The following is a 72,089-nucleotide window of genomic DNA, read 5'->3' on the forward strand; positions in this document are numbered from 1 at the left end:
TTACCTGTTTGGTCACCTTCTTTGAAAGCAAATCTTTTCTTTGTAGGTGAAAATACTAATGTAATTATAGAGTTTTCTTTTTCCTGTCTTTCTCCTTTCTGTACGGTTACTTTCCCACTCAAGTTTCAATATGCTTTCCACATGTGCCTTCTTTAATTTCTCTAGAGGACAAGTTTCAGTGTTCAAAATGTTCTGCTTTAAGAAACTAATATCTTGATCATGCTTGACAAATGTAATTATCTTATTTTTCTCAATAATTATGAACTGAAATGTTAAATATTATTAAGTCTTATTTTTTATATTCATATGCATCTATTATAATGCTTAGTGATTTTTAAATGTGATTATATTTTACATGAAAATTTTCCTTTGGTACAAAATATAGGCAAATTATTAGATTCTAACAAGGAAATTCATTCTACAGGCTTCTATTCCTTAAAGTGTATTTACAAGGCCAAGCATGATTCTCTAGATTTGTCTTAGTGTGATATAAATATTGTCTAAATGCATTGCTGTTCTTTTACATCAACTACAATTAACTGAAAGCACAATTAACAACAAAACATACATAATTCGTGTGGTGTTTTTTGATTATAGTCAGCAGCCTAACTACCATTCTACCCTTATTTTATTAATGAAGTAGATTGATTTATCAAGGTTTATAGAACTCCATTCAGAGTATCTTAAGAATGTGGAGAGGGAACAGGTATACTTTTGAATTATTTTTCTAGAAGGAGAGGGAATACAAATATTGATATTTTCAACTGATACTCCTTATTACATAACCAACAATAACATAGACACTTAAAATTGTACAACATATTGATATATCTGGTATTCATTATTTTTAATAAATTCTTTACATGACTCTTGACACATTTAAAAGATTTTGAGTATTCATGGAAGATGTCAAATACTTTTAAATGTTATTAAATTGATGAGAATTTTATATATTATATGTTTTTTGACTTTTTATTCTTTTGTATATTTATTTTTGTTGGATATTTTCTTTATTTACATTTCAAATGTTGCCCCTTTCCTGGTTTCCCCCAGAAATTCCCTATTCTATTCCCCTCCCCCTGTTTCTATGAGGTTGTTCCCCCCACCCACCTACCCAACCACCCACCCATTCCTGCCTTCCCACTGTAGAATTCCTTTACACTGGGGCATTGAGCCATCACAGTACTAAGGGTCTCTTCTCCCATTGATGCTCAACAAGGCTATCCTTCCATGTGTACTCCTTGGTTGGTGGTTTAGTACTTGGGATCTCTGGCAGATCTGGTTGGTTGATATTGTTATTCTTTCTATGGGGTTGCAAACCCCTTCAGCTCCTACAGTCCTTTTTTAACTCCTCCACTGGGGACCCCTTGCTCACTCCAATGATTTGCTGTGAGCATCTGCCTCTATACTTGTCAGGCTCTTCCAGAGTGGCTCAAGCTCAAGCTATATCAGGCTCCTGTTAGCAAGCACTTCTTGGAATTCACAATAGTGTCTGGGTTTGGTGACTGTATATGACACTGTTTTTTTTTCTATGCCTCTGAGATAGGTATAATGTTAATCATTACAGGAATTGTGTTGGGGGTTGAGTTAGAGAAGACATTCACAGCCATTCTTTACCCACAATCATTTCAGGTGAGGTAGCATGTAGTTTGTGCTAAGAACATGGCAAAATAGAAGTTTGTAGGCAGAGCCAGAGACAAGACTTTTCCAAGTGTTTAATTATGTGTGCCAAGTAATAAAGGGGTTATGAATAGCTAGAACACCATTGAGAAAAGATTGGGAACAAGATAAGGTGGAAAGGAATCAGGGTTACCTAATACTGGAGGCTCAAACAGCTCTTAACCTAGTACAATTCTTGGAAGAAGATTATGAGTTCAAGTTATTCCTGGCCTACATAGTCAAACCTTGTCTCAGAAATAAATAACAAATAAAATTTATACAATCATGCAGGAAAAGAAATATAAAATAGAGAATAGCTATCTCATAAGTCAAGCACAGTGCTGCTATTCTGAATGTTAAAAATAGTTTAGGAGTTTTTGATAATTCTTAAATCTAGCTATTGTAAAGGACTATTTAAAATCACTAGAAATGTTCAGTTCTCTATGGGTAAATACAAGACATTTGAATTCACATTGCTTCATGGATCAAATGAATGTATAGCCTCAAAGGTATTCATTAGAGAACACAGTGCTATTTGTCTCAGTGCTGTGACTAAATACCTGACAAGAAGAAATGTAATGAAGAAAAACTTTTAGTTTACTGTTTGATAGGATATATTCCAACATGGTGAAGGAGACAAGGAAGCAAACACATGAGGCTGTTGTGCACATTATACTCACAGTCAGGAAGAAGAGAATATAGGAAGGAAAAAGATAAGCTAAGTCAAAAACCTCAGAACTAATCCCCAGGAAGTCACTTTTTCCCAGGAAAATGCCATCTCCTAATGGTTCTACAACATTTCTTTCTTTTTTTTTGGTAGTATAGAATAGTGTTTATTTAGGGTTTTGTGTGTGTGTGTGTGTGTGTGTGTGTGTGTGTGTAAACTCTCTCTCTATCATCTATCTATCTATCATCTATCTATCTATCTATCTATCTATCTATCTATCTATCTATCTATCTACCTATCTATCTATCTATCTAATCTTTTTATCTATCTATCATCTTTCTATCTATCTATCTATCTATCTATCTATCTATCTATCTATCTATCTATCATCTATCCTGAAATTAGTAACAAAATACAAATCATATTCAAACAGGCCTAACAATTTGAACCAATGAGCACTGTACAGATACTCTGAATAGTAACAGCAAAACACATATTTTTAGCAAGTGCATATAGAACATTTACCAATCTTGATCATTTTCTCAGTTACAAGGAGTTCTGAACAAATGAAAGGATGATTCAAGTCATTCAGTTTTGAACTATGACCAATAAATTAAAAACCACATATCATTAATGCTGAAATACCTGTAAATTCACACAATGTTGGAAAAATAAATACCATACTGCTAGATATCTCACTGATTTAAAAATCAGGAAATCTTTACTTGAAAACAGGGAAACAATGGGATCCCTGGAAATTACATAGACTTTCTTCTCTCTTTGGACTTAATTCAGGATCTTCACATCTTCACATGGGAGGCATGGATCCAAGCAGAGATTCCTTCTACTTTAACCGTAGTGGGGGTGGTCAGCAGCACGACATAGGGGCCCTTCCAATGAGGCTCTAGATTTCCAGCTCATGTCATCGCTTCGTCTCCAACCTGGAACCGGTGTGGCACCATCAAATCTCCTGGTTCATAGGCCTCCTTGAGCTGTTCCCAGGCAGTGTTTCTGACCACTTCTAGGGCTTTCATGTGTGCAAGCAATGGAAGATCAGGGTTAAATTCTGGAGGACCTGCTATACAGAGAAACCCTGTCTCGAAAAACAAAAAAAAAAACCAAAAAACAAAAAACAAACAAACAACAACAACAACAAATAAACAAGAAAAATTCTGGAGGACCTAACACTCCCCCGCCTCAGTGAGTAGGGGAGACCCCCCTATAAAGTTCTCATAGGGAGTGAGCTTAAACTTTCCTGGGGTGTTCCTGACACTGAACAAGGTGAAGAGAAGGAGAGCTATTCAGTCATCCCCACCGGTCTCTATGGTCAATTTGGTTAAGGTGTCTTTTAAGGTTCTATTCATCCTCTCTACCTGCCTTGAACTCTGAAGTCTATAAGCACAATGTAATTTCCAATTAATCCCCATTTGGGAAGCCAGTCCTTGACTTACCTGGGCAACAAAGGCAGGTCCATTGTCAGACCCTATTACCTTAGCTATTCCAAATCATGGAAAAATTTCTTCCAGGATCTTCTTGACCACGACATTGGCAGTTTCTTTTTCAGTTGGGTAAGCCTCCACCTATCCTGAAAAGGTATTTACAAAAACTAAAAGATACTTGGTGCCATATTTAGCTGGTTTTACTTCAACAAAATCTACTTCCCAATAGGCTCCGGGGCAGTCTCCTCAGAGTCTTCTTCCTGGAGGGTATCTTGAATATCCTGCATTAGTCATGGCACACGGTACACAGTTTTTAACCATGGCCTCTGCAACATCAGAGAGTCCCAAAACATAATAGTTGGAAGACTTAACCAAAGTCTGTAGATGTTTGGCCCCTAGTTTGGTTAATTGATGTAAATTAGCACCATATCTCTTTTCTTCTTTTGGGGGCAAAATCACTTTCCCATCTTTAGCTTCTCTCAGGCCATAAGGAATTTTCAAACTTGAAGCCTAACTCATTCATTTGTTGATAGTCATCTGGAGTGTAGTTGAGGCTGACCTCTAAGGAACGATAGTGGTTTTCAAATTGATTATGCCAGGTTTTCACAGTGAGGACCATAGGTCCTTGTGCCGCTCTTTTTGCTGATTGGTTAGCCACCTGATTACCTCTAGCCACGGGGTCTTGGCCTCTTTGATATCCCGAACAGGGTATAATGGCCAATTTGGCTGGCATGTGAATAACCTCAAGGAAACTCAGAATCTCTTCTTTATTTTTAATACCCTTGCCTGCTGTCATCGACAATCCCCTCTGCTGGTTGATGACGCTGTGGATATGGGCTGTAGCAAAAGCATACCTGCTATTGGTATAAATGTTGATAGGTCATCCCTCAGCCATCTAAAGGGCGTCAGGGCAATCAGCTCAGCTTTGGCAGGCTGCTGGCCCACACCACATATTTGCCATCTACCACCACAGCTCCTGACATCCTTTTACCCTCCACCAAAAAGCTGCTTCCGTCTGTATACCAGTTTGAAAGGCCTGGCCATGGCTGGTCACACAGATTGCTCCAGACCCATTTCTTCCACAAGAATGTCAGCACAACAGTGGACAGGCAAATAGTTTTCTGTCTCAGTAGGAGGGTAGCAGTGGATAGGAGTAGGAGTTAAAGTTACCTGCTCAGTTAGCAACAGATTCTGTTAGTGAGTCTTTCAGGCATTGGTCATCCATCGGTCTGTGGGCTGGTAGATAATGCTTTCAAGAGAGTGGGGGGCCACCACAGTTATTTGCTGTCCCAAAGTTAACTTGTCGGCATCCTTAACAAGCAAGGCTACCGCTGCAATGGCCTTCAGACATGTGGGCCATTCTTTGGCCACTGGGCCCAGCTTCTTAGACAGATATGCCACGGTCCTCTTCCATGGCCCTAGAGCCTGAGTAAGAACTCCTCTGGCCACTCCCACCCTTTCATCAACATAATGATGGGCTTGGTTAAATCTGGCAATGCCAAGGCTGGCACAGTCAACAGGGCCTCGTTAATATACTCAAAGGCTCTCTGATGTTCTGATGTCCATCTAAATCCCCACTTTCCTTAGTCAGGGGATACAGGGAGGCAGCCAGTGTTGCAAACCCAGGTATCCAAAGTCGCAGAACCCAGCAGTGCCCAAGAATTCTCGCACCTGCCTTGGAATAGCCAGCACTGGTATCTGAGTCACAGTCTTTTTCCTAACCTCTGTCAACCACCACTTCCTATCCCAGGTAGACAACTTCCATTTGACATAACTGGGCCTTTTTAGTAGAGGCCTGGTACCCCAACTCATCCAGTTGAGCTAACAGTCTCTCAGTCCCTTGCCTGCAATCTTGCTTCAAGGTCACAGCAAGGAGTAGATCATCAACATATTGAATCAGAGTCATCTGGGGGTTTTCAGCTCAGAAGGAGGCTAAATCTCGAGGTAGAGCCTCACTAAAAACGGTGGGGGAATTCTTGAACCCCTGGGGTAACAGTGTCCAGGTCAGTTGTCCCGTTTGTTCAGTGTCAGGATTTCTCCACTCAAAGGCAAATATAGGCTGACTGGAGGGACGGAACTTTAAGCAAAAGAAAGCATCTTTTAAATCAAGTACTATGTACCACTTTCTCTCTGCGGGAAGCAAGCTGAGGAGGGTATAGGGATTGGGAGCAGATGGATGAATGTCTTGGACCCTCTTGTTGGCCTCTCTCAAATCCTGGACACCTCAATAGTCACTCATGCCAGGTATCTTTACTGGCAGCAGAGGAGTATTCCAGGGCGACTGGCAAGGCACCAAAATACCTTGTTGCAATAGTCTCTGAATATGTGGCCCAATTCCATCCCTCACCTCATGGCTCATTGGGTATTGCTGCACCCCTCTGGTGTAGCATCCATTTTCAGTCCCACAACCACGGGGGTACTCTGACAGCCATTCCCATGCCTCCAGTCTCTTCCCATGCCTTAGAGAAGGCAATCAACCAGTCTCAGGTTTGGCCCCTCCACTTGCATTGTGCATTCATGTAGGTGATGCTCTTCCTTAAGTTGCAGGGTCAGGACCATGGAGGCAGGGGATTCCCAACTTATTCTCAGTCCTTGCTGAGTGAATCGGATCTGGGCCTTCAGTTTACTCAAAAGGCCTCTCCCCAAAAGTGGTGTGAGACACTCAGTGATGACCAAGAGGAAGTGACTCACCTGTCATTTCCCTAAATCTACAGTACGTGTAGTGGTCCAAGGGTATTGTTTCTGCCTGTGGTTCCAATTACTATGTTTTGTTTTTTGAGCTTCCCCAATGGTTGTTTCAACATGAAGTGTTCTGCCCTAGGAAATCCATAGGGGTCCCCTCCACAGTCAGGGTTACCCTAGGCTTGCGGAGGGGGTCTGAGCCCATCTCGCCTAGCCATCATCTTCTAGAGACAGGACCTTAGGGGCTTTCCCCTCTTCTTGGGGCACTCTTGCGCCCAATGTCTTTTCTCTTTGCAGTATGCACATTGGTCCTTTTCCAGAATTTTCTGAAAGGGTCTTCTTCTACAAGGTCTAGATTCCCTGTTGCCCAGGTACCCTGTCTGTCTATTTTCAGATATACCTTTTCCCTCATGCTCTCCAACTACTGTGGCCAAAATCCTGCTCAAGTTCCTCTCCTGCCTTCAATCTCTCCTATTTTCTCTTTCTTCCTCCTTGGGTGTCTCTCTTTTTTTATTTTCTTCCTGTCTCTCTCCTGTTAAACACTTTCTCTCTGCCTCTCTAACTAAATCCTGTAAAGCCATGGCATGTAACCCTTCCAGTCTGTAACTTTCTTTTAATGTCTGAAGCTGACTGTGCTATAAAATACATAGATACTGTGGCTTGTTGACCCTCAGAGGTCAGGTCAAAGGGAGTATAGTGTCTGTAAGCCTCCATTAACCTCTCTAGGAAAACAGACAGGAGCTCAGTTGGCCCCTGCATTACTTCTCTTACCTTTGCCACATTGGTGGGGTGTCTTGCCAATCCCTAGAGACCTGCCACCAGAGCCCAGCAGTAAACTGTCAACATCTCCCTACCTTGAGCCATGTTGTATTCCCAGTTGAGTCTGTCGAGAGGGAACCCTGTGTTTATCTCATTGGGCAAATTGGTTGGGGCCCAGTTAGTCCCTGGAATGTTCTTCTGAGTCTCTTAGAGTATTCTCTCCTTCTCTTGTGTGGTAAAAAGAACCTGAAAAAGCTTTTGGAAATCATCCCAAGTGGGCTAATGAGAGAATATTAATGATTCCACTAGGCTAGTTAATCCAGCCAGATTTTCTGAAAAAGTAGGATGGTTAGACTTCCAGTTATAGAGATCAGCTGGTGAGAATGGCCATTACTGAAGAGTCTGAAGAGAGTGGGGGCCCACTGGTAGCCCCACTGTGTGCAAAGGAAAGGCAGATGCGGTGTTGAGAACCCCATCTGCAGAGAGAATTTGTGCATGCCATCTTCGGATCCCAGCCGCTAGTCCTGCGACTGTGCCACCACCAGCCTCAGGGCTGTGTTTTGGAAGCTGTGGATGCATGGGAGCCAGTGGGGGACACAGGATAGGGAGGGGGAGGAGGAGGTTCTGGCCACTCAGGAGGCCATTTGATCTCAGGGTAGATCTTGGGGGGAGCTGAAGTTTGAGGCGAAGGCTCCATTTTGGGAGGAACCTTCCGTTTCACTTTTGGTCCATGGAGAGCCAAGGCTCTGAAGCCTGGCTTCCGTTGCAGGATACATGGTTTGATCCATGGGGGTGGATTCTGGAAAAGGTCTTGCCATACAGTTATATAGGGCTGCTGGTCCAGGTGGGATTTAGGTCCATCCTGAAAGACAATGGCTTTAACTTCAAAGATTACAGTTAAGTCAAAAGTTCCCAAATGTTGGCCACTTGGAAGCACAAAAAGTCTGCCAAGGTCCCTTCTTGATCTCCACTGAAAGGTTGTGGGCCCTTGACCTAACTTCAGTCCAGTATCTATTGTCAAACTTAGGGGGGTTGTCACAGTCTGTCCCATCACCCAAGTCAGAACAAACACAAAACAGACACAAAACAGACACACACAAAGAACGACAAATGTCCACCTCCTCTTAGACAGACAAAACCAATCCAAGAATGCAGAAGGTTGGGCTTGTGTGTAGTCCTTCCAATCTAGGAAGACTTCTGAATCCTCACCCCCATCCCAGTAAGACTTCTGGAGTCCTTCCCCTTGCTCCAAGACATCCCACAGAGCTGATCACACTCTGTCTCTGTCTCCTGTGAGACATCATGACTGCAACCCGAAAGTTTGACACCAACCTTCTCAGGCACAGAGAAACAATTTGAGACAAGAAATCTCACCTCCATGTGGGTCTTCGGAGATGAGGGTGGTCATATTATCCTGGACGAGCCCCGGATGAAAGACCCCTGAAGGGAGATCCTCACTCAAGTCTTGGGATAACGGTGGACCCCCCAAGAACTCACAAGAGACCAAGCTTGATGCAAATCACATGAGGCTTTATTCGGGGAAAGCCAGAGCTCTGGGAACCACTCATATTCCTCACAGGGGTAGAGGAGTTGATCCAGAAGTGAAATAGGACCCTCCTTTTATGGGCTCTCAAGGGGAAAAGGAGGAGGGGAGAGTAGGGGATTTCCAAATCACATGTCTCTAAGCAAACAATTCCTAATCTAAGGTGATTCCACAAGAAATGAGTATGGGAGGGGTACAAGGAAGTAGTCATGTGCAGGTGCAGGGGTGATGCAACTCTATTGGCTAACAGCTTATATATGGGGAAACTCAGGATTTGCCCTATCTAAAGTTGCTGGGGAAATTTTCCTATTTCAGCCCAGCAACCAAACCACAAACACCTTGCAGTGGGCTGCAGCAGTTGGCAAACACACAGGTTCAAGGAATGGTCAGAACATTGACAAACACACATGTTCAAAGAATGGTCAGAACATTGTGCACAAACATTTTTTTAAATCAATGGAGCAAATTAAACTTTACTTTCTATCAATAGTGATGTCCATGTTGGATACCAGTCTAGGGGCTTTCATGGATTTTTACATTCTGTCAGGATCTTTCAGAAGAATATTGGAAATAATATTTCTCTGATAGATAGTCTTTTAGAACTTTCTGCCCAAACTATCTGTCTCTGGGCGGGTTTTTTTTTAGGACTTTTGTTTTTCTGCTTTTATTTCACTAAGAGTAATAGGTCTCTTTAAGTTGCTTCTTGGATCTTGATGTAATTTTTGTAAGTGGTATATATCAAGAATATTATCCAATTCTATTTGATTTTGTGAGAACCATGTTATGCTTTAAATTTTTATTACTATGCTTGTGAGATCTATAGAGCACAAATACCTCTAACCTGTAAACTTCTTGCTCCAGTACAGATACTTCTATTGACATCAAAAATCCAAAGCAACTCAAGCATTCACAGAGTCCAGCAAAGATATTGAATTAGGCAAAAATATTGAATTAGTTCAAATATATTGAACTGACCAGTCAGGAAAAACAGCATAGATCTGAGAGCTGACTGCATCTTCAAACATTCATCTTAGTGAGTATTTAAGCAGATGATAAAAGTATATTATATTCAGACTGCTACTAATCACTCAGGGCTGCAGAAGATACTCAGAATGTTAGTCATTTTGTTTCATTGATTCTTTGTAGTGGTTTTTGCTGTTACTACTTTATTGATTTCAGGCATTGGTTTGACTACTTTTTTGCTATCTCCATCTTTGGTTGCTATTTTCTTCTTTGTATTCTGGAGCTTTCAGATATACTGAGAAGATTATTTGTTTGTTTGTTTGTTTGTTTGTTTGATGTAGACAGTGCTTTGAAGTTGCCTCTCAGAAAATCTTCATTATATCCCACAAATTTGGGTATGATGTGCGATTGTTTTTATTAAATTGTAGAAAAGTTTAAATTTTTTATTAATTTATGTCTTGACCAACTCTTCATTAAGTAGAGAGTTATTCACCTTCTATGTTTGTAAGACTCCAATTCATTAAGTTGTTGATATCCAGGTTTAATCCATGGTGATCTGATAGGATGCAGGGGGTTATTTCAATTTTCTTGTATCCACTGAGACTTCTTTGTGTCTGAGTATGTAGTTCTTTTAGAGAAAAATCTATGAGTGCCAGAGAAGAATGACTATTATTTTATGTTTGGGTGAAATATTTTGTATATGTATGTTAGTTCTATTTGCATTATAACATTTATTATCTCAAAAATTTCACAGTTTCAGTTTTGTTTTATTGACCTAGGTATTAGTTAGGGTTTTACCGCTGTGAACAGACACCATGACCAAGGCAAGTCTTATAAAAAACAACATTTAATTGGGGCTGGCTTACAGGTTCAGATGTTCAGTCCATTATCATCAAGGTGGGAGCATGGCATGACGCAGGAGGAGCTAAGATTTCTATGTCTTCATCCAAAGACTGCTAGTGGAAGATTGACTTCCAAGCAACTAGGGTAAGGATCTTATACCCACACCTGTGGAGAGCTGTGCCGCGAGCAATCACTGTGGAGAGCCATGTGTGCCACGAGCAATAGTCATTATAAGATGGCCCTGGCCTCCACTGTGCCTAACTAGTAAACAAGCCTTGTGCACAAGTGCAAGAGTGAACTCATGCTTAGTCACTGCCCATCTCGGGACGTAGTAGTGGGGTGATGGGCGAGCAACAAATCAGGAGCTGACACACCACATCAGGTGCTGAAATGCCATGGCTGAGAGCTAGATAAGCCACTCTATTTTCTGGGGTCCTGGTCTTCCCTCCTGAAGAAGCAGTAAAGCTTTTGCCGTGGAAGATTCCAGTTGTCCCAAGTGTGTTTTTGCCAGCGGGGACAAAATCTCAGGATACACACCCACAGTGACCACCCATTCCAACCTGGTCACACCTATTCCAACAAGGCCACACCTTCAGATGGTGCCACTCCCTGGTCCAAGGATATACAAACCATCACATTCTACTCTCTGGTCCCCATAGACTTGTTCAAAAACATGAGTCTATGGGGGCCATACTTAAACATAGCATAATGCAAAATGCATTTAGTACAAATTTCAAAGTCCTCATGGTCTATAGCAGTCGCAACAATGTTAAAAGTCCAAAGTTCAAGGTCTCTTCTGAGATTCATTCAACTGAATTAACTGTAATCCCCAAAGCAAGAAAGGAAACCAGCTGGGCAAACTCCAAACTCTGCATCTCCATGGCTGATGCCAAAGTGGTCTTTATATCTCCACTCCTTTTTAATCTTTGTTGACTGCAACAAACTGCTTTTCCCTGGGCCGGTTCCACTCCCTGTGAGCAGCTTTCCTCAGCATGTATCCCATGGCTCTGGCATCTTTAACATGTTTGAGTCTCCAAGGCAATTTCAATGTTACAGCTTCTTGTTTCAGTGTCTGGGATTCCTCTTGATCTTTTGGACTCCTCCTAAGGGCTGGAATCACTTTTCCAGCTCTGTCCTCTGTAGCACTCTAAGCTCAGGTTGACCCACTCCACTACTGCTGCTGTTCTAAGTGATCATCCCATGGTACTGACATCTCCAGTACACGGGGGAGTTCCACTCCAACTATGCTTCACCAATAGCCTCTCATAGGCTCTCTTCAGCATGCCAAGCCTCAAATCCTTTGCATGACCCCTTCAGTCCTGGGCCATCAACTACAGCTGAGACTACACCTTCTCCAATGGCCTTCCTTGGCCTCTCACAGTGCTAAGCCTCAGCTTCTCTCTATGATCCCTTCATTCCTTCATGAGCAGTACCACCTGAACGACTCTTACACATTACCATGTCCAGCTGCAGCCTGAGGTACAACCTTGGGTATCTCTGGAACACAGCTTCTTCGTGCTCCCAGAAATCAATTTCCAGAAGATTTCACCTCAGTGACACTGGTCTCTTCTTAATCACTGCTAATTCCTTGGCTCCCGCTAACCATCATCAATTTTCCCAGTAGTTCCTTCCATTCCTAACTCTAGAGCCAGAGCCACATGGCTGAAGCTACCAAGTTCTGCTGCTTGCAAGAAAAATAACGTGACCGGCTTGTGCTATTACATTGTCACTGGCTTTCTGTTTTCCAAATCTTTCACTACCTAAGCTTGGCTATCCTAGGTCTTGCTCTGTAGATTGACCTTGAATGCAGAGATCAGCATGCCTGTCTCCTGGGATTAAAGGTGTGTATCTCCATGCCTGGATCTAAATTTATCTGGGTAGGATCTTGCCCAATGTCCCACACCCTTAATCTGTTATCTCCTAGAACACAAGATTTTGCTCCATTTCACTTCCTAGTACCCCTTTAACTCGAACCATATATTTTATATTTTTCCTTTCTAAGCTTACTCTGCTTGTTCAAACTTCTCTTTGTGAGACTTAACCAGAGAACAAAGTCTCTGCTGGGCTTTTCTGAAACTTCTTTTGTCAATGCAATTAATCTCAGTCTCTTCACCTTACCCTAAGGCAGACTTTTCAGGCAAGGGCAAAAAGTAACCACATTCTTCACCAAAATACCACAAAAACAGTCTTTATGCCACATTCTGAAATTCTTCTCCTTTGAAATCTCCAGATCAACAAAGTTCAAATTACTCTCAGCAACAAAGACTTCCATATTGCTACTAGGATGACGCATTAACCCCCATTTAATGCATTCCACTGCTTTCTAAATCCAAAGTCCCCAAATCCACATTCTTTCAAGTAAAAGCATGGTCAGGCCTATCAGAGCAAACCCCACTCCTGGTACCATCTTATGTATTAGGGTTTTACTGCTGTGACTATGACTAAGGCAAGTCTTATAAATAACAACATTTAATTGGGGTTGGCTTACAGGTTCAGAGGTTCAGTCCATTATCATCAAGGTGGGAGCATGGCAGTATCTAGGCAAGCATGGCACAGGAGGAGCTAAGAGTTCTATGTCTTCATCCAAAGACTGCTAGAGGAAGACTGACTTCCAGGCAACTAGGGTGAGGATCTTATACCCCCACCCACAGTGACACACCCATTCCAGCCTGGTCACACCTATTCCAACAAGGCCACACCTCCAAATAGTGCCACTCCCTGGTCCAAGGATATACAAACCATTACAACCTGTCTAATGGTGAGAGTGGGGTATTGAAGCTACCCACTTGTCTTAGTTAGGGTTTTACTGCTGTGAAAAGACACCATAACCAAGGCAAGTCTTATAAAAAACAACATTTAATTGGGGTTAGCTTATGGGTTCAGAGGTTCAGTCCATCATCATCAAGGTGGGAGAATAGCAGCATTCAAGCAGGTAGGCGCAGGCAGAGCTGAGAGTTCTATGTCTTCATCCAAAGTCCGCTAGTGGAAGACTGACTTCGAGACAATAAGGGTGAGTATCTTATGCTCACATTCACAGTGATACACCTACTCCAACCAAGTCACACCTATTCCAACACGGTCACACCTCCAAATGGTGCTACTGCCTGGTCGAAGAATATATAAACCATCACACCACAATTACCAATATTTGATTTAAGCTGTAGAAATATTTTTTTTAACAAACTTGGGTGCTTTGTGTTGGGGCATAGATATTGAGTTGCAACATCCTATGCATGAATTTTTTCCATTGATGAGTAAATAGTTCCCCTCTATGTCTACTCTGATTAGTCTTGACCTGAAGTCTATTTTGTCAGATATTAAAAATTGGTACACCAGCTTGCTTTTTAGGTCCATTTTCTTGGAATACCCTTTTCCATCACTTACTTTGATATGATGTCTATCCTTGATGTTAAACCATTTTGCTTAGATGGAGCAGAGACATGTGACCTGATTTTTAATCCATCTGTTATTCATTTCTATTTTATTTTATTTTATTTTATTTTATTTTGTTTTGTTTTGTTTTGTTTTGTTTTGTTTTATTTTATTTTATTTTATTTTATTTTATTTTATTTTATTTTATTTTATTGTTTTTTTTGAGACAGGCTTTCTTTGTATAGTCCTGGCTGTCCTGAAACTTACTTTGTAGACCAGGCTGGCCTCGAACTCAGAAATTTGCCTGACTCTGCCTCCCAAGTGCTGGGATCACAGGCATGTACCACCACACCCGGCTCCCATTTCTATTTTCTGATTGGAAGAATTTAGACCATTGATGTTGAGGGTTATAAATTTTATTGTTTATTTAGTGTTTATTGAATAATGTTATTTTATTGTGTAATGTGTTTTTTTTTCCTCTACTTTTGATTTGCAGGTCTGTTAACATTATTGTTTGCTTTCTTAGTTGTGGTTAACTTTTTTAGGTTAAAATTTTCCTTCTAAAACTCTGGGTTGGATTTGTAGATGCTGCTTGAATTAGTTTTATCTTTCTCCAACCACTGTGATTAAATGTCTACTGGGATATAATACTGTAGACTGATATTTGTATACTCCTAGAGTCCAGGCCTTACTGGATTACTGTCTCTATTGAAAAGTCCGGTTTTGTTCTCATAGACATTCTTTTTAATTTTAATTGTTTTGTGTGCCTATGCTGCTTTAATATTTTTTTTATTTATTTTGTACATTTAGTGTTTTCATAATTATATCATGTGGAGAATTTTTCCCAATCTATTTGGTATTCTGTATTTTTTGTTTGTTTGTTTGTTTGTTTAATGATGGGCTCTTTCTTCCTTAGGTCAGGAAAATTTTCTTATACGATTTTTTTGAAAATATTTTCTGTGCCTTGACCTGGATTTCTTTTATGTTCTTTGTTATTCCTATTATTCATAGAATTTGTTTCTTCACTGTGTTCCATCTTTCTTGGAAGGTTTCTGAACTTTGTTTTTTGCTTTGTTTTGTTTTGTTTTTATATAACATTTTTTAAACGAGAGGAATACATTTATTTTATTTTGCCTTCAATACCTGAGATTCTCTCATTTATATCTTATGTTCTGTTATTTCAGCTTGCCTCTGAGGTTCCTGTCCAAGTTCCTAACACATTTCCAGGATTTTTCCTACAGTTGGGCTTTCTTTGTTGATTCTATTGCTACTTTTATGCCTTCAGTACTTACCATAACTTTATTTCACTCTGCTGTTTATGTTTTCATAATTTTCATTAATGGATTTATTTATATCCTTCATAAGGACCTCTACCACATTTAGAAAGACCATTTTAAAATATTTGTCTTGTGCTTCAGTTATATTGCATTTTTCCTAGTCTACTATAATAGGGTTGTTGGCTCATGTGGAGACATATGGTCCTGGCTGTTATTGTTTATGTTTTTATACTGAATTCTATGCATCTGGATTTGAGATGATTGCAATTCTACATGATGATACCTGATTTAGTTTGTCTTGGGTTCTGTTCCTTGTTTTTTGTTACTTTCTTTGATTCTTAGTAGAATGTAGTGGCTGTGGGGTACCTGCAAAATCTGTAAAGACAGATTGGGAATTCTGTAGCAAGTATTCTGATACAGAGCTGGGATGAGAATTGGGGATTGAATTTAGAGAAGAAGAGACAGTGAAATTAAACTAAATACTTCCTTAGCCAGAATCTCTAGTGATTTTATTATGACTCTGAAAGAGTTTAGAAAGTTTAAAGCTCGGTCACAAGTCCCTTTGGGACCACACCAGCACTGGGTACCTTGGGGCAGAGTCTGCAGATACACATAAGGTCCCCACAGGACACTCCACAGGATCTTAAGACCTCTGGTAAGTGGAACACAACTTCTGTCAGGAGGCAGGTGCAAACGCCAGATATCTGGGCACCCTCCCTGCAAGAGGAGAGCTTGCCCGCAGAGAGTACTCTGACCACTGAAACTCAGGAGAGAGCTAGTCTCCCAGGTCTGCTGATAGAGGCTAACATAATCACATGAGAAACAAGCTCTAACCAGAGACATCTATAACAACTAACGCCAAAGATTACCAGATGGCAAAAGGCAAATGTAAGAATCTTACTAACAGAAGCCAAGACCACTCACCATCATCAGACACAGCACTCCCACCCCACCCAGTTTTGTGAACCCCAACACACCCCAAAAGCTAGAACCGGATTTAAAAGCATATCTCATGATGATGGTAGAGGACAAGAAGAAGGACTTTAACAACTCACTTAAAGAAATACAGGAGAACACTGCTAAACAGATAGAAGACTTTAAGAGGAAGCACAAAAAAAACCCTTAAAGAATTGCAGGAAAACATGACCAAACAGGTGATGGAATTGAATAAAACCACCCAAGACCTAAAAAGGGAAGTAGACACAATAAAGAAAACCCAAAGTGAGGCAACGCTGGAGATAGAAACCCTAGGAAAGAAATCTGGAACCATAGATGTGAGCATCAGCACCAGAATACAAGAGATGGAAGAGAGAATCTCAGGTGCAGAAGACTCCATAGAGAACATAGGCACAACAGTAAAAGAAAATACAAAACGCAAAAATATCCTAACTCAAAACATCCAGGAAATCCAGGACACAAAGAGAAGACCAAACCTACGGATAATAGGAGTTGATGAGAATGAAGATTTTCAACTTAAAGGGCCAGCAAATATCTTCAACAAAATTATAGAAGAAAACTTCCCAAACATAAAGAATGACATGCCCATGAACATGCAAGAAGCCTACAGAACTCCAAGTAGACTGGACCAGAAAAGAAATTCCTCCCAACACATAATAATCAGAACAACAAATGCACTAAATAAAGAGAGAATATTAAATGCAGTAAGGGAAAATGATCAAGTAAAGTAAAGCCAGGCCTATCGGAATTACACCAGACTTTTCACCAGAGCGTATGAAAGCTAGAAGATCCTGGACAGTTGTTTTACAGAAACTAAGAGAACAGAAATGCCAGCCCAGGCTACTATACCCAGCCACACTCTCAATTACCTTACATGGAGAAAACATAGTATTCCACGACAAAACCAAATTCACACATTATCTTTCTACGAATTCAGCCCTTCAAAGGATAATAACAGAAAAAAAAAAAAAAAGGATGGAAACCACACCCTTGAAGAAGCAAGAAAGTAATCCTTCAACAAACCTAAAGGAAGACAACCACAAGAACAGAATGTCAACTTTAACAACAAAAATAATAGGAAGCAACAATTACTTTTCCTTAATAACTCTTAATATGAATGGACTCAATTCCCCAATAAAAAGACATAGACTAACAGACTGGCTACACAAACAGGAACCTGCTGCTTACAGGAAACCAATCTCAGGGAAAAAGAGAGACACTACCTCAGAGTGAATGGCTGGAAAATAATTTTCAAAGCAAATGGTCTGAAGAAACAAGCTGGAGTAGCCATTTAATTATTGAATAAAATCGATTTCCAACCCACAGTTATCAAAAAAAGAGAAGGAGGGACACTTCATACTCATCAAAGTTAAAATCCTCCAAGGAGAACTCTCAATTCTGAATATCTATGCTCCAAATCCAAGGGCAGCCACATTCATTAAAGAAACTTTAGTAAAGCTCGAAGCACACATTGAACCTCACACAATAATAGGGGGAGACTTCAACACTTCACTTTCATCAATGTACAGATCGTGGAAACAGAAACTAAACAGGGACACAGTGAAACTAACAGAAGTTATGAAACAAATGGACTTAACAGATATCTACAGAACATTTTATCCTAAAACAAAAAGATATACCTTCTCGGCACCTCATGGGACCTTCTCCAAAATTGAAAAAAAATAGGGAAATAATACCCTCCTCAATAGTCACAAATAATATAAAATACCATGGAGTGACTCTAACTTTGGAAAGGAAAGATTTGTATGATAAGAACTTCAAGTCTCTGAAGAAAGAAATTAAAGAAAATCTCAGAAGATGGAAAGATCTCCCATGCTCATGGATTGGCAGGATCAACATTATAAAAATGGTTATCTTGCCAAAAGCAATCTACAGATTCAATGCAATCCCCATCAAAATTCCAACTCAATTCTTCAACGAATTATAAAGCGCAATCTGCAAGTTCATCTGGAATAACAAAAAACCTAGGGTAGCAAAAACTCTTCTCAAGGATAAAAGAACCTCTGGTGGAATCACCATGCCTGACCTAAGCTTTACTACAGAGCAATTGTGATAAAAACTGCATGGTACTAGTATAGCGACAGACAAGTAGACCAATAGAATAGAATTGAAGACCCAGAAATGAGCGCACACACCTATGATCACTTGATCTTCGACAAGGGAGCAAAAACCATCCAGTGGAAAAAAAGACAGCATTTTCAACAAATGGTGCTGGCACAACTGGTGGTTATCATGTAGAAGAATGTGAATTGATCCATTCCTATCTCCTTGTACTAAGGTCAAATTTAAGTACATCAAGGAACTCCACATAAAACCAGAGACACTGAAACTTATAGAGGAGAAAGTGGGGAAAAGTCTCAAAGATATGGGCACGGGTGAAAAATTCCTGAATAGAACAGCAATGGCTTTGAAAGACTCCAAAAGGAGCCCCTCGCTCAGGCCTCAGGACAATAGCGGACATCTAAGAACTCACGAGACCAAGCTAGTTGCAAACCACATGAGGCTTTATTAGGGGAAACCAGAGCTCTGGGGATGACTCATGTTCCATGCAGGGGTAGAGGATTCGACCTCGAGAGGAAGGAGGTCCCAGTTTTTATAGGCCCTCAGGGGAGAGAGGAGAAGGGGGGGGGAGTAGGGGATTTCCAGATCTAAACAATATCTATTCTCAAGTAATGGGTATGGGAGGGGTAGAAGGAAAGAGTCTGGTGCAGGTGTAGCAACTTAGGATTGGCCGGGCTGTGTTTGCTGGGAAGATTTTCTGACTCTTTCTCAGCAACCAATATCACAAACACCAGCAATGGACTTCATCAGTGGGCACACACATGGGTCAAGGAACGGTCAAAACATTGGCAGACACACAGGTTCAAGGAGTGACCAGAGCATTGTACACCTCCATTTTTCTAAATCAGTGAAGCTAGTTCTGCTAACACTGATGTCTATCTTGCCAATTTCAGGGCTTCTATGTCCTTTTACATTCTGTCAGGATCTTTCAGCTTGTGCTGTAAGATCGAGAATTGACAAATGGGACCTCATGAAACTACACAGCTTCTGTAAGGCAAAAGACACCGTCAATAAGACAAAAAGGCCACCAAAAAATTGGGAAAGGATCTTTACCTATCCTAAATCTGATAGGGGACTAATATCCAATATATATAAAGGTCTCAAGAAGGTGGACTCCAGAAAGTCAAATAACCCCATTAAAAAGTGGGGCTCAGAGCTAAAGAAAGAATTTAGGAACACCGCATGGCTGAGAAGCACCTGAAAAAAATATTCAGCATCCTTAATCATCAGGGAAATGCAAATCAAAGCAAACCTGAGATTCTATCTCACACTACTCAGAATGGCTAAGATCAAAAATTCAGGTGAGAGCAGATGCTGGAGAGGATGTGGAGAAAGAGGAATACTCCTCCATTGTTGGTGGGATTGCAAGCTTGTACAACCACTATAGAAATCAGTCTGGCGGTTCCTCGGAAAATTGGACATAGTACTACATTAGGATCCTGCAATACCTCTCCTGGGCATATATCCAGAAGATTTTCCAACCAGTAAGAAGGACACATACTCCACTATGTTCACAGAAGCCTTATTTATAATAGCCAGAAGCTGGAAAGAACCCAGATGCCCCTCAACAGAGGAATGGATACAGAAAATGTGGAACATTTACACAATGGAGTATGACTCACCTATTAAAAAGAATGAATTTATGAAATTCCTAGGCAAATGGATGGACGTGGAGGGCATCATCCTGAGTTCATAATGAGTGAGGTAACCCAATCACAAAAGAACTCACATGATATGATCTCACTGATAAGTGGATATTAACCCAGAAACAAAACACCCATGGAAGGACTTACAGAGACAAAGTTTGGAGATGGACCATCTAGAGACTGCCATATCCAGGGATCCATCCCATAATCAGCCTCCAAACGCTGACACCATTGTATACACTAGCAAGATTTTGCTGAAAGGACCCTGACATAGCTGTCTCTTGTGAGACTATGCCGGGGCCTAGCAAACACAGAAGTGGATGCTCACACTCAGCTATTGGATGGATCACAGGGCCCCCAATGGAGGAGCTAGAGAAAGTATCCAAGGAGCTAAAGGGATCCTCAACTCTATAGGTGGGACAACATTATGAACTAACCAGTACCCCAGAGCTCTTGTCTCTAGCTGCATATGTATCAAATGATGGCCTAGTCGGCCATCACTGAAAAGAGAGGCCCTTTGGACATGCAAACTTTATATGCCCCTGTACAGGGGAAAGCCAGGGCCAAAAAGTGGGAATGGATGGGTAGGGGAGTGGGGGGGAGGGTATGGGGGACTTTTGGGATAGCATTGGAAATGTAAATGAGTAAAATTCCTAATTAAAAAAAAAAGAAAGTTCAAAACTCAACCCTATAGATGGAACAATATGAACTAACCTGTATCGCCAGAGCTCGTATCTCTAGCTGCATATGTAGCAGAAAATGCCTAGTTGGCCATCACTGGGAAGAGAGACCCCTTGGTATTGCAAACTTTATATGCCAGGACCAAGAAGTGGGAGTGGATGGGTAGGGGAACAGGGTGGGGGGAGGGTATAGGGAACTTTTGGGATAGCATTTGAAATTTGAAATGTATATAAAGAAAATATCTAAGAAAAAAAAAAAGAAAATTCAAAGCATCCCATAATAAGGTCAGTGAGAAGAGGGCAGTGCTATCAATACTATCAAGACTTTCATGAATCTTGATTTTATTCTCAAATAATGTAAATTGTTTAAACACTTCTCTATAAGAAACAAAAAAAGAAAAAAGAATTAACAAAAACAACAACCACAAAAACGCCACTGGTTAATAAAAATTAGATTTTTCTGATTGATTCATATTTTTCTAACCTATTTGAATTTGTATTACGAAATATTAATAAATGATTTGTAAAGAAAGGTATTAATAACATTTTAATTTTTAATAAGAGAATAATCATTCAAAGTATCCTACCTAGAAAGGACTTTATTCTGTTTTTGTTTGTTTGTTTGTTGTTTGTTTTTTGATAGAGTCTGTCTATATAGCACTAACTGGTCTTTTACCTGTAACATTTTTGCCTTGGTCTCCAGGGTTCTGAAATTACAGGCCTATACTGCTATGCGTGGCTCTCTATTTTGAATCTTGCTTTAAGTTAAATGCATGTTTCTTTTTTTAAGGCATTTTTATTAGATATTTTCTTCATTTACATTTCAGTGCTATCCCCAAAGCCCCCTATACACTTCCCCAGGTCATCCACTCCTACTTCCTGGCCCTGGCATTCCCCTGTACTGGGGCATATGATCTTTGCAAGACCAAGGGTGTCTCCTCCCATTGATTGCCCAATAGACCAACCACTACTACATATGCATGTTTCTTTTTTAAAATTCAATTTTCTATTCCTTTCTCCACATTTTTTCTTCCTGGAGGACAATTTAATTCCAAAACCTAAGCTACACTTAATTCCAACACCTACCTTCATTGGGTAAGTGTTGAGTACCAATGTGTTTTTCTCTCAAAAGCTTACTACATTGCTGATTTTCAAAAGATGTTGTTATTTCTATTCAAACAAACAGTATTTTTCCCACATTATGCATAAGGTGCCAGATCCAGTTTACTTCATGAAAGGGGAAAACATAATAGGAAAGCATAAGAGGAGGCAAAAATATGTGTCCTGCGCTATTCCCGTCCCGCAGGAACGCACACAGAACACAAGTCAACACCTTTCGTGGTTACACTTTATTCATAATCGTGAGGTAGAACAAAGAAGGATAGAAACGTTGCTATATATACCCATAGGTGTGACGTGTTAATACTACTGGCGGTTCCACCCACAGTCTCAAATGTCCCAGGGGACGGACTAGTGACTTGGCAGGCATTTGCTCCGGCACATGCGCACAATGGAGCTTAGCGCCATCTAGTGACGGCACGTATCATCACGGCTTCCTACATCTCCCCCTTTTAGTTATAATAAAACAAGGCTGGTCTAGGCAATGCAGTTATGTCCATCTACTGTGGCTCCTGTTTTAGGTCGTTCCTCCAATGTCACAGCCTTACCTGTCGTTGGAAAACCCTATCGCCACCGGGCCCCGTGCCTTAGGTTGGTCTGTGCATGAGGAAAGTTGCCCGTCTTTGTGACAGTACTGTGTGACAGTAACTGCTAAATGACCTAGGGAGAACTCTACAAAAGAGGCCAGCCAAAAAATGAATTAGTGGGGAAATCATGCTCATCCTATCGCATGCAATGAGGAAACCTCAGTGATGTAAATGGCTGATCAATGATCAATGAGTCTCTCTCATTCCAGTGCAATGGATCCACAGATCCTTGGAATGTAATAGCAGAGAACTCAGATGCCAATCAAGTTCTGAGCATGGATAGCCAAATATCAGAAGAGGTGCCTTGCTCTATGGCAGCAAGTGCTTGAGCAATTACCACCTTGTCACATCTCTGTTGAGATCTGAGTTTGCAAACCAGCCATAGTAAAAACACTAATCCACAACACAGGGCTGCCCCAAATATGCCTACTCCCACCTATTCCTTAAAATATGAGAATGCAGAAGACATCCAGGAAGTAAGTCCTTTCATTCCATCAACCAATGATGGGTCCACGCGCGTGGAATTAATCGCCATCACTGCTACATGTAGCACCTCAAGCTTTTCATCAAATCCTTCAGACCAGTTTCCTGTAAGAAACAAAGACAATTCTTTAGATAGATTAGCTGCACGCGTCCAACTTTCATATTGGACACTAGTAATACATAAGGCTCCTGATTTCTTATCACAGCCAAGCTGTGCCAATTGGAGCAGAATTTCCAGCCTTTCCTCCACCAGATCAATGTGCTGGTTCACTATCATTAGCCCACCTTTTAATTGGGCACTGAGCACTGAATGTTGATCAATCGCATCTGCCACAGAGGAGGACAACTGCTCGATAGTTGTGCTTGACTGGACTGATGTTGTCATAGCAATTCCAGCAGCCGTAGCTGCCACCGCACTGGCAGCTATTGCCACCACAACAGCTGCAGTGATGCCAAAGTCTCGCTTTTGCCTGAGCAAAGATACGGTGGAAGGAGTCTCCACGGGGACAGGAATCCATCGTGGAATCTTGGCAAGCATTGCACGGCTGGCCCACTTAAGGTTCCAGCATTGTGCCATCCAGCAGGTTTCATTAGTACAGGATTCAAAGGATCCGTTAGAAAGAATAAACAAGAAAGGGGTGTACACACAAACTGGAGTAGATGGATAATTAATTTGTTTTACCAGGGTCTTATTAAGTCCAGTGATTTCAGTAGTAGAATTTTGATAAATGGTTCTATCAGGTAATAGAACTTGATGAAACTGAGCAAATTTTGAAATACCAGTAAAAATCGCTTTTCCAGCAGCTCCTCCTTGGAGGAAAACCAAGGGATTAATATCTGTACAGCTACCATTAATCCCACAAAGTACCAATTTATGAAAAGGATGCATTTTAAAGTCTTGTATGAAAAGTCCCTTTTTCATAACAAATTTCTTTTCTGGGTCACCTATCATGTTGGGAGAAAGGGAAAAGGTTTTACTCTTATCTGCCCAACGAGTGATGGAGGATTGACAATCAGACCAAGGTGGGATCAGCCCTTCATCTTCCAAGTCACAATGAGGAGCCAGTTTTGGTTGATTGGGGCGTTCTTTGTCTGAAAAGTTAGGTAGTAGAAATGTACCATTAACCCAAATTGCCTCCTGCCAGAAAATCCGATTTGTAAGGGTTATATCTCTGTTGGAGGTGTCTTGGGTTGTATTTACCCAACCTCCTCGGTGCTTAATAAACATTCCCAAAGCTCGTCTGGTGAGTCTGATACAATCTCCCAATTCATTAATTTGGAAACAGAGAGAACCTTGTTCCTTAAAGGAGCGTTTTTCTCCCAGTGGTGCCCAGATAGGGTCATATGGTAGGTATGGCAGGCCTAAAGTTTTATTGGTCGTAAAAAACTTGGGAAAAACAGCTGTATCATGACGGACAGGCATGGGCTTAGGGAAGGCAGACAGAATTGCCCATCTATAGTCTCCAAATATACTAGGAACCCAAATCCACAGAGGTAGCAAGAGGGCTAGAGGTAGTTTCCAAGGGATCCATCCGGGAGCCATTTTCAGGTGTCAGAATTCTTCGTGTCAGTCGTTCTGGCAGCCAGAATGGGTTGTCTTCTTCCTGTGGGAAAACACAAACAGCTCCCCTGGATCTTATTAATATAGGATCTGGGCCTTTCCAGAGACCAGTTAAAACATCTTTCCATTTTACCATCTCTTTTGGCCTGTCAGGCTCTGAACAATGACATTCAGCCACAGTGTGGCCTTGGGCATCGAGATTTAAAAAATTAAGAGTGAAGAGTGCCATAGAAACAGCTATTCTTGGTACTGGGGGTAGAGCCTCCTCGACTCCCCCCTTTTGTTTAATTAAGTAGGACTTGAGAGTACGGTGAGCCCGTTCCACAATGCCTTGCCCTTGAGGATTATATGGGAGACCAGTCAGATGAGTCACTTCCATCTGGCGACAGAACTGTTGAAATTTTTGAGAGGTATAAGCTGGTCCATTGTCTGTCTTAAGGAGTTTGGGTTTTCCCCAAGCACTCCATGCCTCGAGACAATGTTGTATAATATGAGAGGCTTTTTCACCTGTTAAAGGTGTGGCAAACATTACACCAGAGCAGGTGTCAATAGAAACATGTAAATATTGATTTCTCCCAAAGGAGGAAACATGCGTGACATCCATTTGCCAGACCTGTAAAGGCCTTATGCCACATGGGTTTATTCCCACATGAGGGACAGGTAAAAATTCACAGCAATTCTGACATTGAGTAACAATTTCTCGAGCTTCTTTTCTAGTTAATGCAAAGCGGTGACGTAAAGTTTCAGCTGTCACATGAAAGCGCTTATGAAATTCTTTTGCTGCTTTTGCCTGGGAAGACAGAGCAACAGCTATAACTTTAGTGGCTTTATCTACCAAATCATTTCCCAGAGACATAGGGCCAGGGAGGCCTGAATGTGCCCTGACATGAGTAATATAAACAGGGAATCTTCTATTTAATAAGACAAATTGTATTTGTCGAAAAATATTGGCAACTTTGCTAGAGGATTTTATTACACCAGCTGTCTCGAGAATGTTGACTCCGTTAACTACATAGGAGGAATCTGATACGATGTTAAGGGGTCCTGGGAATGCTTTAAGAACCTCTAGTACCACTAAACATTCTACAACTTGGGGTGAAGTTTCATTATATTGCTTAGTTACTATCTCATTATTTACCACATAAGCACCTATACCAGTTTTTGATCCATCAGTGTATACTACTATCCCATCTGTAAGTAGGTCCTTAGCTGTTACTAGTGGAAACACTATAGCCTGATTCAGGGCAAACTGTAAAATTGGATGTTTTGGATAATGATTGTCAATCTGTCCTGAAAAGGAGGTGACTAAAACTGCCCAATCATTAGATGTGGCTGCCAAGGTTTGAACTTGTGCAGCAGTATAAGGTACAATTAGGATTTTAGCATTTTGTCCAAAGTGGGTAATTGCTGCTTTTAGGCCTTTAAGGGCAAGCTGTGCAACTGCATCAGGATACCAATCTATTATTTTAGCAGGAGATGCATTTGGATGAACCCACAATAAAGGTCCATTTTGCCACAAAACTGCGGTTGGCAACTGGGCTGTCTTAAAGACACACAAATCAAAAGGTTGTGACTCATCAATGCATTGTAATTGAGCCTTTTGCAAAGCTTTTTCTACTGTCTGCAATGCCTGATTGGCAGCAGAATTAAGGGCTCTAGGGGAGGAGATATGAGAATCCCCTTCCAAAATATCAAATAAAGATTTTAACTCAGCAGAGGAAATCTTTAAAAATGGTCTGAGCCAATTAATATCTCCCAATAATTTTTGGAAATCATTTAAGGTGTGTAAATGATCTCTGTGAATCTCTAATTTTTGAGGAACAATTTTGTCAGGATAAATGAGTGTTCCTAAAAAGGTTCCTATTTGAGCAACTTGCACCTTTTCAGTAGCCACCTGCAATCCCCATTGCCCTAACGTTTTTATTAATATAGGGTATGCTTCTTGCAATAACTGTAAATTTTTATGGCAAAGGAGTATGTCATCCATATAAATTGCTATGAGTAGAGATGGAAAATGATTTCTAACTGATTTAAGTGCCATTTGCATGTACAGTTGACACATGGTAGGTCTATTTGCCATCCCCTGAGGTAGGACCTTCCATTGGTATCTATGATCAGGCTCTAAATGATTAATGGCTGGGATGGTAAATGCAAATCTTTGCTTATCTTGAGGGCATAAAGGTATAGAGAAAAAACAATCTTTAATATCTATAATTATAATTTCCCAATTTTTAGGTAGTGCAGAGAGCAATGGAAGCCCTCATTGAACTGGCCCAAACAGGCGCATTTGTGCATTAATTGTTCTAAGATCATGTAATAAACGCCATTTGCCAGATTTTTTCTTAATTATGAAAATAGGTGTATTCCAGGGTAAGGTAGAGGGCTCTAAATGACCTAAGCGTAGCTGTTCAGAGACCAGTTTTGTGGCTGCTTCTAATTTTTCAGAGGATAGATGCCATTGAGGAACCCATACAACTTCCTCTGGAAGCCATGGTATGGGCATGGAACCCTCAACAGCTGATCCTAGAAAAAACCCAAGCCTTGTCTTCCATTATTACCTTTTTGAGGAATAGGTTCAAGTCTACCCTGCTCTCCTTTCCCTAGTCCCTTTCCCTCTTTATAGCCCATTTTCTTCATCATTTGAACAGCTTGTGGTGAGTATTCATTAGTCAAGGTTATTCCCATTGCCTGTAAGATGTCTCTCCCCCAAAGATTAACTGGGAGTGGTAAGACATAGGGAGTGAATCGTCCCGTTTGACCTTCAGGTGCTTGCCAGCTCAAGGAGCGAGAGCTGATAGTGGGGCAGGACTGATATCCTAACCCTTGTAGTGAATGTGATGACTGAGTAACGGGCCAAGCTTTTGGCCACCAGTGGGAGGAGATGATACTTTTATCTGCTCCTGTATCCAAAATCCCTTTGAACTGTTTCCCTTCTATAACTAACTCTAAGGATGGCCTGGAATCAAGAGGCATTATTAAGTAAGCAGAATCATTGCCAGTAGAGCCAATTTCTCTAGCAGCTTGAAGGACACCAGAGGAGGGGGAGTAGCCATGTAGGCTTGGCAAGATTATTAGCTGAACTATTCTATCTCCTTGTGATATAGAAAAAACACCTTGAGGACAAGAACAAAGAACTTGAAGTTCCCCTTCATAGTCTTGATTTACGACTCCAGGGTGAACAGTGAGGCCTTGTAAAGTAAGGGATGCCCGGCCCAGTATCAGGCTGACACTTCCAGATGGCAGAGGCCCTTTGTAGTCAGTGGGAATGGGCTGCACCCCCACCTGAGGTGTCAGCATGAATCGAATTGTGGAACAGAGATCCACTCCTGGTGAGACTTCTGCAGCTCTGTGGACTGTAGTGTCCGTCTGTCGTGAGCTGGGATCCCATATGTTTTGGGGCCCTGAGACCTGGGGCCCAGAAACTCGTTTTTTGAATTGTCTTCACTTCTTTCTGCCTGAGGAGGTCCAGACTGAATAAGTCTGCCTTTGATGTCTCTAATTGAGCGACACTCACTGGCTGGATGATAACCTTTTTCACACCTAGTACACAGTCCTAGCACTTTCTTTTTTACGGGGGCCTGGCAGTCTCTTCTTATATGTCCTGGTTTGCCACAATTGTAGCAGATCTTGTGATTACTTGTATCTGAACGCCTTTGGCTCTGCAGGATGGCAGCTGCTAGCCCTGCATTAGATAAGGGGCCTCCAAGCTCACGACATACCCTTAACCAGTCCTGCAGTCCTTTACTCTTTCTGGGTGTAATCGCTGCTCTGCATTCCTGTGTGGCTTGTTCATAAATCAACTGTTCCACTAACGGCATTGCCTGTTCAGGGTCTCCAAAGATTCTGCCTGCTGCCTCTGTCATCCTAGCTACAAAGTCTGAGAATGACTCCTGAGGATTTTGTATGATTTTTGTCAAGTATCCTCCATCTTCTCCCTTTCTGGAAAGTGCTTTCCACGCCTTAATGGCAGCAGCGGAGATTTGATCCCCAATCATAATTCATCTGATTATTAACATACTGCCCTTGTCCTGTTAATAATTCAAATGTCCAGTTTCTCTGATCGCCTTCAGCAGTGGCATTGACTTTTGCCTGCGTCTGAGAAGCATCATGCCACAGTGCCTTCCATTCGACGTACTGCCCCATATTAGGGAGTGCAGCCTTCACTGTTGTCTGCCAGTCTCCTGGAGTCATGGCCAAGGTCATAAGCCTTTCAACTTGAGATATGGTAAAATTGGCACTAACTCCGTAATTACATACAGACTCAGCAAGTTCTTTTATCTGAATATACTCCACAGGTGCATGTACTCGCCCTCCATCAGCAACTTCATAGACAGGGAATGCCTGATAAAGTTTTTTCTTTTCCTCCCTGGAGAGGAAAGAATCAGAAAAATTCTCCACATAAGGTGGAGGAGTATTGAGACCAGAAGGCCTAGAGGTGGCCTGCTCTGTGTCCCCAGTAACTTTTAATTTTTTTCTCTGATTTTTTTTTTACTTGCCTTTTTTCTGGATATCTTTCTTTTTTATAGTGAGCTGTCTCATATTCTAACTCTTCTTCCTCAGAGGAGCTAAGCTCTTCTGTTTTTAATCTATCAAGCTTCAAAGCCTCCAGTTCCTTTACTGGATAAAGGCTTTTCTTTTCCTGAACTTTCTCCTTATCTTTTTTCTCTCCCTGGGAATTTATTCCCAAACCTTTCACTTCCTCAGATCCAAGGTCCTTGGAAGGGCTTAACTTTTCACGTGCACGTTTCCTTTTTTAAGCTCTTAACCTATGGTCCCGCTCCAATTCTGGCATACTGTCTTGTAATTCTTCCAAAACCCCTTGTACTGTCCTAACAGTTAAAAGACACTTCTCATCTTCCAGGCATGTTTTCACTAGTTTCCATAATGCCATGGTCCCTATCTTTAATTTCCCATTCTGTTGTTCCTTAATTAAGTCTTCCCTTAATTTCTCCCAAGACATAGGTGTTAATGGTCCTGAACCTGTACCAAGGTGAGATACGTTCAATTTCCTTAATGAATGTTTGTAGTGTTTTTGTAGATACTTTTATGTCACGTTGTTTTAAGACAGACTGCAAAGCTGTAATCACAGAATGTGAAGTTCCCATACTGCTCCTTTATATACAGGAGAGCTTAAGTACAGAACAAGCACCGCGGCTTATGTACGTCCGTCTGAGCATGCTTAGCAGCAGTCAAAATTCAGAACCACCTCTGGTGAGTGTAGGAAAGAACTGGGAGGTATAGGGTTAACACCACCAACAAGAGAACAAAAGCTTCCAGTTACAGGGAGGGATTAGCGAGATCAAAGCCAGTATGCCTTTTGGAGCTTACCTTCCACCACCGTTCTGGTCTTCCTCCAATGTGGGAGGGGTTCTCCTCTGGCCGCTCTGCGTTGGTCAGGCGTCTTTTTCCCGGGATTTCGGCACCAATATGTCCTGTGCTATTCCTGTCCCGCAGGAACGCACACAGAACACAAGTCAAGACCTTTCGTGGTTACACTTTATTCATAATCGTGAGGTAGAACAAAGAAGGATAGAAACGTGTTGCTATATATACCCACAGGTGTGACGTGTTAATACTACTGGCGGTTCCACCCACAGTCTCAAATGTCCCAGGGGACGGACTAGTGACTTGGCAGGCATTTGCTCTGGCACATGCGCACAATGGAGCTTAGCACCATCTAGTGACGGCACGTATCATCACGGCTTCCTACAAATATGCATCATAGGACATATGATAAGCAAATAAAAGGTCAGGCTGGAGTATAGGTAATGGAAGGAATATTGGTCTTTAGGCTGGTTCATTATGTATCAGGTTAGCAGCTCCCTCACACAACCCTCAAGTAAGTTCAGGAAGATGGGAGTATGTCACTTATTTAAGCCAATAAACAGCACAGTGGAGCAGAACAAGTGATTGTTTTCTATTCTAGGTCCCATTAAATACTGTTGGAAATACTCTGAGACTCAACCCCCATCTTCCTACCCTCTGGCCTAAGCTTCACTGATTGCAGGAATATGTAGGAAAAGAATGAAACTCGAGACAATTCTATTTTTTCTTTTACACGGAGTCATGCCCTGCAGGGACAAATTTAGTTTATTTTTCTTACACATATAAGCATAGTAAAACTTTGGGAAGGAGTTTTTATGTGACAATTTTCATAACAAAGCTTCAGGGCTACCTACATCAAGATTTGTTACAAAGTAGCAAAGCATGTGTGACCTTAACAATAAGAGTGAATTTTGTTGGCTGATAAAGGTCCAAGGTTTAAAGGAAAAAAATCACTGCTAAGGATAAGGATAGATTCTATTGGTAGAGGACACAAAAAACATGGAGTCTTTTTCATTGGCATATGTAAACATCAGGATATTTGGGCGACTCAGATGGATCCTAGTATCTAATAGAATAGCAAACAAAGTAGGTTGCTTGACCACTCCATCATTCCAGGAAATCAGATATTATTCATTTCCTTCCATTGAAGAAAGGAGGACTTTGGCAATCCCCATTTCTCTTTACAGTGCTTATTCTAACCTTGATTTCTACAAAACATTTGCTCTATTGTTATTCATTTAATTGAAAATTCTTACAATATATTCCAATCACAGTTTCCCTTCCTCCATCTGCTGATTCTCCTGACACATCCAACTCCATGCCTTCTTTCTCTCTTTCTTTAAAAAACAAACAGGCTAATAAAACAAAACAATTTTTTAAAAACAACGGATAAGCTGAAGAAACACATATACACACAAAAGTGCACATGCCAAACAAATCCATAAAAATTTAAAATAGAAAAATAATACACAAGGAAAAGATCAGTAGATAGTATTTTTAAAAGGCCAATCAAAGCAATATAAGACAAAAAAAAAGTCTACAAAAGCCTCATTAAGTTCATTTTATGTTAGGTGGGTATGGGTCTTATCCTTAAGTTCATATACCCAATGATACTTCAATGGAGGAAACTAGTTTTTCTTTTGCAAGTGGTTGTCATTTGGAGATAGATAGCTTCTTCGTTAGGGATGAGATGACTTCGTCCCCCTTCTGTGCAGGCCCTGTGACTACTGCCACAATTTTTGCAAGTTAACTAGCACACATATAATTTTAGCTATGTCCCCTGAACATGTTCCCATTCCCAATGCACTTCAGCATACCAGTGTTAGAGATTTTTTTTTACAGGTTTTCACACTTTTTCTGATTGTTCACTCCATAGCATAGCCCTCTAAATCCACACCCACACTCTTTCAGGTTCCCACAATTTGATTAAAACTTTAGCATCCTCTCTCAAGGGACAAGTTTCTTTTCTTTTCTTTTCTTTTTTTCTTTTCTTTTCTTTTTTAACGGTGTCATTTTTCCTTTTTTTTTTTTTTTTTTTTTAGATATTTTATCATTTACATTATAAATGCTACCCCAAAGCCCCCTATGCCATTCCACTGCCCTGCTTTTCAACCCACCCACTCCTGCTTCCTGGCACTTTCATTCCCCTGTAGTGGGGAATATTATCTTGACAAGACCAAGAGACTCTCCTCCCATTGATCGCCGACTAGGCCATCCTCTGCTACATATGCAGCAAGAGACACAGATCTCTTGGGGGGAGGGGTACTGGTTAGTTCATATTGTTATTCCTCCTATAGTGTTGCAGAACTCTAGCTCCTTGGGTTCTTTCTCTAGCTCCTACATTAGGGACGCTGTGTCCCACCCAATAGATGACCGTGAGCATCCACTTTTGCATTGGCCAGGCATGGCATAGCCTCCCAAGAGACAGCTATCTCAGGATTCTGTCAGCAAAATCTTTATGGCATATGCAATACTGTCTGGGTGGATGGATCCCTGGGTGGGACAGTGCCCTTCTGTCTCAGCTCCATTCTTTTTTTCTATAACTCCTAACATGGGTATTGTGTTCCCCATTCTAAGAAGGAGTGAAGTATCCACACTTTGGTCTTCCTTCTTCTTGAGATTCATGTATTTTGCAAATTGTGTCTTGGGTATTCTAAGTTTCTGGGCTAATATCCGCTTATCAGTGAGTGCATATCATGTGTGCTCTTTTGTGATTGGGTTACCTCACTCAGAATGATATCCTCCAGATTTGCCTAAGTATTATGAATTCATTGTTTTTAATAGCTGAGTAGTACTCTATTGTGTAAATGTACCACATATTCTGTATACATTCCTCTGTTGAGGGACATCTGGGTTCTTTCCAGCTTCTGGCTATTATAAATAAGGCTGCTATGAACATAGTGGGACATATGTCCTTATTACAAGTTGGAACTTCTTCTGGGTATATGCCCAGGAGAGGCAGATTTCTGAGTTCGAGGTCAGCCTGGTCTACAAAGTGAGTTCCAGGACAGCCAGGGCTATACAAAGAAACCCTGTCTCAAAAAACAAAACAAAGCAAAGCAAAATAAAACAAAACACAGACCAAAATTAACTCAAACAAATCAGTGGCCATTCTCTACACAAAGGATAAACAAGATGAGAAAGAAATTAGGGAAACAATGCCCTTCACAATAGTCACAAATAATATAATATACCTTGGTGTTACTCTAATTAAACAAGTGAATGATCTGTATGATAAGAACTTTAAGTCTTTGAATAAAGAAATTAAAAATCTCAGAAGATGGATATATCTCCCATGCTCATGGATCAATATAGTAAAAAATGGCTATTTTGCCAAAGCAATCTACAAATTCAATGCAATCTCTATCAAAATTCCAACTCAATTCTTCAATGAATTAGAAAGGGCAATCTGCAAATTCATCTGGAATAACAAAAAACCTAGGGTATCAAAAACTACTCTCAACAAGAAAAGAACCTCTGGTGGAATCGCCATGCCTGATGTAAAGCTGTACTACAGAGCAATTGTGAAAAAACTGCATGGTACTTGCACTGCAACAGACAGGTAGATCAATGGAATTGAATTGAAGACCCAGAAGTGAACCAACACACCTATGGTCACTTGATCATTGACAAAGAAGCTAAAACCATCCAGGGGAAATAAGACAGCATTTTCAACAAATGGTGCTGGCACAACTGGCGGTTATCATGTAGAATAATGTGAAGTGATCCATTCTTATCTCCTTTTACAAAGCTCAAGTATAAGTGAACTGCAGATAAAACTAAAGCCACTGAAACTTATAGAGGAGAAAGTGGGAAGAAGCCTAGAAGATATGGGTAAGAGGGAAAAATTCCTAAACATAACACCAATGGCTTGTGCTGTAAGATCAAGAATCAACAAATGGCACCTCATAAAATTTCAAAGCTTCTGTAAGGCAAAAGACAGTCAATAAGACAAAAAGACCACCAGCAGATTTGGAAAGAATCTTTACCAATCCTAAATAATATCCAATATATACAAAGAAGTTGGACTCCAGAAAATCAAATAACCCCCTTAAAAAATAGGGTACAGAGCTAAACAAATAATTCTCAACTGAAGAATACCGAATGACTGAGAATCACCTGAAAAAATGTTCAACATCCTTAATCATCAGGGAAATACAAATCAAAACAACCCTGAGATTCCACCTCATACCAGTCAGAATGGCTAATATCAAAAATTCAGGTGAGAGCAGATTCTGGAGAGGATGTGGAGAAAGAGAAATACTCCTCCATTGTTCATGGGACAACTTTTTTAAAGGGCTGAAGATTTTCTCCATAGTGTCTTGATATAGCATTTCCCAAATAAATATCATTTGGTTTTTTTCCCCTTCATGCTAGATAAATCCCTCAAGAAGGTGACAGACATTCTGCTCTTATAGTACCATTGTCCACATCTATGTGTAATTTGCTGGAAATGTTGGCTGATTGAATAAATGAAATATGGATTACTTTCTCAACCAACCTCTATGTTGATTTAGACACAGAATCAGGTAGAGACAGTACCCATGGAAGTCCAAGTCATTGCATCCATCTCTGTGTCTTCTGTGAACAAACACATGTATTTTTGACAAGTTTATATTGCGGTAATAATTAAAAAATCAAATCCACACTATCACACGATACTCTCTGGTTCCAGTGGTCTCCCTGCCCAGTGGTTCACTTGCTGTTGAAGCTGCTCATATTCTCAGTCATCTGACCCCTGGGGCTAGGGGTCACAAATCCCCATAACTGAGTAAAATAGAAACTCTATAGTCTTGTAATTTATCAGTCAGTATGATATCAGTAAATTCTGAACCCTGAAAAAGCCCAAACAGTGAACTCAGAGCCAATTGATATTGATACAAGCTGCCCACCTAGATTGATATAGATATGGGCTTCACTACTAGATTTGAAAAATTGCCCTACTTTACTCTATTGATCTTCTGTGATATTCATAGCTACCTGTGTCTATTTCAGGCCATATGTATCTGTTTTGTCCTCTTCCTCCATCTTTCTCTGTCCTGTCTCTAAAACTCTCAGCCCACCTTCTTTTTCTATTACCCAATCACAGACTCAAGTGTTATATTACACCTGCCCTCACCTCTGTAAAAATAGCAATCCAGAGTAGTATTTTTGTAATACTTCTGATAATCCATCAACCTTAGAGAAACCCAGCTTGTCTTTCAGTTGCTAACCTTGATGTCTGGCTTTGCTTTTTTTTTTTTTTAAATAGGGTTCCCAAAACTCTAGATTTAAAGTTAATTCACCTGAAGGAAAATGTGAATCGACTAATATATTTCAAAATTAATATGCATATGTCTCTCCATCTTTGTTATATTCTTTCAGATTTATGTTGATTAGTCAAAAAGAAAAAGTACAGAATACCCAGTATATACTCCACAGAACTCAAAAAGGTTAACAAGCCAAAAAGCCCAAGTGAGGATGTATCAATCCCACTCAGGAGGGAAACAATCACAGGAGGGAGGAGGGAGGGAGAGGCTTATATAGGAAAGGCATCAGGGAGGGGAAGAGTGGAACATGATCAGGTATTGTGTTGGAGGAATAAGACTGAAACCCTGAGGGCCAGCAGAAAGAATGGATACAGGCAACCTTAGGAGGTGGAAGGTTGGGGGTTCCCTCCAGAATGCACCAGAGACCTGGAAGATGGGAGAATCTCATGACTCAAAGGGGAGTGACCTTAGATGAAATGTCTTTCAGTGGGGAGAGGGAACTTGTAGGATCCACCTCCAGCAGAAAGACAGGACATCAAGTGAGGGATGTGGTTGCCATCCCACAGTCAAAACCTTTGACTCATGATTGTTTGTATCTGAAAGAACTGCAGGGACAAAAATGGAGAAGAGCCTGAAGAAGGTACAGTGGCAGGCACAAATTGGGATCCAGCACAAGGGGAGCCCTCAAGATCCTCTTAAAGAGTCAGATGCAGATATTTACACCTAACAAATGGACAAAAGCTGCTGACTCCATGGTTGAATTAAAGAAAAGCTGGAAGAAGCTGAGTGCGAGGGTGACTCTGCAGAAGGACCAGCATTCTCAACTAGCCTGGTCCCCTGAGATCTCTCAGACACTGGGCCACCAACCACGCACATGCACCAGCTTATATGAGGCCTCCAACACATATACAGCAGAGGATTGCTGGGTCTGGACTCAGTCAGAGAAGATGCACCTAACCTTCAAGAGACTGGAGGCCCCAGAGTTTGGGGAATTCTGGTGGGGTGAGTGTGAGTGTGTGTGTGTGTGTGTGTGTGTGTGTGTGTGTGTGTGTGTGTGTGTGTGTGTGTGTGTGTGTGTAAGGGGGGACATCCTTGTGGAGACTGGGCAGGGATATAGGGGAGTAGTTTTGGGATGTAGAACAGTAAGAAGGTGGACCAGGAGAGAGATAAAATCTCGACTGTAAAAAAGATTAAATAAATTTTAAAAAAAGATTAAATAAAAATTTTAAAAAGTTTATGTTTTATGTTTTGAGTAGTATCATTAATCCTATAGATTTTTCTACACTATACATTTTCAAGATAGAATTATAATTGTGTTATATAAAGTATGACTTGCTCTTGTTTTTTTTTTTTTTCTATAATTAGACAATTGGATGGAGATTGCTAGATACCTAAAAGTTAGAAACAGAAAATCCTTCTGTCCTAACATAAATCCTCTGTTAATATAAGCTTTAGGAATGCTGGTTATTGTTGAGGTGTTTGATAATGACACTGCTCAGAGATGCCTTTCTCAGGGAATTCTCCCAGAGAATGTGTGGAAGATTTTACATATTGGCTCTAAGAAAATAAATGAGTGAGTAGCAGGTCTTGATGGCTCATGCCTGTAATCATAGCAAGATCATACTCAGGAGGCTGAGGCATAAAGATCATAAAGTTCACGCTAACCAGGCCTATATAAAGAGATTTTGTAGCATTAAAAACAACAGCAACCACATGTGTTATGAGTAGTGTCCTGTCCAGCAAGACTTAGTTATTCCGTTGGTTGAGGAGGACCAGAGCCTGAAAGAGAAATGAGCAGAGAAAGGGAAGTGAGACCAAGCAAAGAGTTGTCAAGGTCTGTTTAATGAAGGCAAAGAGCCAGGTTATAAGCACACAATGAGAAAAAATTGGGGAGGGGTTGAGGGGGTATAATAAAACACAGTGAAAGGGATGGACATCTGGGGAGGATGCTGATTACAGGCTTCTTGCAACTTATCTTGGAATGTTGGCCCTAAAACTGTCCAGGGGGCCTTCAAACATTCTGAAGTTTATTTTGGAGTGCCAGCCCTGACCACACAGTCCCAGGAAGACATCAAACATCTGTAGCTATCTCGGGGTGCCATAAAATGTTCCAGGCACCAAATGGAGACATGGAAGAGGAAGTGAAGCTGCCTTAATCTAAGCAGTTCTAGGTGCCAAGTGAAGGAGGGAATGAAGCTGGCAGTCTCAGGCACCAGGTGGAGGCAATGAAGGAGGGGATGACATAATTCCCTTCAAAGGGTCAGCCGGATCTTTAGGGTGAGAGTAACTGTGGGACCTAGTTTCCCACAGTTTGGTCTCTCACAATGCAGAAAAATCCTGATTCAAAGGGCAACTAGAAGCTGATTTTTAATACTATGAAATTCATAGAATTAAAGCAATGATCCAAACTTAAGAAGTAAGAAGATCTGACAGTTTTTTTAAAATTTATTTCTTTATTTCTTTATTTATTTTACATTCCATGTTTTATCCCCCCCTTCTCCGATCACTCTCCTACTGCTCCACATCCCATACCTCCCCCCCCACTCCTCTGTATCCATGTAGATGTCCCTACCTCTAAATTTCCTAGGGTCTCCAGTCTTTTGAGGGTTAGGTGAATCATCTCTGAATGAACACAAACACACATACAGCAGAGGAATGCCAGTTTTGACATATATGATATTGCTGATACATTTCTGAGGGTTATGTGATGAACACTCAGTGACAGACATGAAATTGCCTTCCCTAAGATTAATAATTAACAAGTGTCAGAGTTAAAAACTGAATCTCCAAACACTGGAAATTGGTTATGCTAAGTCATTGATAGGAGGCTACATCATTTTGTGCTGAAAGTCCATTAGAGCTTTGTCGATTCTTGCCTTGGTGTTCATAAGGAGTTCCTGAGCACCTGCTTCTGTGACAACATGTGCTCTGCTCTTTTCATACTTGCTGGTTTTACTCATCTAGATTCCATCCACAGTCCCAATATTTGAGTTCCCCAAGTTTCTCATTCCCTGGCCTTTGTAAAACTACTGGTTGGTTTCCTCTTTCTGATAGCATCCTGGGCCTTAATTCTGTATATTGTCTCTTACCATCACTTGATTGTGCTAATGTTTTTTGTCCTTCTGGTCCAAAGCTAAATTTTCTTTTTATAAGAAGGTTTCCTGTGAGTTTGTTCTAAATTTGTGTTTATTCTATTAGAATACTTATCTTACAATTACCCAGATGTCTTTCATACAGTAGACTGAAGGAGTCTGGAAGGAAGAGTTTCTTCCAACCCATTCCCTAGTCTATTCTAGCTACTGTTCACAGGGCAGATGCCTTAAGATAATTTAAATAAAAGAGGATGGCCTGGCTAGCACCTCACATGGAATTTAGGATTAGGCAGACTCAGCTGCTCCAATGGACACCCAAATGCTTTTCTCAGATCATAACCAGGTCCTACAATTACATATTACACAACTACCCTCACTCCTATGCTATTCCATGACAGATTTAATTCTTCTGGTGAACTTGTGGATTTTGCTTCAGACTGTCCAGAAGTAAGGATGTCAGTGTATCCCATTAGCAATAAAACTTCCTTATAGTTGCAATTTTTTCAGAAAAACATATTATTTGTACATAATGTTAAATTTTCTGGTCTTGTTAAGAGTTATGGGGGTAGTACTTCTTGAAGATAATTTGTCACTTGCCCACACTGCAATTTCAAGTTACTTTAGACTCCATCTCTAGTAGAAAAACAGGGTATCAAGTAGTATGCACTTCCTTTCATTATGGAGCTGATAGTTCAGGAGGGAACGGGGTGGGGGTGGGGACTGAGGGCGACTAATGAATGGAGTGTTATTGGTGGCTCTTTAGAAACACCTCTGTTTTCCCAGAATCATGTAAATTGTATTATTTTTGTGGTGAGCTGTGAGTTCTGTTAACTTTTTCCTTCATGAATTCCTTTCTTCCTTTGTTAAGTTCTCAAATAACTCTCTTCTTAGTAGGACTCTGAAAATTTTTACCAGAGATATTGTTAGGGCGTGTGTGTGTGTGTGTGTGTGTGTGTGTGTGTGTGTGTGTGTGTGTGTGTGTGTGTGTGTAAACAAATAGTATGTTCATTACAGGAAGAAACTAAGCCTCCTTTTTTTTTTTCCTTTTTTTTTCCAGAGCTGAGGACTGAACACAGAGCCTTGTACTTGCTAGGCAACCACTCTAGATGGTTCCTACTCCTTTGATAGCCATCATTATCCTGAATGACTGGCTTTCAAAAGGTAGAATCCTTTTAAAAAGGTGGATATGAAGATGCAGTGTTTTTTTTTGTTTTGTTTTGTTTTGTTTTGTTTTTGTTTTTTTATGGCCAAATATCTATTAAATGTTTTTTTTCTTTCATTATCTTTAGTCTTTTTGTAGTCCAGTTGTGATCTGCCCTCCGACAGTTCCTTATTTCATGCTTCCTCCCTTGACTCCAAGAGGATGTCCCCATCCCCACCCCCAACCTGCCAGACCTCCCAACTTGCTGAGACCTAAAGTCTCTCAAGGGTTAGGTACTTCTTAAACTGATGCCAGACCAGGCAGTCCTTTGTTTTATATGTGCCAGAAGCCTCTTACTAGCTCATGTATGCTGATTGGTGGATCAGTGTGTGACAGATATCAGGAGACCAAGCTAGTTGAGACTGCTGGTCTTCCTAATGGGTGGCGCTCTTCCACAACTCCCAACCTTTCCCTAATTAAACTACAGGGGTCCTGGCTTCTGTCCATTGGTTGGGCATAAGTATCACCTTCTGTCTCAGTCAGCTGTTTGTTGGGCATCTCAGAGAGCACACATGATAGGCTCCTGTCTATAATCACACAATAGCATGAGTAATAGTGTCAGGCCTTGGAACCTCTCCTGAGTTGGATCTCAATTTGGGCCTGTCACTGGATTTCCTTTCCCTCAGTCTCTTCTTCATTTTTGTCCCTGAAGTTATTTTAAACAGGAACAATTCGAGGTCAGAATTCTTTAGTGTAGTATGGCAACCCCATCCCTCTACTTGATACCCTGTTTTTCTACTAGAGATGGAATCTACAAGTTCCCTCTCCCCACTGTTGGGCATTTCATCTCACCTCCCATGTCTGAAGCCATACGACAGAGCTACAGTGATTAAAAACTGCATGGTATCAGTACAGAGACAGATAGTTTGATCAATGGAAATAGAATTGAAGACCCAAAAATAAAACCACATGTTTATGGACACTTGATCTTTGACAAAGAAGCGAAAGGTATACAATGGAAAAAAGAAAGCATGTTCAATACATGGTGCTAGTCTAACTAGCAGATGGTATGTAGGAAAATTAAAATAGATCCATATTTGTCACCTTACACAAAGCTCAAGTCCCAAGTGAATAAAGGGCCTCAACATAAAATCAGACACACTGAATCTAATAGAAGAGAAAGTGAGAAAGAGCCTCAAACTCATTGGCACAGGGAGTGGGGGTGGAGATTTCCTAAACAGAACTCCAATGACTCAGGTGACAAGATTAAGAATTGATAAATGGAACCTCATTAAACTGAAAAGATTCTGTATGACAAAGGACAGAGTCCATAGGACAATCAGGCAACCTACAGTTTGGGAAAAAACTTCACTAACCCCACATTTAATAGAGGGCTAATATCCAAAATATATAAAGAACTCAAGAACCTAACCTCCAAAAACCAAACAACCCAATCAAAAATTGGATATAGAACTAAACTGAGAATCAGCTGACTTGTGACCATGATGACATCCATAAAATCATGTTTCTTGTCTATAAGATTAAAGTAAGTCAAAGGTTACTGGGGGTAAGTTTTTTTTTTCTCCCCAGACTTATGCTTTGAAGTCTTAACACCAATTCTATGCTTAAAATGTGTCCTAAACAAATTTCAGAGTTTGCTGATATGATGGAGTTGAGGCCTCTAAAGATCAAGTAGGCAAAGAGTTCTTCTTTATATTAAAAATGGTCAGGTCTATGAAAGGACTTCTTTCTTCTTTTACAGTATGTGTTCTTAGAGTTCTTAGAGTTCTACGTTTCATACCATACAGACATATCAGACAATATCACCTGTGAAGGCTTTGGCTTCCAACTTCCCATATACCAGAGTTATGCAGAAATAAGTCTGTCTTATTTATAAATTCCCAAGTGGATTTAAGAGATGCATTTTACAGAGACTGAGATAAAACAGGCACTAACAATCCAAGGAGAAAGCTCTTAAGCGAAACTACTTTGGTTCCTCTTTCTTCTTACATTTCTGCTGGATTTAATGAAAAAAAAATCCTATAGTTTAAGCACTTTGGCTCTAGGAATTTGTGACAAAATTCTTTGAAGAGTAATCTATAGGTTCAAGGCTAAGAGTTACAATAGATTTAAACACCAGGGAGGGAATTATGGGTTCAGCTCTAGTGCTGATATTCTACTTTGGTGCTCTTCAAGTTCAGAGTCCCCTAATTTCAGCTTATAGAGGATCATCCTCTCTCATATCACAGCAATGTAACTTGAACAGGGGCACTTAATTGTCCTTTAATGTTGGTGGTGACTCTGAAGCTTATCTGTTGATGGCAATGCAAACTCCTAAATCTGTCCTAAGATAGTAAACTCTGCCTATTTTGGTCCATGAATAATTGCCATAATCAGAGCCTTTCTTCTAACTTACACTATACATACACCATAAACAGTAAGTCAACCTGTAATATTTCAAGTCACAGTTATTTTGTAGTTTATTATAACACTGTAATTGAACTTAAAATGAGGAGAGAAATGGGGTGGAAGAGTTTAATAAGAGCAGAGAGGTGGGGTAGTTGCCTGGCCTGAATGCTAGGAAGATTTCTCAAGAGATATGCACTCTGGCTGTGTGATCCATCTTCATTTCTCTACACTCACTCCACAGTTAAAGCTCTGTAGTTATGCTAAAACTTTTTACAAAATATACACCTATTTAAAATCCTTTAATAATCTTCATAATCTTTTAAATTAAATGTCAACCCCTTCTGCATGGGATAAGAGTCTCCTTTGGCATGAGGACCATGTGGCTGTCCAATTTCACTCTGCCTGGCTATGAAAACATTGCAACTTTCAGTCATGTCCTACTTGACATACTTCTCTCAAACTGACTTTCTCTTTGAGAAGGTATTATTGCCTAATTCTTACTTTATCTTGTAAATAATTTTATGTACTAAATGCTAATATTTAGATACTCAGTTTCAGAGCCACATTTTCTGGAATCTGCCCCCTCCATGTGCACCCCTGTATTATTTACTTATTAGATCCCCATTGTCAGAGTCCCTGTACTCAGTTAGGGGCATTGTCAACTTGCTTCTCTATTATAAACTGAACTCACCAGGAAGGTAATGTGTCACTTTTGTCCATATTCTCAATATCTAACACCATGGCAGGCACATAGAAATAGATTCAGCTATTTGTTGAATGAATAAATAAAATGTTAAGGAAATTATAAATTTCTTTCCTTAATAAATTCATTAATAATAACAATGGCTCTTGTTTATTGAACCAGAGACTGTATTAATTATTGTACTTTGCATGAGGTAGATTCGTTTAGTAATCTTCAGTTCATAGATGAAAAAGGTAGAGATTAGGAATGGTGGGTGACTTGCCCAAGTGCCAGGTGGAGCTAATTTAAAATTATAGTATGTCTCACTGAAGAATTGCCTTCATCATTTGTGAGTACTGCCTTTTTTAATTGGATATTTTCTTAACTTACATTTCAAATATTATCCTCTTTCTTGGTCCATACTCTGAAGCTCCCTATCCCATTACCCCTCCTCCTGCTTCTATGAGCATGTTCCCAACCCAGGCACTCACTCCCACATCCCGGCCCTAGCATTCCCTAAACTGGGGCATCAAGACTTCATAGAATCAGGAGCCTCTTCTCCCATTGAAGCACAAAAATGACATCCTCTGCTATATATACAGCTGGAGCCTTGGGTCTCTCCATGTGTATTCTTTGGTTGGTGGTTTAGTCCCTGGGAGATCTAGGGAGATCTGGTTGGTTGATATTGTTGTTTTTCCTATGGGGTTACAAACCCCTTCATCTCCTTCAGTCCTTTCTCTAACTCCTCCTTTGGGGACCCTATGCTCAGACAAATGGTTGACTGTGAGCATCTGCCTCTGTATTTGTCCAGCTCTGGCAGAGCCTCTCAGGAGACAGTTCCTGTCAGCAAGCTCTTCTTGGCATCAATAATAGCCTCTGCATTTGGTGACTGTATATGGGATGTATCCCATGGGATTGGGGCAGTCTCTGGATGGCCTTTCCTTCAGTCTCTGCTCCACACATTGTCTCCATATTTGCTCCAGTGTGAATTTTGTTTCCCCTTCAAATAAGGATCAAAGGATCCACCCTTCTTCTTGAGATTCATATGGTCTGTGAATTGTATCATGGGTATTTGGAGCTTTTTGGCTAATATCTACTTAGCAGTGAGTGCATACCATGTGTGTTCTTTTGTGCTTGGGTTACCTCACTCAGGATGATATCCTCCAGATCCATCCATTTGCCTAAGAATTTCATAAATGTATTGTTTCTAATGGCTGAGTAGTACTCCATTGTGTAAATTTATCACATTTTCTGTATCTATTCTTCTGTTGAGGGGCATCTGGGTTCTTTCCAGCCTCTGGCTATTATAAATAAGTTTGCTCTAAATATAGTGAGCATGTGTCCTTGCCATATGTTGGAGCATCTTTTGGGTATATGCCCAGGAATAGTTTTGCTGGGTGCTCAGGTGATACTATGTCAAATTTTCTGAGGAGCAACCAGACTGATTTCCTGAGTAGTTGCTAGTTCAACAGAAGGTTAGCATTTAGCAGAATGAAATCAATCTATTTTTATCTCCTTGTACAAAGCTCATGTCCAAGTGGATCAAGGACCTCCACCTAAAACCAGATACACTGAAACTAGTAGAGTAGAGAGTGGTGAAGAGCTTTAAACACATGGGCAAGAGAAAATTTTCCTGAATCAAACACCAATGGCTTATGCTCTAAGATCAACAATAGACAAATGGGACCTCATAAAATTGCAAAGCTTCTGTAAGGCAAAGGATACTGTCAACAGAGGACAAAACGGCAAACAACAGATTGGGAAAAGGTCTTTACTAATTCTATATCTGTTATAGGGCTAATATGCAATATATACAAAGTACTCAAGAAGTTAGGCTCCAGAGATTCAAATAACCCTATTAAAAATGGGATACAAGCCAGGCGTTAGTGGCATACACCTTTAATCCCAGCACTTGGAAGGCAGAGGCAGGTGGATTTCTGATTTTGAGGCCAGCCTGGTCTACAGAGTGAGTTCCAGGACAGCCAGGCCTATACAGAGAAACCCTGTTTCAAAAAAGCAAAAAAAAAAAAAATAAATAAAAATTAAAAATAATAATAATAATAATAAATTTGGGATACAGACCTAAAAAAAAGAATTCTCAACAAAGAATTCTCATTTCATAAAGAAATGTTCAATATCTTTAGTCATCAAGAAAATGCCAATCAAAACAGTCCTGAGATTCCACCTCACACCAATCAGAATGGCTAAGATCAAAAACTCAGGTGACAGCAAATGTTGGCTAGGATGTGGAGAAAGAGGAACACTCCTCCATTGTTGGTGTGATTGCAGGAAGGAGTTTTGTTTTTCAAATATCCCCTAAACTTTCCCTTTTATTTAAATTGCTGCTCCTATTCTGTCCCTAATGGGTTAAAGAATTCTTCCTGTCTGACTGCTCAGGAAAACACAGCTGAACCAAGAAAGCATTAATGCTAAGAGATTGGGGCTTTATGCCAATATCCAGGACGTGAGAAAGGATGTGGTTTTCCTCTGCACTGTGAATCTAATGAATATCCTATGGCAGCAGGCTTTGTCTGCTATCATAGATAGATGGAGTCACAGTCAATTCTTGGCAGCCACTTGATGTTCTGTGATTCTTGTCCATGTGGATCAGAAAAACAAAAATTCCTCTGTGTGTTATAGGAGAAGGGTTCCACATGGGAGAATGGAATGCCAGGTAGTTTCTATGAAAGACCTTACTGGAGAAAGCAAAGGAAGAAGGTTAAAAGGAATAATGGCTGTATTACAACGTGAAATTTGGAAATTGTGAGTCCTTATACCCATGAGATCTCACATTCTTTCTTTAGTAAAAGATGTGTGAGGCTAACCTTTCCTCCAGACTTTTCAGTGTATATCCAGGTGTGCACTAGTTCTGTACCATATTGAAAGAATATTCTAGAGCTGTGGATGACAGCTGATAGAGTATGCACCTATCTTGCATGGAAACCCTAGGATTTTCCCCAGTTCTGCATACACTGGTGTCTTAGGGTTTTACTGCTGAGAAGAGGCACCATGACCAAGGCAGGTCTTATAGGAACATTTAATTGGAGATGGCTTACAGGTTCAAAGGTTCAGTATATTATTATCAAGGTGCTATCATGACAGCATCTAGGAAGGCATGGTGCAGGATGAGCTGAGAGTTCTACATCTTCATCTGAAGGCTTCTAGTAGAATATTGATGTCCAGTAAGCTAGTAAGAGTTCCCTAAAAGCATGCAGGCAGACAGACAGGCAGATAGACACATACATACACTGAAAGATGATAGACAGATAGGTAGGTAGATATAGATGATAGATAGATGATAGACAGATGATAGATAGATAGATAGATAGATAGATAGATAGATAGATAGATGATAGATAGATAGATAGATAGATAGATAGATAGATAGATAGATAGATAGATAGATGATAGATAATAACATGGAAGATAAGAAATTAAGAAAAACAATTATTCCCATCAATAAGACAAAAGGACCACCAACAGATTGGGAAAGGATCTTTACCTATTCTAAATCAGATAGGGGACTAATATCCAATATATATAAAGAACTCAAGAAGGTGGACTCCAGAAAATCAATAACCCCGTAAAAATGGGGCTCAGAGCTAAACAAATAATTCTCACCTGAGGAATACAGAATGGCTGAGAAGCACCTGAAAAAATGTTCAGCATCCTTAATCATCAGAGAAATGCAAATCAAAACAACCCTGAGATTCCACCTCACACGAGTCAAAATGCTTAAGATCAAAAATTCAGGTGACAGCAGATGCTGGCAAGGATGTGGAGAAAGAGGAACACTCCTCCATTGTTGGTGGGATTGCAAGCTGGTACAACCACTCTGGAAATCTGTCTGGCAGTTCCTCAGAAAATTGGACATAGTATTACTGGAGGATCCTGCAATACCTCTGCTGGGCATATATCCAGAAGATGTTCCAACTGGTAAGAAGGACACATACTACACTATGTTTATAGCAGCCTTATTTAACATGGCCAGAAGCTGGAAAGAACCTAGATGCCCCTCAACAGAGAAATGGGTACAGAAAATGTGGTACATTTACACAATGGAGTACGACTCAGCTATTAAAAAAAATGAATTTATGAAATTCCTAGGCAAATGGATGGACGTGGAGGGCATCATCCTGAGTGAGATAACCCAATCACAAAAGAACTCAAATGATATGTACTCACTGATAAGTGGATATTAGCCCAGAAACTTAGAATACCCAAGATATAAGATATAATTTGTGAAACACATGAAACTAAAGGAGAACAAAGACCAAAGAGTGGACACTTTGCCCCTTCTTAGAATTAGGAACAAAATACCCATGGAAGTTGTTTCAGAGACAAAGTTTGGAGCTGAGAAGAAAGGATGGACCATATAGAGACTGCCATATCTGGGGTTCCATCCCATAATCAGCTTCCAAACGCTGACACCATTGCATACACTAGCAAGATTTTGCTGAAAGGACCCTAATATAGCTGTCTCTTGTGAGACTAGCCCAGGGCCTAGCAAACAGTGGATGCTCACAGTCAGCTATTGGATGGATCACGGGGCCCTCATGGAGGAGCTAGAGAAAGTACCCAAGGAGCTGGGGGGATCTGCAATCCTATAGGTGGAACAATAATATTAAATAACCAGTATTCCCTCAATCTTGTGTCTCTAGCTGCATATGTATCAGAAGATGGCCTAGTTGGCCATCAGTGGAAAGAGAGGCCCATTGGTCGTGCAAACTATCTGCCTCAGTACAGGGGAATGCCAGGGCCAAGAAGTGGGAGTGGGTGGGTGGGGGAGTACGTGGGGGAGTGTGTGGGGGACTTTTGGGATAGCATTGGAAATGTAAATGAAATAAATACCTAATTTAAAAAAGAAAAACAATTATTTAATTAAATACATTATGTTTTATACTGCTGTATATTAATGGGATTTCTGTTTATGCAGACATGTTTCTTTGTACATAGGTGTTTTCTATATTTTCTTTTTTCTATTTATTTATTTATTTATTCATTCATTCATTCATTTATTTTTGTTTAGTCCTATTCTTGTTTGTTTGCTTTTATTTTATTAATATTTTTATATGTATGTTTTTATTTTAATGAGAGAGAGAGAGATGTGGATTTTCATGGCTCTTAGAGAGTTTGGGTATGGGAAACCATAATCAAAATAGATTATATAAAATATCTATTTTCACAAAAAAGAACAATTGAAAAATAACATGTTCTTTTAGACAAAATTGCAGCTAGTATCTTTCTCTGTGTTTTATTGTTTTCTCAAGGCTATAATATGCTAGTAAAAAGTACATTAGATAATTTTATTGAATATATAACAAAAAAACAGAAACAACTTAAGAGAGGAAGAATTAACTCTGGCTTTTGGATTCATCAGTGTCAGTCTCAGTATATGACCAGGAAGCAGATAGATGGTCAATACAGTAAAGAGTATAGGACCAGAAATATCACCTAATGATTTTCCTGTAACTTGACAGCATTCCCTATATTTTGGCATATACCAATAATGGTATCATGGTACAACTTCAGATATACTTGTCTCTGGAGACACCTAGAAAACATAATCAGAGATGTTCTCTACTAATCTAGGCATTTATCAGTCGAACCAGTTGATGAATAAGATAACCCATCACAAGCTCTCAGCTTTTAGAATTAGATGTAAGTAAGGCTTAATACCATTTCCTAGACTTCACAAAACCAATTGTCAATGGACCTTCTATGGAGATTTCCAAGATATCCCAGGATGGTGTCTGTGGTTTTGTTGTTTGAAGAAGAGCTGGATGTAGTGGAAGAATAAGCTGGATTGCCACTTCTGCTTCCTAAAGAACACCTATGATGAATGTTGGAGAAAAATTATCTTTTGGGGTAGAATGTTTGAAGAGACAGGCAAGTGAATGTTTTATCTTATTTAGTTGTTCTTTGCATACTATATCTCCAATTTTTCTAATTTTTCATTGTTAAGTAAGAAATTATTGTAAGACACTCATTGCATTTTGAGAAATAGTTTGAACTTATACAGAACATACATTACACCACAGATTTTGTTAGAGTTATCTATACATTATCTCTAATTTTCAGGACACACACACACACACACACACACACACACAGCTGACACATGGGGCCACACAAGGTTTCAGTGGTTTAAAACAGACATTGCTCTTCCAGAGCCTGAGATCAGCCAATATTAGAGGGCTCATACAAACTCAAATTCCATTTCCATGGCATTCTATGTCCTTTTCTGGCCTCTACAGCACCAGCAGTCACATAGTGTACATACAAATATGCATGCTCACAAACATATGCATAATAAACAAACAAACAAGCAAGCAAATAAGTAAATAAATAAATGTATGCTATGCAGTAAATGGTATCTAAAAGTTTATTTTTTATTAGATATTTTCTTCATTTACATTTTAAATGCTATCCCAAAAGTCCCCTATACCCTACCCTGCCTTGCTCCCCAACCCTCACACCTCTTCTTCCTGGCCCTGGCATTCCCCTGTACTGGGGCATATAATCTTCGCAAGACCAAGCGGCCTCTCCTCCAAATGATGGCCGACTAGGCCATCTTCTGCCACATATGCAGCTAGAGAAATGAGCTCTGGGGGTGCTGGTTAGTTCAAATTTTTGTTCCACCTATAGGGTTGCAGACCCATTCAGCTCCTTGGGTACTTTCTCTAGCTCCTACATTGGGGGCCCTGTGTTCCATCCTATAGATGACTGTGAGCATCCACTTCTGTATTTGCCATGCACTGGCATAGCCCCACAAGAGACAGCTATATTAGGGTCCTGCATCAAAATCTTGCTGGAATATGCAATAGTGTCTCTGGATGGTCCTTCTTTCAGTCTCAGCTGTAAACTTTATCTCTATAACTCCCTCCATGGGTATTTTGTTTCCCATTCTAAGGAGGAAGGAAGTATCCACATTTTAGTCTCCCTTCTTCTTGATTTTCATGTGTTTTGCAAATAGTACCTTGGATATTCTAAGACTTTGGGCTAATATCCACTTATCAGTGAGTGCATATCATGTTTGTTCTTATTTGACTGGTTACCTCACTCAGGATGATATCCTCCAGATCCATCAATTTGCCTAACAATTTCATGAATTTATTGTTTTTAATAGCTGAATAGTACTCCATTGTGTAAATGTACCACATTCTGAATCCATTCCTCAGTTGAGGGACATCTGGGTTCTTTCCAGCTTCTGGCTATTATAAAAAAAGGCTGCTTTGAACATTGTGGACTATGTGTCCTTATTACAAGTTGAGACATCTTCTGGGTATATGTCATGGAGAGGTATTGCCTGTCAAAACTCTTATATCTATCGTCTTATCCACGTCTGCTTTAATGAAGTGCCATACACTGGCTAACTTATAAATGACCTTACTCAATTTCTTTATCACAGTTTTGAAGGCTGAGAATTCCAAGAACAAAAATAGCAATTGAATAGTATCTGGTTAGGGTTCTTCTCCTGGAGCATACAAAGAACATTTCCTGTTATCACATGCTATAAAAGCACAGGAACAACAAGCCTCTTCAAGTCTCTTTCCTGAAGATCATCCCAATCACAAGGTTTAGTCTTGAAGACCTACATGAAGTCTTGAAGTTCTTACTTTTCAAAGTCCCAGGGTGTTAGGATTTTAATGTTTGGTGTTTGAGGACATGTGAACATTGAGACTATAGCAAATACTTTTCAGAATTTCAAGTATAGCTAATCTCACAAAGCATTTAATATTTAGGCTGATTGGTCTTGGCTTTGTAATTTTTCTTTTATGACCTATACTGAGCTTTATTCTCCACTGCTAGAACTAATGATAACTAGTCACATACATATCCATCAAATGTTTCTGAGCACAGATGATTCACCTTCTCAGAGTATGCTAGAAGAGCTCTATGATGTGGTTGAACTGTCTTCATTAATCCAATGCAATAGTAAAGTTTATCGATTTGTAAGACTAACTCAGGAAATGCTTTCTACAAATTCAGATTCCAGATGACACAGAACTCTTTAATATTTACTGGGGCAGAGTTGGGGCAATAAAAACTGCACTTTTAGCAGGTTTGGAGATAATATGACAGTATACCCTGCTGGAAAGTAAGATCTGTAATATAGATTCCTAAGCCTATCCCAAGAAGTATGTAATCAGACTCTAAGCAGTGGGCAGAGATGGATTCTGAAATGTGTACATTTTCAAAATTTTCCAGGTGATTTTGAGATAACCAAACTCATTACCATTATTTGAAAGATGCTTTTATCTACTTTCTCATCTGTATTTCACTGACCTCAGATTCAGTTTTACATCTGTAATCCTGACACTTTCTGCAAGTCCTCTGGCTATGTCCCATCACTGCTTTCTAAGTAGTGAGAATATGCCTGAAGCCACCCTGCCATTTTAGAAAAAAAAATTCCCCTAGGAGACAAATACATTTTTAGTACTGTGTTGAGCTAAACTCTTAATTTTAGCAATAAATGTGACTAAAATTTATGAAAAATTACACAATAGTGAAGTTACCAATGATTCTAGAAAAATTATTTTAATAGACTAAACTATCATATCTAGCCTGTTCCATATGAAAACTTGTATCAAATATATACAAGTTTGACAGTTTCAGTAACTGAAACATATCCAGTGCGACCCAATGGCAGGCGACTCTGAGCCCTTTCCTAAATTAATCCTCAATATCATGACAATAGACACTGACTTGAACCAATCTCTCAGGACAGGGAACTGAATAGTGTTATGCATGTTTCTTATTTATTCTTCTAAACAACCTTAGGTAGGTAAGTGATGTAATAATTCTCTACATTTTTCAGAGCAGGAGATGGTAGTATTATAGACTGGGATCTGAGAGTTACAAAACCCACAGGAGACATGCAAAGCATGTTTTCTTTTAACTCTCACTTTAGTCTGTTCTTTATGCAATGGTATTTTTAGAGACAATTCTCTTACAATTTCAGGAAGAACAAAATGCAATAAAAAAGAAAAGCAACATAGGAAAGAGTAAAAGATGATGGAGGAAGTGAGGGGGATATTAATCCTATGGAAAAGAAAATGTCAGGAAACCTTGAAGGTAACTCAGCTTTATTCTTTTTCCTAGAAGTTCCAATTTGTCAGAGAGATGTCTGATCCTCCCAAAGGGACGGTTGTCATCCAGGTCTAAATGAAGTACCATCGTCCCTTTTCCTACTTAAAAGGAGTGCAAGAGAGGAATTGAGTGCAAGTTCATTATTATGTAATGATGCTTGGCGTTAGAAGTTTTGATGTGCTTAATAAGTGGATTAAAGATCCAAGTTTTCTTTGAGGACTCTCTATAAATCATCTCTATAAATAACTTCTATGTTCTGCTTTCATTGATACCCATATGAAAATATGATAAGGTGTTGCCTTCCTGTGTAGCAAACAGTAAAATATGAAGGCAAGACTGTTGAGGTGAATTTGGGGAAAAGCCAAGAAGACTTGGTTCATTGGGTCCATACTTGAGGGTTTTGATTCGTTTTGTTTTGTTTTGTTTTGTTTGTTAGTATCCTTTGTCTTTATCTGCAACTAGAGTGGTATTATTTTGGGAGCCAACTTTAAGGTATTCCCTAAAGTTAGGAAATGAAGTAAAGCACATATTTGCTTTAGAAAGGACCACACATATCCTCTGTGTACGGGTCACAGTGGTCATATGATCCTATTTAGCATGGTTCTGTGACAGACTGTTGTCCCGAGCTATCATTCTCCCTAGCAAGAACACACTCAGACAACCGGAATCTCCTGCAGCAAAAAAGCTTTATTGCTTCTTCAGGAGGGAAAACCCTGACCCCGGAAAATGGTGTTGCTTATATAGCATTCAGCCATGGCATTTCAGCACCTGATGTGGCATGTCAGCTTCTGATTTGTTGCTTGCCCATCACCTCATTACTACGCCCCAAGATAGGCAGTGACTAGGTGTGAGTTCAATCTCGCACTTGTGCACGAGGCTTGTTTAGGCACAGCGGAGGCCAGCGTCATCTTATAATGGCGACTGCTCATGGCACGGCTCTACACATCTCCCCCTTTTAATTTTATTAAAATGAGGCTGGACTAAGTCTGTGTAATTATGTCCATCCGCTGTGGCTCCTGTCTTAGGTCGTTCCTCTAATGTCACAGCCTTTCCCGTCATAGGGTAACCCTATCGCCACCGGGCCCCGTGTCTTAGGTTGATCTGTGCATGAGGAAAGTTGCCCATCCATGGATACTGCAGTGCTATGTGACAGTAACTACTAAATGACCTAGGGCAAACTCTACAAAAGAGGCCAGCCACCAATGTCAACTAATTCTTGAGCATAGATAGCCAGATTTTGGGGGGAGGCCCCTTGCTCAATGGCAGCAAGTGCATGAGCTATCAATATCTTGTCATTTGTTTGTTGGGTTCTGAGCTTGCAAACCAACCAGAGCATGAACACAAGTCCACAGCAGGTGGCAACACCAAATAAACCTACCCCTACCCACTCCATAAAATAAGAAAGTGCAGATGAAATCCAGGAGGAGAGGTCCTCTGTCAATGACAGGTCCACTCAGGTTGAGTAAATCTTTAAAACTGCCACCCGCAGGGCCTCAAAAATCTCATCGAATCCCTCAGAACAATTTCCTGCAAGATACAAGGAAAGCTGTCTATACAGATTAGCTACATGAGTAAAATTTTCATATTGGACACTGGTAATACACAGACCGTCCAGTACATCCCAACATTGAGAAATCCAACAAGAATCGTTGAAACAGACTTCAAATGAATCATTTGAAAGAATAAACAAGAAAGGAGGGTAAACACAGACTGGGGTAGATGGATAATTAATCTGCTTTACCAAAGTTTTATTGAACCCAGTGATTTCTACACTGGTATTAGTATATCCATAAGAGTCCAGGGAGGCAGCATGTATTCCCCAATACTGAGCAAATCTTGAGATGCCAGTAAAAGAAGCCTTTCCAACTGCTCCACCCTGGATAAAGATCAAAGGATTGAGTTCTGTACAACTGCCATTGACTCCACAAAACACCCACTTGTGAAAGGGATGCTTTCTAAAGTCCTGTATGAAAAGTCACTTTTTCATAACAAATTCCTTCTCTGGGTCAGCCATCATGTTGGGAGAAAAGGAAAATGTTTTACTCTGATATGCCCAATGAGTGATGGAGGATTGAAAATCACACCAAGGCAGAATCAGTCCTTCATCTTCCAAGCGACAATGAGGGGCCATTTTTGGTTGGGGGACGTTCTGTGTCTGAAAAGTTAGGTGGTAGAAATGTACCATTAACCCAAATTGCATCCTGCCAGAAGGTCCAATTTATAATGCTTATATCTGCGTTGGAAGTATCTTAGGTTGTGCTCACCCAGCATCCTTGGTGCTCATTAAACATCCCCAAAGCTCGGGCTGTGAGGTTGATACATTTTCCTGGTCCATTAATTTGAAAACATAAAGAACTCTGTTCTAATAAAAAGCGATTTTCTCCTAATGGGGCTTGGGTGGGATCATAGGGTAGATATGGTAAATCTAATGTTTTATTAGTAGTAAAGAATTTTGGAAAAATTATAGCATCATGGTGAACTGGCATTGGTTTAAGGAAAGCCGAGAGAATGGCCCATCTCTGTTCACCCATCATACTAGGAACCTGAGACAAGTTCAGCATTGTCAGAATCAGGAGCAGTCCTCAGGAGGTCAGCATCTTCCACACCATCCTTGATTACTATCTTGCTGGTGAGTCGTTCCGGCAGCCAAAATGGGTTGTCTACACTCTGTGGAAAAACACAAACAGCTCCCCTGGATCTTATCAAAATAGGATCCGGGCCTTTCCACAGACCAGATAAGACATCCTTTCATTTCACCATTTCTTTTGGTCTATCAGGGTCTGAGCTATGTCGATTGGCTGCAGAGTGACCTTGCTCATCAAGATTCAAAAAATTAAATGTAAAGAGTGCCATAGATACAGCTATGAGGGCAGAGTCTCATCAACACCCCCTTTTTTTTTTTTTTATAAAATAAGACTTGAGTGTCCAGTGGGCAGGTTCCACAATGCCTTGTCCATGAGGATTATAAGGAAGGCCAGTCAGGTGAGTGACATCCATTTGATGACAAAATTGCTGAAATTTAGTAGAGGTATATGCTGGGCCATTATCAGTTTTAAGGATTGTGGGCTTGCCCCAAGCACTCCAAGCTTCTAAACAGTGCTGTATAGCATGAGAGGCTTTCTCACCTGTTAAAGGTGTAGCAAACATAACACCAGAGCAGGTGTCAATGGAAACATGTAAATATTGATTTCTTCCAAAGGAGGAAATATGAGTGACATGCATTTGCCAGACCTGTAATGGCCTGATGCCTCAGGGGTTTACCCCTACATGAGGAGTAGGCAGAAATTGACAACAGTTTTGACATGGAGTGACAATGTCACAAGCTTCCTTCCTGGTTAAAGTGAAACGGCGGCGTAATGTTTCAGCCGTCACATGGAAATGTTTATGAAACTCCCTTGCAGCCTCTGCCTTCGAGGACAGAGCAGCAGCCACGATTCTAGTGGCTTTGTCTGCCAAGTCATTTCCATGAGACATGGGGCCAGGAAGGCCAGAATGAGCCCTAACATGACCAATATACACAAGATGTCTTCTATGTAACAGGGCTGACTGAATTTGCTGAAAAATGTGAGCAAGCTTGCTAGAGGGTCTAATTAAGCCAGCAACTTCAAGCGTATTAACTGCATTAACCACATATAAGGAATTAGATACAATATTGAACGGTCCCAGAAAAGTTTCAAGGATCTCTAGAACTACCAAACACTCTACAACTTGGGGTGATGTCTCATTATATTGTTTAGATGTTACTGGACCATTTACTACATATGCTCCTATACCAGATTTGGATCCATCTGTATACACTACTACCCCATCTGGAAGTGGGTGTTTGGCTGTTACTACTGGAAACACTATGGCTTGGCTTAAGGCAAACTGTAAAATTGGATGTTTTGGATAATGGTTATCAATTTGTCCTGAATAAGAGGCAACCAATACTGCCCAATCATTAGTTGTTGCTGCCAGGATTTGAACTTGAGCAGAGGTATAAGGCACAATTAGCATATGAGGTTCTTTCCCAAAATGAGTAATGGCTGCTTTTATCCCCCGAAGTGCAAGTTGAGCAACTGCATTAGGATACCACTCAATGATTTTTGCAGGGGAAGCATTAGGGTGGACCCACAATAAGGGTCCATTTTGCCACAAGACTGCTGTTGGTAACTATGCAATTTTTAATATGCAAAATTCAAATGACTTTGACTTGTCAATGCGTTGTAAATGAGCATCTTGTAGGCCTATCTAATAAAATTTACTTCCAACCCAAGATCATCAAAAAAGACAAGGAGGGGCACTTCATACGCATCAAAGGTAAAATCCTCCAAGAGGAACTATAAATTCTGAATATCTATGCTCCAATACAAGGGCAGCCACATTCATTAAAGAAACTTTAGTAAAGCTCAAAGCACACATTGCACCTCACACAATAATAGTGGGAGACTTCAACACACCACTTTCATCAATGGAGAGATCTTGGAAACAGAAAGTAAACAGGAACACAGTGAAGCTAACAGAAGGTATGAAACAAATGGACTTAACAGATATCTACAGAACATTTTATCCTAAAACCAAAGGAAATACCTTCTTCTCAGCACCGCACGATACCTTCTCCAAAACTGACCACATAAATGGTCAAAAAACAAGCCTCAACAGATACAAAAATATTGAAATTGTCCCATGCATCCTATCAGATCACCATGGAATAAGACTGATCTTCAATAACAAAATAAAAAATAGAAAGCCAACATTCATGTGGAAACTGAACAACACACTTCTCAATGATACCTTGGTCAAGGAAGGAATAAAGAAAGAAATTAAGGACTTTGGAGTTTAATGAAAATGAATCCACAACATTCCCAAACCTATGGGACACAATGAAAGCATTTTTAAGAGGAAAACTCATAGCTCTGAGTGCCTCCAAAAAGAAACTAGAGAGAGCAAACAGTACCATCTTGACAATACTCCTAAAAGCTCTAGAACAAAAGGAAGCAAATTCACCCAAGAGGAATAAATGGCAGGAAATAATCAAACTCAGGGGCGAAATTAACCAAGTGGAAAGAAGAAGAACTACTCAAAGAGTCAACCAATTAAGGAGCTGGTTCTTTGAGAACATCAACAAGATAGATAAACCCTTAGCCAGACTCACCAGAGGGCACAGGGAAAGCATCCTAATTAACAAAATCAGAAATTAAAAGGGAGACATAACAACAAATCCTGAAGAAATCAAAAACACCATCAGATCCTTCTACAAAAGGCTATACTCAACAAAAGTGGAGAAACTGGATGAAATGGACAAATTTCTAGACAGATACCAGGTACCAAAGTTAAATCAAGACCAGTTTAATGATCTAAACAGTCCTATATCCCCTAAAGAAGTATAAGCAGTCATTAATAGGCTCCCAACCAAACAAAGCCCAAGACCAGATGGGTTTAGTGCAGAGTTCTATCAGATTCAAAGAAGATCTAATCCCAGTTCTTCACAAACTATTCCACAAAATAGAAACAGAAGGTACTCTACCCAACTCATTCTATGAAGCCACAATTACTCATACCTAAACCACAAAAAGACACAACAAAGATAGAGACCTTCAGACCAATTTTCCTTATGAATTGGGTTTTTGAATAGGGCTTATAAATAGGGTTTTCCGTTTATGAATATATGGAAATCCATCAATGTAACCCGTATATAAACAAACTCAAACACACAAAAAAAATAATCATCTCGTTAGATGCAGAGAAAGCATTTGACAAAATCCAACATCCATTCATGATAAAAGTCTTGGAAAGATTAGAAATTCAACGCCCATACATGATAAAACATGATAATAGCAATCTACACCAAACCAGTAGCCAACATCAAAGCAAATGGTGAGAAGCTGGAAGCAATCCCACTAAAATCAGGGATTAGACAAGGCTGCCCACTCTCTCCCTACCTATTCAACATTGTACTTGAAGTCCTAGCCAGAGCAATTCGACAACAAAAAGGAGATCAAGGGGATACCAATTGGAAAGGAAGAAGTCAAAATATATCTTTTTGCAGATGATATGATAGTATATATAAGGGACCCTAAAAATTCCACCAGAGAACTCCTAAGCCTGATAAACAGATTCAATGAAGTAGCTGGATAAAAAATTAATTTAAACAAGTCAATGGCCTTTCTGTACACAAAGGATAAACAGGCTGAGAAAAATATTAGGGAAACAACACCCTTCTCAATAGTCACAAATACTATAAAATACCTTGGCGTGACTCTAATTAAGGAAGTGAAAGATCTGTATGATAAGAACTTCAAGTCTCTGAAGAAAGAAATTAAAGAAGATCTCAGAAGATGGAAAGATCTCCCATGCTCATGGATTGGCAGGATCAATATAGTAAAATTGGCTATCATGCCAAAAGCAATCTTCAAATTCAATGCAATCACCATCAAAATTCCAACTCAATTCTTCAAAAAATTCTAGAAAGGGCAATTGGCAGATTCATCTGGAATAACAAAAAACCTAGGATATCAAAAAACTCTTCTCAAGGATAAAAGAACCTCTGGTGGAATCACCATGCCTGACCTAAGTTTTACTACAGAGCAATTGTGATAAAAACTGCATGGTACTGGTATAACGACAGACAAGTAGACCAATGGAGTCGAATTGAAGACCCAGAGATGGTCCCACACACCTATGGTCATTTGATCTTTGACAAGGGAGCTAAAACCATCCAGTGGAAAACAGACAGCATTATCAACAAATGATGCTGGCACAACATGATAAATGTAGAAGAATGTGAATTGATCCATTCCTATCTCCTTGTACTAAGGTCAAATCTAGTGGATTAAGGACCTCCACAAAAAAACAGAGACACTGAAACTTATAGAGGAGAAAGTGTGGAAAAGCCTTGAAGATATGGGCACAGGGGAAAAATTCCTGAATAGAACAGCAATGGCTTGTGCTGTAAGATTGAGAATAGATAAATGGGAGCTCATAAAGTTGCAAAGCTTCAGCAAGGCAAAAGACACCGTCAATAAGACAAAAAGACAACAACAGATTGGGAAAGGGTCTTTACCTATCCTAAATCAGATAGGGGACTAATATCCAATATATGTAAAGAACTCAAGAAGGTGGACTCCAGAAAATCAAATAACCCCATTAAAAATGGGGCTCACAGCTGAACAAAGAATTCTCACTTGAGGAATACCGAATGACAGAGAAGCACCTGAAAAAATGTTCAAATCCTTAATCATCAGGGAAATGCAAATCAAAACAACCCTGAGATTCCACCTCACACCAGTCAGAATGGCTAAGATCAAAAATTCAGGTGACAGCAGATGTTGGCAAGGATGTGGAGAAAGAGAAACACTCCTCCATTATTGGTGGGATTGCAAGCTTGTACAACCACTCTGGAAATCAGTCTGGCAGTTCCTCAGAATATTGGACATAGTATTACCGGAGGTTCCTGCAATACCTCTCCTGGGCATATATCCAGAAGATTTTCCAACTGGTAAGAAGGACACATGCTACACTATGTTCATAGCATTTAACATGGCCAGAAGCTGGAAAGAATCCAGATGCCCCTCAACAGAGGAATAGATACAGAAAATATGATACATTTACACAATGGAGTACTACTCAGCTATTAAAAAGAATGAATTTATGAAATTCCTAGGCAAATGGATGGACATGGAGAGCATCATCCTGAGTGAGGTAACCCAATCACAAAGGAACTCACATGATATGTACTCTTTGATAAGTGGATATTAGCCCAGGAAGTTAGAATAACCAAGATATAAGATACAATTTGCAAAACACATGAAACTCAAGAATAACGAAGACCAAAGTATGGACAATTTTCCCCTTCTTAGAGTTGGGAACAAAACACCCACAGAAGGAGTTACAGAGACAAAGTTTGGAGCCTTGTTGAAAGGATGGACCATCTAGAGTCTGCCATATCTGGGGATCCATCCCGTAATCAGCTTGCAAACGTTGACACCATTGCATACACTAGCAGGATTTTGCTGAAAGGACCCAGATAGAGCTGTCTCTTGTGAAACTATGCCGGGACCTAGCAAACACAGAATTGGATGCTCACAGTCAGCTATTGGATGGACCATGGGGCCCCCAATGGAGGAGGTAAAGAAAGTATCCAAGGAGCTAAAGGGATCTACAATCCTATAGATGGAACAACAATATGAACTATTCAGTATCCCCCCTGGAGCTCGTGTCTCTAGCTGCATATGAATCAGAAAATGGCCTAGTCGGCCATCAGTGGAAAGAGAGGTCCATTAGTCGTGCAAACTTTATATGCCTCTTACAGTGGAATGACAGGGCAAAGAAGTGGGTGTGGGTGGGTAGAGGAGTGGGTGGGGGAGCATGTGGGGGACTTTTGGGATAGTATTGAAAATGTAAAGGAAATAAATACCCAATAAAAAGAAAAAGAAAAAATTCCATAGGCTGTATATATAGCTTACTGGATTAAAGCAATTTTGACCAAAACTATGTCTTGAGTTACATATCAGGAACACATAACATAGAAGGAAAGTCCTACAAATTGTACTCTGATCTCCAAAATATACCTTGGTATGTATGTATGTATGTATGTATGTATGTATGTATGTATGTATGTATGCATGTATGTATATATACATTCTCTCTCTCTCTCTCTCTCTCACACACACACACACACACACACACACACACCACAAATAAATCAAAATAAATAAAATAAATAAATAAATAAAAACACACCACAAATAAATCAAAATAAATAAAATTCTACATTAAGGGGAAAGACACATGGCATTGTCCCAGCCTCTGAATTTCACATGCATTTCTTGGGAATCTTTAGGCCACTCCTACCAGGTAAGCAGATCAGTGCCTTGTTCAATCATCATCAGAAGGTGTCCTTGTACTCAGATAGGAGCAAGTACAGAGACTCACAGTCAGACATTACTCAAAGAATGTGAGACCTTGGAACACTCAACTTTAAAAGGGATGTTTCTATCAAATCCCTCTCCTCAGGGCTCAGGGATCCCCCACTCCAGCTCTACTGAAGAGGGAGCAAAATGAGGAAACGGCCAGAGGGGCTGGAGGATATCAATAAACTAAGGTTCTAAACCAACAAGAACAAAACACACGGACTCACAGAGACTGAGGGAGCACCTCAGAGACTGGGACTATAGGACCTTAAAAAAGTGGACACATGCCTCTCCCACATCCCAAACCTAGAAGCAGTTATTGATTGATAACCATTTGTAAGTAAAAATTTAGTTTCCTTCAAGGGAGTCTCACTGGGGAAACAAATTACTCATAAGGCTAGGCTACAAGCCCAGCAGAAGATGGACAAAAGAAAATAAACTCAACAGCATCTTTGGAGGTTCCTTGTCTCATAATGCCATGACAGGGCTTATCCTTTTTTTAATGTTTATTTTTATTTTACCTTATTTGTACTTCTCTCTCTTTTTTAACTGTACATGTCCTTTACATCTATATTATGGCTTCTTGTTTGGTATTCTTATGGAATCCCAAAGTGTATAAATGAGTGGCTCTTTGTTTCTTTTATCTTTTTTGAGGTCTTTTCCTTCTGTTTTTTGTTTGTTTGTTTGTTTTTGTTTGTTTGTTTGTTTGTTTTTATGGTTGGTTTGTTGGGTTTTGATGTTTGTTTGTACTATTTCAGTGTGTTAATTTTTGCTTTATCTTTTATATAATATTATATTTTAATATTGTCCCTTAGAAACCTGTATGTTTTCTAATGAGAGGAAAAACATGGGTGGGTCTGAATGGAAAGGAACAAAGTAGGAACTAAGATGAGTAGATGGAGGTGAAACTATAATCAGGATATATAATGTGAGAAAAAAATCCATTTTCAATAAAAGGAAAAGAGACACAGAAAAATATAGATCCCTCTGTGTTCCCATAAATACCTTGCCCTCCTCAAGTAACTCAGAATGAAGAACTCAGTTCTGCTCAAAGACAAGATTTTGATGGGAAGTGTTATACTTCCAGAGACTTTGGCATTACTTGTGGTTTTCTGTCTAAGTACGCTTTCCTTATCAACTGCCTCAGTGGTGCAATATCTTGAATTCTGACTGTGTTGGGAATTTCAAGTGACTCAGCATCACTGGGGACAGGATGTTCTGCAAATGACAATCTCTCTATATTTTCTCCTGGCAGAAACTTGGGGACCTGCATACCATATCCCCAAGTCATGAATATGATGAATAGCCCTGAGCTCACCAGGCAGTTACTTCCTCAAAGTAATTTGGGTTGAGAAGATATTTTTTAAATAGAAAACCCGTGAGAATTCATAGTGCATTTAAGCATATTGCAATCTTTATGTATGAAATGTATTTGTCTCAATTGGTTCTATCACTTTCATTGTAATCCAAGCACATTCTACAGAAGAGTGGTGATGTGAAGAGATCTTGTTGCATGCAAGCTATGTTTCCTAGGAAGCAGACACTGAGGAAGAATCAGTTGAGTTGGGAGTCCTATAACCAAGTGGCATAAGCAAGGTGTGTGTTTCCTCACAGCTCTACAACTCAGAAGTCTGAGACCACAAATCCAACATGGCAAGATTCTGCAGATTCCCTGCTAGAAATTTACTGCCAGAATGAAAAGAGAAAAGATAGAAGGGGTAGTGGCTAGGAAGTGACCTCACTGAAGATTATCTCAGTTGATCCTACAGAGAGTACTAATGCTAGGCAAGGGCTTTTAGATTTGTCTCAATTTGAAAAGTTTGCATAATCATGTCTGCCAAGCAATGAAGATAAGCTGAGAATTATCTATTATTCTCTCTTTGATCATCCCATGTACTTTTAGGATCATCTCTACACAGCATGAATTATTCCCTGAAAAGGGGCAATGCATCTTCCAGACTCTTGCTCTAAAAGATGGTTTTGTGACTCTTTACTGATATGGAGAAACAGAGAAAATGTTTCTAAAGTCAGTTCATGGATAGGGTACCAAATATTCCCCAGTCTGGAGTGGAAAAGAACCACCTGTCCATATGTTTGTTGTTGTTGTTTTTTTTTTTTTTCAGTTCTTTGATCTCACCTAGAAATTCTTTTCCTCTGGAAAATATTTCCTGTATCTTAACTTTCACATTTAGCCAAGAGTAACTCTTCAGCCTCTATTTAGCACTCTTAATCTCATAGAATTCTAGCTTCCCATTATGGTTTTTCCCAGCACATGTTTCTGCATACTTTGAACCTCATCACAAAGGTACAGGATGGTTAAGAGTCTCTCTGTGGAGATGTTAGTCAGATTGAAGCCAAGGAATGAGGTTTTCTTATTCTGCAGCACACTACAATCATGTATCACAGTTATTGCCAAGAAGTTCAAATGTGTTTTCTGAATGTGTGTATGGACAAGAGAGTGAGTAAGTAAGTGAGTGAGTGAGTGAGTGAGTGAGTGAGTGAGTGAGTGAGTGAGCATGAGTGAGTCAGTGAATGAGTCAGTGAATGAGTGAGTGAGTGAGTGAGTGAGTGAGTGAGTGAGTGAGTGAGTGAGTGAATGAGTGAGGAGTGATGTTAATAAGAAGAGTGGATGAATCTGGCACAGGAGATAATTTAGTTTCTGTAGTCTGGAATCCATAGTGGATTTGTCTACACGACCAGTCTTTAATAGCTCATTTTAAGAGTTAGTTGCTTAGATTACATTGTCATATTTCCCTCAGATCCTCACTCTGGGCAAAAAAATTTTGGGTCACTGTTCCTTGAATACATTAACAGTAATTTGTAATCATGAAAACAACAGAGATTTTAATTTGTTCTTCACAGTTCCTGACAACCTGCAAGCAGTTTCTCATAGGAAGAGACACTCATTTATTTGTGTCTTTGCAAATAACTGCCCTTTAAGATGAAAAGTTTCCCTATTTGAGTGAGATGTTTTTGATCTTCACTGAATCCATAGCTAAATCAATCTATAATCTAACATTCCCTTTTTATTTCAAAATGAAAATAATAATAATTTTGAGTTATTAATATTGTACAAGTAGGTTATATCATTAATGACCTTAGAAAATATTACAGTTTATATGATGTTATTCTAGTAAGTCTAAATCATCTTCACAGTCTTTTCCAAAATGTTTTCTACAGTATTATCAATTACCATGTTGACAGGTAGTTTAAAGCTCCTTCACTTTGTTTATGCTAAGAGAACTTGTAATTTAATTGGGCAAAACTCTAACTTAGAAACATATCAGTAAATACTGAAGGGATACTGTGGACACAAAGCTGACTGGGTCAAAAATGTTGTGTGTACATGAATCAATTTATCTGATACTCAAGATGTCCCTGTGACATAAAAAATTAGCATTTCTTCTGTTGTTTTTTTTTTTTCTTTTAGATTAAAGAACAAAGGAATGAATTAAGTTAAGGAACTTACTTGATACAAAGAAATTATTACAAAATGACTGATTTTCATCTTACAAATTATTTTCATTTTTTATGGGAATAACAGTTCTTTGAGAAATCTTTTTCTATCACTCTAATTGATAGATATAAAGATTGGGAAAAAGAAAAAAAAGCACTGATGGTTAATTCATAGGATATGTCAGGTTTCTCTTTTTCTGATAAGAAACCAATTAAAATTATCTGGGCTATGAAATGTTTCCTACATGAACTTTATTTAAGATAACTGGGAAGATCTTTGACTAAGCAGTGAAAATCTGGAAACTTGTTTTCCAGAGGTATTTTCAAAAGAAGGGCTGAACATGCTTTCTTTTTTTTTTTTTCTTCTTTTTTCCTGACAAATAACTATCCCTTAGTAACCAAGGACACAGAAAGCATGACTATACATACTGGACGTTGATAGTTGCCCTCAGATGTTTGGGAAGTTCAAATTCAATATGAGTATCTTACATAACATTTATTGTTAGATTATCTTCTTTCTCCATATTCATATTCCTTAAGAATGTAAGGAACTTCTTTGCTGCTGCATATATATATATATTGCACAGTTATTTTTGTTTCCCGAGGTGTCTACCACGTATCATGGTATCAGAACTGTATATATGATATGCTTTAAAAATGGAAAACACAGAGATATTTGTAGGTAAGGAATCTGTGGAATAAAATTATGTGAGTTCTAAATTTTGAATCAATTATTTTTTTTTTGTTCAAACAACAATGTTCAGGAAGAACTAAGACTTGCCACAGAATGTAATACACACAGAATGTAGTACACAAAGAATGTAATACATACACACACAAACACACACACACACACCCTCTCCTCCCACTCCCATTATCTTCTCTCCCTCTCCCTCTCCCTCTCCCTCTCCCTCTCCCTCTCCCTCTCCCTCTCCCTCTCCCTCTCCCTCTCCCTCTCCCTCTCCCTCTCCCTCTCCCTCTCCCTCTCCCTCTCCCTCTCCCTCTCCCTCTCCCTCTCCCTCTCCCTCTCCCTCTCCCTCTCCCTCTCCCTCTCCCTCTCCCTCTCCCTCTCCCTCTCCCTCTCCCTCTCCCTGTCCCTCTCCCTCTCCCTCTCCCTCTCCCTCTTCATCTACATCTAGCTCTCCCTCTACATCTAGCTCTCCCTCTCTCTTTCCCTCTCCCTCTCTCGTCCCTCTCCCTCTGCCTCCCAATCTCTCTTTCTCCCTCTCCTCCCTTCCCAATATTTCCTCTTTAAATCCTCTTTCTCCCTCTCTCTTCCTCCCCTGCTCCCTCTACCTCTCCCTATCCTCAGTCTTCCTCTCTCCCATTCCCTCTCCCTCTCCCACAACCACTCACTCCCCTCTCCCTCTGCTTCCTCCCTCTCTCCCTCATCCTCTCCTCATACCTAACTTCAGAGACTCTGTTGCACTTGATGTCCCTCTCCCTCTCACTCTCCCTCTCCCTCTCCCTCCCCCTCCCCCTCCCCCTCTCCCTCTCCCTCTACCTCCCACTTTCCCTTGAAGGAAACTTTTTAATCCCAGGTTCCATTTGTTTATCTTTATCTTCTTTTCTGTAATACACTGTCTGCCAATAATAATGATTTTGTCCACACATTTTTAAAAATACATTGCTAGAATATTAAATAGATCCTTATTTTTATTCTAGTGTCAATAAAAATTCTGGTTCGTTTATTTTTTTTTCTCTTTGTAATCTTAGTACTAAGACATTGACTTTTGGGCTTCTACATTACTTTATTTCACTTATATTTCTGTACTCCTTATGAATTCACCTGTGTCCAAAGCTTTTTTTGTATTCCTTTACTGGTATTCCTTTAACAGTTTTGTCACAGTACAGAAATATTCTCCAAAATAACATATTATCATATTAATATCCAGAGAATACAATTATTAAGAATATTACTATTATATTTTTGGTATTTTAGAAAAAAGTGTGGAATATAATTACAATGCAAAATAAATATTTCAGAAATCTTAACTGTCAAAAGAATAAATATCTGTTGCTTATTTGCTGATCTTAGAATACTACTAATTGCCGAAAGATATAAATCCATATAAATTAGTGTGTTTATTCTCAGAAGCTTATCTAAATGTTTTTATCATTGATATCATGAGTTTTTAAAGCTGATATTACAGTGCACTTAGTATTTAATGATTTTCACTCCATGTCCATTTCATTCTCTTAAAAATCAAAAAGCTCATGGTCAGGTATAATTATATAATATGTGTTCCTGAAAAGCAATACAAATTCATCTTTAGCAATAGCTTCAGAAGCAAACTTTTCATTTTTTTTACTATTCACCCATCTATTCATCTTTATTTTTTAACCACACTATTGGGAATTGAAGGGAATGAATCCAAGACCTCAAGCATTCTTGGCGAGTGCACTACCATTATTTGCAGTACCAAACTATATATTTAAAGAGCCCGACATTCCAAAACTTTATCCTATTCTGTCATTTCATAGATGAGAAAATTAAAATTTATGGGGGTTAAGCTGGTTGCCATGGTTGACATAATTCATCAATCAAATAGGTTTATTTTCTCCCTGGAATTTTCTTTCCATGACAACCTTTAGCAGATCCATTTGTAGCATCTACCACCTCCAATAATGGAACAGTGGCCTCATCTGACAAGAGCTGACATTCTTCAGAATAAAGATATGAGATTACATTGGCAATGGCTTTGAGCTACCATGAGAACATATATGATACCCTGTAATCATGCATGTATTAGTTATTTTTCTGTTTGTGATGTGACATTTATTTTAGCTTACAGTTTCACAAAAAATCCAGTTTTACCATTGTGGGCACAGCATGGAAGTATGACCATAAGACTAAATTCGTAGTAGAGAAGCAGAAATGTCACATTTCATCTATGCTTAGGAGGCAGAGACAGAGAACAGGATATGTATTCAAGATATAACACCTCAAAACCCACATCAACTGACATACCTTTTCCCAAAAGTCTCTATCTCTTAAAGATTTCATAACTTCCCCCAAACACCACCAATTGTAACCAAGTGTTCAAATAAATAATCCTATAGGGGAACTTTTCTCATTTGAACCATTACATTCTGCCATTAAATACCATAGGCTCATGATCATCTCATGATACAAAATATATTTAATTCACCATCAAAGGTTCTTGGGCTTAGTAACAGTCTCAACACCATCCAAAAGTCTAAAGTGGTTTCTGAGACTCAAGATACTCTCTTTCATCAAGGGATCTGATAAAATAAAAAGAAAGAAACAAGCAAACAAAAAAACAAGCAAGAAAACAAAAACTAAATTCCAACCATACAAGGCACAATGGTGAAGAATATACATTTCCCTTCTAAAATGGAGGACTAGGGACATGGTTTAGAAAGCGTGAACCAAACTAATAGTGGAAAACATTAGGACACACAGAGAAGCCTTCATCGCTTCACACTGTGGCTTCTCCACAGGTTGCATGGAATTAGTGGCTCTCTGAAAGTACAGAGGAAGAATTCATAAAACCCCCAATATTGCATATTTATTCATCCGAAATTAGTATCCAATATATAACAATGCCAGGTCCTTCTGTTAGCTTGAGATGCACCCTAGCTGCCTTGTGTCTCAGATGTGACAGCTTCTGTATGCTGAAGCTTTTGAAAAAACAATGTCGTTCCTGCCAATCCAGAGCATGGGAGATCTTTCCATCTTCTGAGATCTTCTATAATTTCTTTCTTCAGAGACTTTAAGTTTTTATTATACAGATCTTTCACTTCCTTAGTCACGCCAAGATATTTTATATTATTTGTGACTATTGAGAAGGGTGTTGTTTCCCTAATTTCTTTCTCAGCCTGTTTATTCTTTGTGTAGAGAAAGGCCATTGACTTGTTTGAGTTAATTTTATATCCAGCTACTTCACCGAAGCTGTTTATCAGGTTTAGGAGTTCTCTGGTGGATCAACATTGTAAAAATGGCTATCTTGCCAAAAGCAATCTACAGATTCAATGCAATCCCCATCAAAATTCCAATTCAATTCTTCAACGAATTAGAACGTGCAATCTGCAAATTCATCTGGAATAACAAAACACCTAGGATACCATAAACTCTTCTCAAGGATAAAAGAACCTCTGGTGGAATCACCATGCCTGACCTAAAGCTTTACTACAGAGCAATTGTGATAAAAACTGCATGGTGCTGGTATAGTGACAGACAAGTAGAACAATGGAATAGAATTGAAGACCCAGAAATGAACCCACACACTTATGGTCACTTGATCTTCGACAAGGGAGCTAAAACCATCCAGTGGAAGAAAGACAGCATTTTCAACAAATGGTGCTGGCACAACTGGTTGTTATCATGTAGAAGAATGCGAATTGATTCATTCCTATCTCCTTGTACTAAGGTCAAATCTAAGTGGATCAAGGAACTTCACATAAAACCAGAGACACTGAAACTTACAGAGGAGAAAGTGGGGAAAAGCCTTCAAGATATGGGCACAGGGGAAAAATTCTTGAATAGAACAGCAATGGCTTGTGTTGTAAGATCGAGAATTGACAAATGGGACCTCATGAAACTGCAAAGCTTCTGCAAGGCAAAAGACACCATCAATAAGACAAAAAGACCACCAACAGATTGAGAAAGGATCTTTACCTATCCTAAATCAGATAAGGGACTAATATCCAATATATATATAAAGAACTCAAGAAGGTGAACTCCAGAAAATCAAATAACCCCATCAAAAAATGGGGCTCAGAACTGAACAAAGAATTCTTACCTGAGGAATACAGAATGGCAGAGAAGCACCTGGAAAAATGTTCAACATCCTTAATCATCAGGTAAATGCAAATCAAAACAAACCTGAGATTACACCTCACACCAGTCAGAATGGCTAAGATCAAAAATTCAGGTGACAGCAGATGCTGGCTAGGATGTGGAGAAAGAGGAACACTCCTCCATTGTTGGTGGGATTGCAAGCTTGTACAACCACTCTAGAAATCAGTCTGGGGGTTCCTCAGAAAATTGGACATAGTACTACCGGAGGATCCAGCAATACCTCTCCTGGGCATATATCCAGAAGATGTCCCAACCGGTAAGAAGGACACATGCGTCACTATGTTCATAGCAGCCTTATTTATAATAGCCAGAAGCTGGAAAGAACCCAGATGCCCCTCAACAGAGGAATGGATACAGAAAATATGGTACATTTACACAATGGAGTACTACTCAGCTATTAAAAAGAATGAATTTATGAAATTCCTAGCCAAATGGATGGACCTGGAGGGCATCATCTTGAGTGAGGTAACACAATCACAAAGGAACTCACACAATATGTATTCACTGATAAGTGGATATTAGCCCAAAACTTAGGATACCCAAGATATAAGATACAATTTGCTAAACGCATGAAACTCAAGAAGAATGAAGACCAAAGTGTGGACACTGTACACCTTCTTAGAATTGGGAACAAAATACCCATGGAAGGAGTTACAGAGACAAAGTTTGGAGCTGTGATGAAAGGATGGACCATCTAGAGACTGCCATATCCAGGGATCCATCCCATAATCAGCCTCCAAACGCTGACACCATTGCATACACTAGCAAGATTTTGCTGAAAGGACCCAGATATTCCTGTCTGTTGTGAGACTATGCCGGGTCCTAGCAAACACAGAAGTAGATGCTCACAGTCAGCTATTGGATGGATCACAGGGCTCCCAATGGAGGAGCTAGAGAAAGTACCCAAGGAGCTAAAGGGATATGCAACCCTATAGGGGGAACAATATGATGAACTAACCAGTATCCCGGAGCTCTTCTCTCTAGCTGCATATGTATCAAAAGATGGCCTATTCGGCCATCACTGGAAAGAGAGGCCCATTGGATTTGCAAACTTTATATGCCCCAATATAGGGGAATGCCAGGGCCAAAAGAATGGGAATGGGTGGGTAGGGAAGTGTGTGTGGGGGTTATGGGGGACTTTTGGGATAGCATTGGAAATGTAATTGAGGAAAATACATAATAAAAAGAAAGAAAGAAAGAAAGAAAGAAAGAAAGAAAGAAAGAAAGAAAGAAAGGAAGGAAGGAAGGAAGGAAGGAAGGAAGGAAGGAAGGAAGGAAGGAAGGAAGGAAGGAAGGAAGAAAGAAAGAAAGAAAGAAAGAAAGAAAGAAAGAAAGAAAGAAAGAAAGAAAGAAAGAAAGAAAGAAAGAAAGAAAGAAAGAAAGAACAATGTCTAAGTGAGCTCTCCTTAATTGACTCTGTGTGCTGTGTTCTGTCATCTGCTCTTGGGATTCTTTTTCCTCCTATTGAGTTGTCTCATCCAGACTTGATTTGAGAGTTTGTGCCTAGTTTTATTGCATCTTGGTGTGCCAGAATTGGTTGATATTCCTGGGAGGCCTGCTCTTTTCTGAAGAAAACAGGAGGAGGAGTGGATCTGGAAGAAGAGAGGGACAGACTGGTAATAGAGGAAGGGGGAGAGGAGCCATGGTCAAGATGTATTATGTATGAGAGAAGAGTAAAAATATGGCTGCACACACACACCCTCCCCCAAGAAAAAAACTCTATATCTCTTTCCATATATGTCCTTTCATATTTGCTGGGGGGGGGTTGTCCTCAGGGCATCTTTCCTGCTGTTTTGGTACACAGTTTGAGGCTTGGGTTTAATAACATTGATTTCTTTATCAATTAGACTCTTTATCAGCATGATCAATGTCTTTAACTTCTTAACCTCTCCAAACTACAACTTTATCACACCATTATTTTTATCATTCTATATTTGCCTGTGAGCATTCAGTAATCACCATGCCAGTGAGTGAATGTTATGCTGACTTGGAATTTTCTCTGACAAAGAAATTAATCCCTTAGTTTTTTAATTCAACTCACACAAATACTAAGATTATGGACCAAGTAGTTTTAGCCAAACTATCACACAAACAGTCCCTGGCCCATGCTCTGATTGACTCCCTGATTCCTGCTGCAATATCTTGGGAGACACTTCCACTGTCTTGGTTAAACTTAGCATCCCTAACCTTGGGATGCTTATAAGAATGCCTCCTTAAGTTCTTCTCCTGGCAACTACTAGGTTTTCTAGCCAACATTTCTAATTCTTCCACAAAATGCATTATCTATATATATATATTTTAAAAGTCACCGAATATATTCAAGAGGAGAATGGCAACAGAAAAGCTCTATGAGTCATATAAAATTCAAAACGAAACAAAGCAAAACAACAACAACAGAAACCAAGCAAACAAAAACAGGTCAAGCAACATAGGAGTGGAAGGACTTAAGTAATGGAATCATATGAGGTCATTGTTTAGACCTGATGTCTGTTGTGGCCCTGTCTTTGAGCTATAAATGTGATGTTAATCAAAAGAAACAGGAACTTACAATAGAATGTAAAGTCATTATAGTAAGAAAGGGGTGCATTCAATTGGAGCATAGCTAGCTTTGAAAATATGGACAAAGTTCAAAGTGCTTTGAATTGAAGTCTGTTCATCTTCATATCATTAGCTTTTAGAAGAACACAAAAGAAAATTTGTATCCAAATATTTTTATAATCAATCCAGAAATATGTAGCTAATATGAATGAAACAAGTATTAATGATGTAACATTTCCTGTCTTGATCTATTTTTTGTTTTGTTTTGTTTTTGTTTTGTTTTTGTTTTTGTTTTTGTTTCGAGACAGTGTTTCTCAGTGTAGCTCTGGCTGTCCTGAAACTCACTCTGTAGACCAGGCTGGCCTCAAACTCAGAAATTCGCCTGCCTCTGCCTCCTAAGTGCTGAAATTAAAGGGGTGTGCCACAATGCCAGGCTTTGATCTATTTTCTAAATTATGTATTATTCTATTCTAAAGCTTAATTGCAATAATATAAGGTATATAATATATTTTTGTCTAACAGTTTGTTCACATAACCCATATTTCCACAGTGTACAAAACACAAATTACTTTGACCTCAGCTTGAGAGAAATGGCTGAATAGCTTTTTTATCTGCTGTCTATAATGAGGTTAAAGAAATTTATACTCTTACACCATATCTTCCTGTTCTCTAGAATGGCTCTGGCTGACATTCATAACTAGAGTCAATCAGTAAACTGCCAGGAACAAGTCTGTATTTGTTTGAAAATTCCTTATTTGGATATGTATGATTCCAATCCATCTTAAAATTACCTTCATAAATGATTCATGTGGGATATTAACTCCAGGGAACCATGCTTAGGTGAGAAATTCCAATTATCCTCTTTTGTTATTCTTTTTCACTGGAAAGATTTTATATATGTACAAATTGGAAATCATCACTCAGAATACTTCGATTTGTTTTCTGTTTTCTCTACTTCTTAGGAGATGCCTTTGGATTGCATTGATTTTTATTGTAAGCTGTCAGAAATCCTTTCTGGAGAAATAAAACTCACGAAGTCTCTCACAACACTCTGAATTTCAAACATGTT

The 72,089-nt window shown here is 39.7% G+C and overlaps 1 pseudogene; it reads right to left on the bottom strand.

Annotated features, from left to right (window-relative positions):
• Nucleotides 1-24,397: 24,397 nt before the first annotated feature.
• LOC146999820 (igE-binding protein-like) lies at nucleotides 24,398-42,276 on the bottom strand (annotated as a pseudogene).
• Between the last annotated feature and the right edge of the window lie 29,813 nt (nucleotides 42,277-72,089).

This window comes from Mus caroli, unplaced genomic scaffold (genome assembly GCF_978045245.1).
Source record: "Mus caroli unplaced genomic scaffold, Mus_caroli_1 scaffold_34, whole genome shotgun sequence".
Lineage (NCBI taxonomy): Eukaryota > Metazoa > Chordata > Mammalia > Rodentia > Muridae > Mus > Mus caroli.